The sequence below is a fragment of the Cupressus sempervirens genome, chromosome 6 (genome assembly GCF_028749045.1).
Source record: "Cupressus sempervirens isolate cs-2001-9-10 chromosome 6, ASM2874904v1, whole genome shotgun sequence".
NCBI lineage: Eukaryota > Viridiplantae > Streptophyta > Pinopsida > Cupressales > Cupressaceae > Cupressus > Cupressus sempervirens.
In genome coordinates this window covers 293,717,184-293,789,272 of record NC_143123.1, presented here as the reverse complement: position 1 = coordinate 293,789,272, position 72,089 = coordinate 293,717,184, and the positions used below count along the sequence as shown (strand labels likewise).

At 35.2% G+C, this 72,089-nt stretch overlaps 1 protein-coding gene across 5 annotated transcripts; it reads right to left on the bottom strand.

Moving 5' to 3' along the window:
- Positions 1-21,613: 21,613 nt before the first annotated feature.
- LOC149552370 (Glutathione S-transferase family protein) lies at positions 21,614-60,158 on the bottom strand. Of its 5 annotated transcripts, none has more exons than XR_016352910.1 (4): positions 59,089-60,090; positions 32,761-33,010; positions 22,441-23,300; positions 22,130-22,281 (listed from the first exon to the last, which is right to left on the bottom strand). XR_016352910.1 is itself a non-coding variant. In XM_089787907.1 (3 exons), the coding sequence occupies exons 1-3, from the start codon at positions 59,838-59,840 to the stop codon at positions 21,803-21,805; spliced, it is 1,170 nt and encodes a 389-aa protein (XP_089644033.1). In that variant the 5' UTR covers positions 59,841-60,158; the 3' UTR covers positions 21,614-21,802. The 5 variants fall into 5 exon arrangements, 3 of the variants coding, with proteins under 3 accessions (XP_089644033.1, XP_089644035.1, XP_089644034.1); XR_016352911.1 differs by having other exon boundaries at positions 22,130-23,114; positions 23,232-23,300; XM_089787907.1 differs by lacking the exons at positions 22,130-22,281; positions 22,441-23,300 and adding an exon at positions 21,614-21,970 and having other exon boundaries at positions 59,089-60,158.
- Positions 60,159-72,089: the final 11,931 nt, after the last annotated feature.

Sequence of the window (72,089 nt, the reverse complement as noted above, 5' to 3'; positions counted from 1 at the left end):
CATTACCAAGGACGGATGATATTATGGATTGTTTGAGTGGAGCTAAGTATTTCACAAAGATATATTTGAAGAGTGGGTACTGTCAAATTTGTATTAGAGAAGATGATGAGTGAAAGACTACTTTCCAGAAAAAAGAAGGATTGTATGAGTGGTTAGTCATGCCTTTTGGGCTAACTAATGCACCAAGCACTTTCATGTGGCTCATGAATGAGGTACTGAAGGAGTCTCTGGGTAAGTTTGTTATTATTTACCTAGATGATATTTTTATCTTTAGTAAGACATTAGAGGAGCATTTAATCCATATTCACTAGGTGTTTGATAAGTTGAGGGAAGAAAAGTTGTTGATAAACCTGAAGAAGTACAATTTTGTAAAGAAGGAATTGGTGTATCTGAGATTTGTAATTTCAGCAGAAGGTCTAAAAATGGACCCAAAGAAAGTGAAGGCTATCCCTGAATGGCCTTCTCTAAGGAGTACAAAAGAGGTAAGATATTTTCATGGACTGGCTAATTTATACAGAAAGTTCATAAGAGGTTTTAGCAGTATTTATGGATCCTTGACTGAAACAATGAGAGGGGATAGGAAAGAATTTGGACTATAGGAGAAAATAAAAGTTTTAATTTGTTGAAATAGAAGGTTACTGAGCATCTTGTTTTAGCACTTCCTAATTTTAACAAGGTGTTTCAAGTAGATTATGATGCTAGTGGTACTGCAATAGGAGTTGTTATGAGCCAAGAAGGTAGACCTGTTGCTAATTTTAGTGAGAAATTGAATGATGCCAAAAGAAAATATTTTGTTTATGATCAGGAATTTTATGCTATAGTTCAAGCATTGAAGAAGTGGAGACACTATCTTCTTCCTAAAGAGTTTGTTTTGTAAATTGATCATCAAGCTTTACAATATTTAAATAGTCAAGAAAAATTGAACCAAAGGCATTTGAAGTGGGTTGAGTTTTTATAGAGTTATACATTTGTTTTGAAGAATAGGAGTGGGAAGTCTAACAAAGTTGCAAATGCTCTTAGTAGAAGACAACTTTTTCTAATAGAAATGCAGATAGAGGTGGTTGGGTTCAAGGAACTTAGTACTGTATATCCAAATGATCCTGATTTTGGTGAAGCATGGAAGGATTATATAGAACCTATTACACTTGACTAGACAAAGTGGTTACATTTCATGATCCAGGATAGTATGTTGTTCAAAAGAAGCCAGTTGTGCATTTCTAAAAGTTCAATGAGAGGGAATCTCATTAAGGAGAAGCATAGTGGAGGATTGGCTAGGCATTTTGGCAGAGATAAAACCATTGCTTTAGTTGTTGAAAATTGTTACTGATCACAGTTGTAGCAAGATGTGACGAAGTTTGTACAGAGTTATAGAGGATGTCAAATGGAGAAAGGAGTGAAGCAGAATACAGGGTTGTATCAGCCATTACTTGTACCAGAGAAGTTGTGGGAGGATGTCAACATGGATTTTGTTCTTGGATTACTAAGGACGCAGCATGGGCATGATTATATTTTTGTGGCAGTTCATAGGTTTTCAAAGATGGATATTCTATTCCTTGCAAGAAGACTAGTGATGGTGTTCATGTGGCAGAGTTATTTTTCAAAGAAGTGGTGAGACTACATGGTCTTCCAAAGAGTATAATTTCAAATCAAGATACCAAATTTGTTGGGTATTTTTGGCATACATTTTGGAAGAAATTGAAGATGGCATTGAAGTTTAGTTCAACACATCATCCATAGACTAATGGAGAGACAGAAGTTGTGAATCATAGTTTCAAAAACTTGCTAAAAGCCAAAAGGATGGGATTTGATTTTACCACAAGCAGAATTTGCATATAATAATTTTGCAAATAGGAACACTGGTGAATCACCATTCTAGATTGTATATGGAAGTAGTCCCTAAAATGCTTCTAAATTGAGGCAGTTGGATAAAGGAGAGATAAGTAGTGTTGAAGTAGAAGAATTTGCTAAACATTTGAAGAACATCCATGAGGAGGTGAGAAAACACATTATAAAAATGAATACATAGTATAAAACTAAGGCAAATGTGAAAAGGAGGTATAAGGAATTTCAGATTGGAGATGAAGTCATGGTTCATTTGAGAAGAGAGCATTTTCCAGTGGGTACATACAATAAGTTGAAGATGAAGAAGTTTGGACCATGCAAGATAGTAAAAAGGCATGATTTTGTAAATGCTTATAAAGTGGAGTTGTCTACTGAATTGAATATTTCATTAGTATTTAGTATTTCAAATTTGACAAAGTATTATGAAGGAGGTGATGGAGATGAAGTTGCAAAAGTGCAGTGGAGTATTCTAGTAGTTAGTTCGGCTACAAAAGAGATTGAGGAGATATTGAATAGTCATGTTGGTAAAAAAAAAGTACAAAGAACAATACTTATGAGAAATACCTAGTCAAATGGAAAGGGAGGCTAGTAGAGGATTTATCATAGCTAGCAAGGGAGGAGGTTCACCATCTTAGTTTTCCTCTAAACACCTAAGATGTGACAGAGTCACTTCTCAAATTACCCTAAGTGTCTGATGTAGGAGTATCGTAGGTGTAAGAGCAATCTTGCATCACCAAAAAAAAAAAATTATTTTCAGTCTTTTCTATTTTAATAAGGACTAGTAGACAGGGTGGTTACTATTTATGGGAACCTATATTTTTCGTAAGTTTGTCATACGAGCTCAGAATGTTCTTATTTTCTAAATGAAGGTCCATTTATAAGCCTACCATAAAAATCTCATTGCTCTAGCTTAAGTATCGAAGAAGTTATTGTAGATTTTCAGTGGAAATATTTGTAGAAAAATCTGCAGGGTCATTGTTGGAGGCTTTAGAGTGCCCGAATGCAATCCAAAAACTTGATGGAAAGGCGCTTGCAAAATTTTGAGCCTGTAGATCACGAGCTGGCATGTTCGAAAAGTGGTTATAATAGCCAATCGAAGCAATGGTTCATGAGTTACCGCCTTTCAAAGTTGGGCTACTCAAAATACCTAAAATAATTGTCAAAGATGTATTTGGCCAACTCTATATGTATTGTTAGGGTCTGTCGGCCCTAAGTATTAAGTTTCAGCATCTAGAACCTTCTCGGGCGGCATAAAATTGCTATTTAAGAAAGGCTCAAAAATTGTCTAGCACAACTCTCAGTGGTAGATCGTAGCTTAGTCTTGCAAATTACTATAATGAAGGCACCCGTGTGGGTAAGCATATTGTATTTGTGAATTCTATAATTCCGCATTTGTAGCACAAATAAGAAGTCCATATTTTTTCTTGCATTTGTTGTTTCTTTGTTTCTATTATGAGTTTATTTTTTTAAGGGGAGAACCCTTCATCAAATATTTTGAACAGAGTCCAAATTCTTAAAAAATCTTGCAAACATCTAAAGATTATGAGAGACCAACACAGAAGGCTCTAAAGCTCAACCCAAAGTGTGAGTGTCCTCCTATGGTTCCAGAGCTTGAGTGGAATGAAATCATTAAAGATGCAAAAGAGATAAGACTAAGAGATAGAGGAATTAACCCACCACCTAGCAAAAATAGGTATGTGGTAGTTATCTCTGGTTATTCATTAAAATGCTTGACTTGATTACAATAACTGCTTGAGTTTCTTAAAATAACTCAATATATAGACATTTTAAACAAATGTAATAGACTGTCTTGGAGTGTCTATAAAGCCTTGACTCTTCTAAATCTTTCCTTCGGAATAGTAAATGTCACTCGGTGAAAAGATTACTTATTTTACAAGTGCTCCATACCAATTTCACTTTGTTCTAAATTTTAAAAATGATAGGAAGAATGAGAATCCCCTTGATTTATCACATAAATTTGAATGTAGTCCACCTTGTATATACTAGACAAAGCCATGCCATCAAGTATTCAGTTAGAGATACCAAACAAGCTAAGAATCTTGCAAACTGAACTTATCCAAAAAAGAAATCTATACCTCTGATTGTCATACTTTTCTTTTTTCTTTTGTAATAATGATTGATGGGGTTACAACTAGTAAGGGCAATGACTTGGTGTATACAGTAAGCTCAATTCTACAAGAGGGGATTGTTAATGGCAGCCACAGTGATGACATGCCATAATCTTAATTCTCCACAATATGTATAAGTAGAAATAGTTTTCCTCTACTCCTCAACATTGTATAAATGCCTTGGTGTGCCCTTTCAGGCTTTAGAGGTGTTGATTTATGTTAATCTAAATATTAGTTAGGAGGTAAAATGTGAATTTGACTTTGAAACCACTATTTTGTATTGGCGATAAAATTGGAGCTCTTGTCCCCTCTAAATAATGGATTTGGTTATATAGATTTGTGTTTGATGCACTTATAGGAGAGTTTCCCTTGAGTTTTTGTTGAGTCATGAGTAAATCTTGACTATTTGGCATGTCATGTTTTCATAACGACGGAGTCAAGCTAGGGTGCTCTCTATGCACAATAACTATAGGGATATTAGTGCATCAGTATCAAAATTTTGTTCATTCCAACAATAAATTAGGCATACTATTTTGAAATTGATATTAAAGTTTTGATTAGATCTATTTGAGGTGAATAAAAATGTTAGTATTATCTCGAGGTAGCAACAATCTAGACATGTATTTACCAAATTACAAGCTTGGAAAGATGCTCATAATTGGCTTTAGAAAGCCTTCCAATTTGTTTATGTTTGTCGAGCATGTTGGTCTGACAAATATGATAACAACTACTATAGTGACTCTAGAAGCACTTTGGGGCATGGAAACTACATCAAAAACAAAAACAATGTACTCATCAACAAACTCACCAAGCATTAGTCCCATAACCTCCATTAAAACTCCATCTCTACTTGATTTTGTAAAAGAAAGTTCATAACAGCCCAACCCCCAATCATGAGCCAATCAAACCTTCTAACATAACTTTAAGTAGAAAAATGTATGTTTGTGTTTTAATTAAGTTAGAATAGGTTTTGAAAGGATCTAAAACCTTATACAAAGGGACAAGAAATATATAACAATGAGAATCTTAAAACAATTGTGGAGAACCACCGAACAAAATAGAGGGACACATTGATGTTCCCACCATGAGGGAAAACAACCCAAGTAAAATATAGACCATCAAGATTTACATTTTGGTCCCTTCTTTTGAGAACATAAAGCCATATCAAATGAAGGTTTGGAGGACTTTACTTTTTTTCCTTTAACTGAAGTCCAACCATCCTCCACCTTCCCCACAGCTTTCTGCCAATCCCCACTAACCCCCAAAACCCTCGCAGCCGAAGAGCCAGGAACAGTGTTCTGGAAAGAGTCAGTGGAAGAAGGGACAACAACAAAATTTTGACTCAAAGTAGGAAAAGGATCTGAAACTATAAAGTCAGTAAGAGACAGATCATCAACCACACTTTGAGTCAAAACTGTTATAGGGACAACATGCACAACATCAGTGACATCAAGAGAATCCTCACCCAAAGTGAGATCAATATGCGAAGAACTATCCAACCCATCCACAACCGATGTAGCTTTCTAAACCATATAATGATCATCTAAAACTTGCACCCACTAAGAAGGTGATTTCTTTGATCTAACTTATCAAAGGAGCATCCAATAGCAAGATGGCTAGTATTATGACACTTCCTACATCTGAAGGGAATACCTTCATAATTGAGAAGCTGAATCCAAGAACCACTTGAAGAAGCCAGCTTTATCATAGCAGGGAGCCCTTTACAGATATTCATCTCCACAAGGATGCGAGCATGCATTGTCCTAAAGACATTGGAGGAAACCAAATCAACCATTAAGAAATCCCCAAGGGCTTCCCCCACAACCTCCAAGACTAAGTCTTGCCATAGGTGAAGAGGAAGATTTGGCAATCTAACCCAAAGGGGAATCTTATCAAAGGACTCAATAGCCGGTTTAAATGATGAATACCAAGGTTTGGCCATTAGGGGGAGCCATTCCTCCCAAGAGAGACCACAACACAAGACAAAATCCCTATCATTAGCATTAGCAAATTTCACAATAAAAAACCCCTTGCCACAAGGTAGATTTGAACTAAATCTGAAATGATTAGTTCCCAAAATTTGGAGATCCAAGCATGCAGATCTGAGAGAGAGGGCCAAAAACTCCTAAAACGAAAGATAGCAGAAGTAGCAGAGAAATCATCCGCATATGTATTGATCTCATCAACAATGTCTGAATCAAGCTTAAGCAAAAGCAACTTACATAAAGGAACAGGCACAACCTCACAACTAGCCATAGTTTGACGGGACCCCTTCCTAAGAACTGGAGCATTAATACCTGCTTCAAAAGCTACCACATCTACATAAGAGATAGCAGATCAGCCCCCAAACACTCAAGAAATAGTAGGAAAGGCGTCCATAGCAGGAACAACATTATCAGCTCTAGCGGCAACCACAATAGGAGGGGGCCCACGAACCTTGACAGAGGAAGTCATAATAACATTTGTTGTTGGGAGTCAGGCCTCAGTAGAGGCAGCCACCACACCATGAGCCTCCCTCACACCATCGCAGGAACAATGAGCTGGAACTAAAGTAAGGAACTCATGGGCGGGAGGTGAAATTTCAAAATCACAAGTGAAAACCATCTTTCCAGAAAAAAAATCAAGGACAGATTATTAAGAGTCAAATTTTATTTTTTGTTTCTTCAGATCATTTTATTAATTATCATGTTTCACAACCTCACCATACTAGCTAATAATTACGTATTTGTATAACATTTGAATTCCAAGAACAGAATATACATATTAGGGTCTAACTGAAGTGGATCCCCATACAACCACCCTATTTCCTCATGTTTGTCATGTCCCTATACAAGATTCAAATGCATAGCATGTCAATTATCTTCTTTAGGAATTTGAATCAGATTAAGAGATTACTTACAAGAGTTTTTCTCATGCATTTCATACTGTCTCACATATCAAAGTGTCCATCATCAACACTAGTGTTCTATTTGATCATAAGAGAAGGGGAACCCCACACTTTTCCTGTGTCTATGTCATGATTTTGTGTCCAAGTAATGGCTGGAGTGCCTAGATTCAGTGCTAGAGAACTAATTTGGTGACCACAAATTACAAGAATGCGCTCTACTAGTATTGAGACAAATGAATGCTCACGTGATTGTAATATTTTATAAAAAAATATTATCCATTTGGGATACAACAAATATGTCATAAATTGAATTGATTAAAATATGATGGCAACCACGAGATGTTAACAAAATTGTTTGGAAGTACATCATTTGTTCAAACACTAAAACTTATGGTAGATTTCATGCCTGGAGAGTTCTATAATTCTATCAATCATCAAATATCCTTATGACACTAACAACATGCTTGAAGCATTAAGCACAAACTGCAACATGCAATTTGTGTTAGGATTAAACCACGGACAAAAAATAATAATTACATGCAAATATAACCAATAACAAAAAAGAACACAAGGCACCAAGATTTAACGTGGTTCACCCAATCCCTGGGCTACGTCCACCAAACAGAAAGTCCGATATTATTACAATCCAATGATTACAACTTGATTACAATCTATAATCCCTTACAGCTCAACACCACTGCAAGAACCTATTTTACATCACCACTATATAACAACCCTAGCCCTAAGCCCTTTTATACAAGTATTAAACTGCTTTAGGGTTACTACATGTCGGCCATAAATTGGCGAATATTAGCCATTACTTTAGTGGCAAATCCACAAATGGTAAATCTACGAATAGTACCAAAAAAAATTGGGATGATGCCCCAAACCCCAAAGAATTTATGAAGTATGTACAATACTTTCTTGATCAGTCACCACAAGCTAACAATTTGCACCATATTTGTACCACCCTAATATCAACATAGTATGGAAATAATGGCATGTTTATTTGGATTGTGGATTTAGGTAGATATTTTTAGAAGTGTGATTGTGGATTTATATAATCTAGCATATTTCTAACATATTCCAAAGTTTACATGTACAAGTTGCAGGATACGTCAAAGGCTACACAAGCTAGGAAAGAGAATGTTGGTCAACACCATCTTGGCTCTAGTGGATATATGAAAATTCACTCATGCCTTGTAAGTAGCAGTAAATGAAATTTCATATCAATTTTTTATATAAAATTACAAATAAGCAATACATTCAATTTTGATGATATTATGCAAAAAATGCAAGGCATTGAATTTAATCTAGCGCTCATAGAAGAGGACAAACAAATTGGCTTCAAGCTAGGCCATAAAGCAATGGTTGCCTGCCACCGCACAGATTCTAGTGGCCAAAGAGATGTAGAAGATTCTGGTGCACCGATTCACACACAGGTAAATATGCCTAATGAATAATAATAGAAATTGAGAACTTCATGAGAAATAATCTATTTGATGTTAATTTTGAACAATGATAACAATGCGTGCATGACATTTCGTTGTAGCCTACTACTCCCAGCACAAATCTTACTCATGATGACGAAGGCATGGATCCTACACATGACGAAGGCTTTGATGTGCATCACAATGATATAGGTACATATTCAATTTCTATTAAAAATTAATTATGTAATTATTAATAAAATTTAACATCTTAAATTACAATTGGTGTAACCTTTATGTGATAATTTTTTAGTATGCAAAGTGTGATGTTAGTGTTGAGCATGTTGAGGTTGCGGCTGAACAAAATGTGAGAGTAGATGATGTGGCACTAGGTAAAGAAAAATTCATGTTATGTTCTTTAGATTAATGAAATACTTATAACATTAAAAAAATGTTTAGAATTAAACTCACTTATTTCTTATTACAAGGGTGCAACAACCTTGTCCTCGAAAAGAGAAGAGGAAGCCTCATGTCGTAAGATCATAACCACAAGAGCCACTAGAGAATGTCAAAGATTTTCACAATGTGCCTATTAGTCTTTCTCTTCAACAAAAGAAAAAAAAAGAAGAAATTAATGTTAAAAACCTTGTTTGATGATGAATGTGTTGATGAATTTTTATGAATGTTGCTTATTAAAGAATTTGATGTCATGTTATTGAATATTGTTATGTGATTATAATGATTGACATGTTCATGAATTATTGATGAATGTTTATAAGTATTAATGAATTATATGTCATGGTAATGAATGTTATGTGAATATAATGATTGATGTGTTCACAAGTTATTGATGAATGTTTATATGTATTAATTAATTGTATGTCATATTAATTAATGTTATGTGATTGTAATGATTCAATAATATACTTCTAAAATGAATGAATAAAATATTTACTTAATTGTTAATGGGGAATTTAGAGTGATTATAGGGGGGAGAGGCCAAATGAGCTTCCACCTTCATGTGGTTGGCCTTGATAAGTAGAGAATATGAAAGGATTCTCAACACCAAGTGAAGCTCAAACTAAACCTATCAAAACTAAACATCAATATATGGTCCCATCAATTCTTCCCAAATGCCTTACCAACTTGACATTCGAAAAACCTTCACTAAATCTCATCATAACACCTTCTAAATAGGATCAAATAGATCAAACTCATTTGTTGATTATGAAGGCTTTATGAACAAACTCCCAATGGAAGCTTCACCATTTCAATCACAATCTAATTTGAATGTCGTACTCTAATTGTGGCATAACAGTGACACATGAAAGGATCCAAACCATCCCAGCGCACACTTCAAACCAAATAAATAATCTCAATGCACTTGAACCTTACACATCTTGAACCAGCTCATTTTCAAGTTGTTTGTCCTTTTGTTGCTTCAACCACATCTTCCTCTCCATGGCATTAAGCCTTGTTATCTATTTCATTGTATTTGGTTGCAAGGCACTAAGCAGAAATACTAAAAAACTTAAGCTAGAGTGCCCGAGTTTGGCAATGATACTTAAGGTTTGTCACTGCGCTAACAATCCCTTTTATTAATTTATGATATGGTTAAAACATTAATGGTTTTAATTTCCTCATTAAAAGCATTTGAGTTATAACTTATTTATGTACCATGTCATTATTGTCTCTCACATGCATTATTGTCATTATTGTAGATGGGGATGCTCAAACTTTGAAGTCTCTAGCATGGTACTTACTTTTAGTGGGTGAACATAGTAGGTTCCAGGTGAACACCTTCAAATGGCCTTAACATAAATACTATGAATTATTTATTAAGTTATTGATAACTTAGAAGTTTGAATTTGAAATGTTTGTTACATTAAAAATATAGATTAAAAAAATGTATTTGTGAATAGTAAACTAACATAGTTGCATATGTGCCCTTTATGCCTTTTGGACTATTATTTTATACGAACAACATTCTTGTTTTGTTGACTACTAATACAAAAATCATAATTACACACATATTAGCCTCTCGTCTAATCTTGACCCCCCTCGCTCACTCTTTCTCTTCCTTTATTTCTTTCTATATACAAAAATAGGCATAATATGGAGACCTAGACTTTATATTAAAGACTTCAAGCTGCAAACAAGAGGCCTCAAAGACTTTTGTTGTCAAGATAAGAGATTTAACACCCACTTCAAGATATAAATGAATTATAACCAAGTTTAGAGACTTTCTATCCTCGATGGTGGAAAAATGATGGATAGACAAAAATATTATTGAAAGAATACATTAACTCATTCAATGTTCTTCATTGTGTGACCTCTTCTTGCATAATAGTTAATTTGTATTCTATTAGAGATAGGGCATCCTAAGATGACTGTATAGACTGCTTCTAATGAGACCTTAAAATATAGATCGTCCGAAGTGTGTCAAAAGCTAAGGAGAATGAGGAGCATAGTTTCACTGATACCCAAGGTCATAGGACTAACTTGTGTATGAAGTTTATAAAAGTGACATCAAGATAATAAACTATTAATGCACATGTTTAGCAAAGCTATTGATTTTGTTTGGAAAATGGTATCTAAAAAATAGATGATAAGCTATTGAATGTAGACCATAATAAGGAGAACCTTAAAGCCTTATCAAAATCATCATTACTTCCTGGACTGTTGCCAAGGTGACACCCAAATCATTGCAATTTGGCCCTTAGATTACATGGTATCTTTGTCAATAGATCTATTTTTTATGCATGCACCACATACTTGCAATTATTGATTGCATTCCTTTCATCATAGAGAAACTAGAATCCATTGAATCATGGAAAATCAAAGAAGCTAGAGATTTGTACCCTGATAGAATAGATGATTAATGTCTTCATTATTCTGTGCAAAAAGATTTAATCATTTTTCCACCATTGAGGATAGACAGTCTCCTAAAATAATAGGGTCATTAAACTTATGGAAAAATATTCATTTATGATCAATAGATAGTCTCCTAAAATGATAGGTTCATTAAGAAACACAAACAATATCACCAACCATAGATAAAATTCTATCCTCGCCTTGGTGTCTTCTAATCATCCCCTGATCGAATTTAATTTTACTAGCCATTCCTCAAATTAGTCTTGAATGAATGAATGAATGATATACTTCTAATATCTACAGTCACTATATTCATCCTAATGTTTCTTGAATTTAAATTTTATTTTTTCTCTGAAACCAAATGGAGCCCTTCCACAAAGCAATAATTAGACTTAATATTATTGGTGAGAGATAAGAGAACTTTAGAGAATTTACTCTTTTTGCAGAGGCTGAATAAAAAAGGTTATAAAAATTTGTTCAAGGTGGATGTCATTGATGAGTATGAGCTTGGAAATGCAAAACAATATGATTAAAAGGGCTCAAGCTCAACGAAACCAAGAAACAAAAGAAGAAAAAGGATGGAGAAAGAGTTATCTTTGAGAATCGAAGGTATAAGGGACATATTGGAAAAATAGGGTAAATAATCATAAAACAATGGAAATCAAGAAATCCATGGACAGAGAGCAAGAAGCCGAAAAGAAAGGAGAGAGTTCATCAAGCCATCCTCTCTACATAAACTAATTCTAAAATTGATGAACTTTCCCTTTTTCCTTCACAACCTTGACCTCATATATGTCATATATATGCTTTCTTAATCAAATAGTCTAGAATTACCTTCCATGTAGCTCTTTCTTTACCCTTGTCATTTGCACCTCTTTCTTGAACCTAAGCCATCATGTCAACATGACCCAATACCAAATACAAGCCACTTCAAGGTTGCTTACTAGTATGCCCTTCTTTCTCTTCACTGAGAATGTTGTTCCAGCTGATTCTCATCCTCTTCATACCATGCATGAACCTTGAAATGTCAAGTTCTCTTATGAAAACCTTGATACAGTGAGACTATTTGATTTTTTTTTTTAACTCTGGTTGTTGTTGATATTTCAACAATAGACAGTCGATATTTCAATGATAGTTGTCGTCAATGGTATGACAAACTAGTCTAAAAAAATCTCATTTTCGTCGATATTTCGACACGGCCTGTCGTTGAGGGCATGGCAAACTTATCGATAACAATTTTGTAAACGTCGATCTTTCAACGAGAACGGTCATCAATATCCATTGCATAATTGTCGAACTTTTGATGTTTCATACTAGTTGTCTTACGCCGCCCTATGACATAGATTGGGATGATTTTCAACTGAGTGGTCCATCGATAAATTGACAAGATTTTGATGAAATTATAGCGACAATATTATTTGACCTTTGGGCTTTGAATTTTCGACCTACTCTCATCGAAAAATAGGTCCAAATTTACTAGTGTCAGACATTTACTTCAAAACAATGTTAAAGATCCAACATACAATTATAAGCATAAAGGATTTTAATAAGATCTAGATCGTTTCACATATGACTTCATATTGTGTTTGTAATAATAATTAATGTTCAATTAGGATCAAACAGAGAATGTAATTCAGTAGTAATCAAATAAGAAACTTTAAATCTACTGGATATTATCAAAGATTCAGTAGTAATATTATTTGACCTTTGGGCTTTGAATTTTTGACCTACTCTCATCGAAAAATAGGTCCAAATTTACTAGTGTCAGACATTTACTTCAAAACAATGTTAAAGATCCAACATACAATTATAAGCATAAAGGATTTTAATAAGATCTAGATCGTTTCACATATGACTTCATATTGTGTTTGTAATAATAATTAATGTTCAATTAGGATCAAACAGAGAATGTAATTCAGTAGTAATCAAATAAGAAACTTTAAATCTACTGGATATTATCAAAGATTACTCTTAAAAGGAAACCAAAAAGAATAGTTACGACCATTATGAACAAAACTCTAACATAGATAGGGATTAACAAATAACCAACAAATGCAATCGTATAATTAAAAAAAGGATAAGAAGAGGATTTAATAACGATCAGAGCAGTCGATGGAGTATCCATCAAATAGATTGCTTTAATTGATCTACAATTTCAAGAAGTAAGATAGATCTCCTTTTATTGGACTTAATTTGTAAATGAACCCTCTATTAACTCCCAATTCCAAAATTCAAAGAAAAATGATAAGTACAATATATATTAATGCAAATTGGCACAAAGGCATACTCGAACTCCCTATAATTTGTCTTCAATAGTCCATGATTAAGTATAAAACTAAGACTAAATAGGTAGTATGGAGACATATCTCTTAAATATGATCAATCCTTCAAAAAAAAACTCAAAGCCATAGTAAAATTGAGCTTATATCTAAAATGAAAAATCAATCTGAAATGCAAATAAAGAAATCAAATAGATAAATCAAATATTTAAAGAATTAGCAAAGAATATTTAGGATCCTCAAAATTAGAGATATTATTCTTCTCTTTCACTAACGGCTAATGGTTTCATGTAAGTTCGATGTTCCTTGTAGAATTCAAATCCTACAGAACTCCCACTTTGCATCTTTAAAAGCACTTACGTGTGTCAAGGAATTGGAGTGGGGATAAAAAAACAAATAGACAATTACTATGTAAATATAAGGGATCCACAAGTTTCAAAGGAAAGAACGATCCTTCTAAAATATCAATAAGGACAGGGACATCGCGATATGAAATCAAGACAACAAAATTGATAATTGATGAAAATAAGCAAGCAATGAAATTATTTGTAAAACTAGGGTATGCCCCCTTTTAAATATGTACTTTGTATAGGAACTTGGTTCTAGGAAAGACTTGAGGTTTTCTTTCTTCGTTCTTTCCTACTAGTGCTCGTTTCAACAGAGATTATGTAAAATTATTTTAATAATATAATCCTTCAGCCTTTTATCGAGAAAAGAAATAATGGTATATCCTCTAAAAGAAATGATATGACGAGGAATCAAGACTTATTAGTAGTGATAGGGCATGAAGTAATCATATCATATTCAGTGATTAACACAATAACATTTGGAAGAGTTAACATAGGTCTAGAGTAATTAGCCATTAGAGAGAAAGAATTCAACAACTAAGAATATGAGAGGTCGGTTGTCTAAAATATTGACGTCAGTCAAGAAGGATTTCACGAAGAATAATCTATCTTTGAAGAGAAAGATTAGACTAATGTTGAATACAATAATTGAGGCACGGTGTCTATCGACTTAAGGGGAAATTGTTGGAATAATTATTGGTTTAGTGACATGTCAACAAGAAAGGGATGTCGATTATAAATACAAATGATAATCAATGGCTTATATAATATTGATCAAGCCAAAATCAAGAGTAATATGAATAAACTCATTAGCAACAAACAAACAACATATAGGGGAAAGATGATGCTAGATTTTCCAATAAAAGTTGTAGACTTCAAAGATAAATAGGAAGAAACAATTACACAAGCATCCATTATTGTGGACTTCAACCAAGATAATTTCATCTTTGGAAGAGTTAACATAGGTCTAGAGTAATTAGCCATTAGAGAGAAAGAATTCAACAACTAAGAATATGAGAGATCGGTTGTATAAAATATTGACATCAGTCAAGAAGCATTTCACAAAGAATAATCTATCTTTGAAGAGAAAGGTAAGACTAATGTTGAATACAATAATTGAGGCACGTTGACTATCGACTTAAGGGGAAATTGTTGGAATAATTATTGGTTTTGTGAGATGTCAACAAGAAAGGGATGTCAATTATAAATACAAATGATAATCAATGACTTATATAATATTGATCAAGCCAAAATCAAGAGTCATGTGAATAAACTCGTTAGTAACAACCAAACAACATATAGGGGAAAGATGATGCTAGATTTTCCAATAAAAGTTGTAGACTTCAAAGATAAATAGGAAGAAACAATTACACAAGCATCCATTATTGTGGACTTCAACCAAGATAATTTCATCTTTTGATTTATATTTACAATTTTTAATTTTATGAAATTCTTTTATTTTATTTTATTTTAATCAAATTATTGATATTCTCATCTTGAGATAGAATTGTTGTTTTTTAGATCAAATAAAAGTAAGGTCCCAAGTGGATCAAATACAAAGGAAAGGGGAAGTTTGATATATGTAGAAAATGTTATATGTACTAGATCATTTCTTTACAAGATAGGGATCGAATGTGGTGGAACGGACTATGTTACATCATAAGGAACCATGAATAGCTTGTGATGAAATTGGGATGGGCTACATCATACAAAGGCATTGGGGATGGCCTATGTGGAATAGACGCGTTACATCATACATAGGAACTATCTTGGAAGTCATGATTGGAGCTAGATACAAATAGCCTTTGATGGAATGGACTTTGTTACATCATATAAAGGCACAAGAAATGACATGTAATGTAATGGGCATTGGGCTATATTATACAAAGGCACTGTGGATGATCTCCTGTAGTTGAATGGGTGTTGTTTACATCATACAAAGACACTATCTTGGGAGTAATGATCAAGATGAGGTAATGACAATAAGGGGGAATGGTGAGGCCTACTAGGTATGCCACTCCATATAATATGGGCCAAAGGGGATAGAGTATCTGCCCTTGGGCCTGGGTTCAGGTAACATGACACCCTATTGTAGTCCTTCCACAAATCTTAAAAGGAATCTTAGTAGACCACCTTGGTGGGCACCTAATATCTTCCACCAAGGCCAAGAGAGCCAAAGTTCCTCTCTTGGGCTTAGATTGGACAATTAAGAAGAGTAAGATTACCATTTAAGTAGACCACCTTGGTGGATGCCTAATACCTTCCACCAAGGTCAAGTGGGGAAAAGTTTTGCTCTTGGGCCTAGATTGGGATGAGGCATAAACCAAGCATCCTACAAAGTGGGCCACCTTATGTAGATGCCTAACACCTGCCACCATGGCCAAGGGGGGCAGTGTTTCACTCTTGGGCTTAGTATGGGATCAACTTGAGATATTTATGATGAATCAATATTTTTGAAACTAATTTATGATGAATCAATATTTTTGAAACTTGTATATATATGATCACTTTGTGGTTGCAAGGTACATAATCAAAAGTATAAGGAAGAAGTAAATTTTTTAAATCATTTTCCTAACCCTAACTCATTGCAAATTGTATAATATAGGGTTTAACCAAGAATAACATGTGACTACATCGTGTATGCTTCATGTTGACATTGCCTACATCATGTATGCTTTGTGTCTTTTTGCACTCGTATGTCTACTTTATGTGTGCTTTGTGTCTTCATGTGTATACTTTATGTTTTCTGGTGTATGCTTTGTGCCTTTCTCAATAGCTTTGGTTGATCTAAGAAGGATAGAATAACTAAAACAGAAATCAATAAACATGAATTCATTTAATTTTGTACGTTATTTACACAACAGTCTTCAAGAAGGCATTATAAATCACTCTTTGAATAAATATATATGAAGTTGAGTTTGCATTTTATGGAACAAAAGATAAATTGTGGATGAGACTCAATCTTTACTTGAAGACAAATAATATTTGAGAGGGGAGGACTCTGATGTCCTCACTTTGGAATAAAATCTCTGTGAATAATAACAATAATAATAATAATAATAATAGAAAATGAGTTAATCTATTCTTAATATAATAATATATTTGAAATGACTAGTTAAAGAAGGAATAGTGGAAGAGTAAAGGAATGGAAAGATAATAATGAAACGACTCTTTTAAAATGTAGCAATGATTAAAGGATGCAACTCTTTGAAATGGTCGTGATTATGAATGGTTGCAAGTCTTCAAAAAGGTTGTAATTATAAAGTGTTGTGACTTTTTTAAAGGATTAGGATTATGAAGGTTTGTGACTTTTTGAAAGAGGTGTAAATATGAAGGGTTGTGACTTTTTGAAGTGATTGCAATTATGTAAGGTTGTGAATTTTTTGAAAGGATTGTGATTATAAAGTGTTGTGACTTTTATTTGATAGAGGGTTGTTTACAAAGGGTTGAAAATTCTCCTAAACACAATGAAGAGGTGTAACCATTCACTTATATAGGTAGGCTAGCACAATCTATGAAGACCATATGCAATATATCTATTTTTAAATTGGCAAATACAAGGTTATATTGGGAAATCATGACTAGTAATAGGATGGGTACATTACACATAGATTGAGTGCCCATTTGCCTAACGTATGTGACACGTTGATGCTAGTATTTAGATCAGTGATCACAACACTAACAATCTATACCCAGTACAAAGACAACTTAAAGTGGATAACCTTAGTGAGTTATTTGAGGAAGGAGAGATCAACAAAACAACAACTTGCTTCTTAATCAAGATCCATTTTAGGAAATCCAACATTGAAAGGAGTTTGAACATAGTTTAATGGTTGTTATTGGCCACTTAGATTGCTTTAACCCGTGAAAATAATTATAAACACATTCATCTAAAACTTTATCTTGTGTCTTATATCCTTGATAAGAAAGGGGACTCGTCATCTCTAATGCATTATCTTTTGAAGAAAAACTTGTCAAATTAACAATAATTTTAAGAAGTGCCAAGAAGATGTGGTGCATGAAAGCTAACTTTTTTGTTTTTTTATTTTCCTACACTCGGACAAGTTGCCAACAAAACATAGGACCATCAATTGCAAACCTCACATTCCACAAGTCAAGTGAATTGTCTAGAAGAGTCATTGGCATGTCAAGAAGACCCTAATTCATGAGTTGTTGAGTCAGAGAGTCAAGTGGTTGACATGTTGAGTCTGAGCCTCCTGACTCCACCGACGTCAATGTAAAATAAACATTTTTTTTTTTTTTTAAATTAGTTATTTTCCCTTGAAACATTCAATTTTAGATGTGAAAGGCACATCTAGAAATTGTATTTTTGGGCTTTATCAATATTGCTTTTGGCATCTTACAAATTCAAGAAAATTATACATGCTATGGAGTTTTATGTGGTTCTAAAAGTACTAATTTGGTCTTGGCAACAAAAGTACTACCCCAGACCCTATTGAAGACATTACCCTTGGACCCTTGCAAGGGGCTCTACCCCTTGATCATGTTGCAGACCCCCGCTAGGGGTGCTATCCCCAAGCCCCTGCAAAGGGTGCTACCCCTTGACCTCATTGGGGGTGTTGCCCCCAAATTCACATTTTCTGTTCGAAGTACACTACATCTTTGGGTTTCTAAAGTATGAGTCATTATCCACACTCTTGTCATTAGTCTTCTTGAATATTACTTGATGTATACTAGTTGCCTAGAAGACATCTTATTCTTTTTTGTGGGAATGATGTAGTTCGCATAAAATGTTTGTGTTGTGTTTGATACTATTGGTTGTTTGTTAGTGTATTAATTGTTATCAAATGTATTAATTTATTTTTGTATTTATGTGATCAAATTAGCTTTTATTTGATGATGTTATCGTGTCTTTAAGCTTTATTCAATAATGGGTGCATCAAAAAAGTTTTAAATCCTTAAAAGTCTCTAAATTTCTCGTGTTTATTCACTTTGTCCAGTCATTAACAAGTCATGAGCCAAGTCCGAGCCTAGGAACTATGATTACAACAACTCAATGAGTTCCAACTAAAGATGCAACAAAAAAAGGTTAGTCTAACAACCTTTAAATGATATGTTACTAGTTGATTTTTACATGAGTCTGATAATGTGGATTTATTATGGACCCCATAAACAAAATGGACTAGTGAAACCAACAAAAATAATATTCAAAATTATAGATTTTGTATTATAAAAGAGGTTCCTAAGACTATATCACAACCCATACTTTAAAATGTAGAAAAAGGCCATATGACATGAAGATGAAGCTTGCAAACAAGTGTATATAAAAGAGAAATATTGTAAAAGACAATCGGAGAACAAAGCTCTACAAGTTGAACATTGAAAGCAAGTAATAGCCTAATCAATTATTTGTGTATCTATTTAATGTGGTTATATGATATTGTATCTCCTGAAAAAAGAAAGTAGCTTTTGAAGATAAAGCCTTAATAAAGCAACTTGAAGAATATTGAAGAAAAGGTACATAGAGTGTTGGCAATTCTAATAACCAAATGGTTGAACCTTGCAACTTACGTTTGATTTCTTTCTTGGCATTTGAAAGTTTTGCAAACAAAATATGAGTGTCTTGTAATTTGTAATTTGAAATATGTGAGAAACAATTTATATATTTACTCCCAACTCATCACTAAATTCGAAAATTTCAATATAAAAAATTAGTCATTGTACCTTATAACATTTCCAAAAGGAAGTGAACTACAACATCTTCATGTGCTACATCTAGAATTGAACATGTCCTAAATTTAGGATTGTGTACGTATTGATGAAGGCTAAAATATCTTTGTCAAGATCTTGTTTTCCATCACCATAAAATTCAGAAAAATAAAATCTTTAACCCACAAGGAAGCTCGAGATGTTTTGTCAATGTCAACGAGTTAATTTGATTTCCCTTCAATAATAATAGAGGTGAGTGATTGTTTTGATTAAGTAAATACAGGTTTTGATAGGACCCAAAACCTTTTACAAAGAGCAAAGCATATAAGCATTAAAAGTGCAAATGAAACTATGCATCAACACCTAGAGTAGTAGCATCCAAAACCAAAGAACCCTCAAAAAAAGGGCAAACACTAGAAACAACAACAAAAAACCAAAGGAAGATAGCAAAAGAAGAACTAGAAAGTCTTCAACAAGTCCACAACTTGATCAGCCATAATATTCATTTTAACTATAGAAGCCCTTAGCTCGTCAAGCTCTTTATCTTCCATAGCCTCAAGTGTCTTTGATCTTGCCCTAGTACATTTACTAGGTCCTTGATCATCCCTTAGCTCCTTATTGCCATTGTCCTTTCTCCCCTATTCCAACTTCTTCAAAAGAATCTTAATATTTTCAACAGTGGCCTTTAAAAACGAGCAACTTTGTTCAGCAATCTTTTTCATTGTGTTCTCAATACCCATGACTCTGCTACCTAACTTATTAACCCTATTCTACGTATCTTTTACCATTTTCTCTATATTTCTTATTGTCTCCTCCAAGGGTGGAACTATTTTAATCATATTTGTTACATCTTCAGCAATACCAATAAGATCAATAAGTCTATCCAAATTTTGGCCCACAGTTCTCTCCCCCCTATTTGTTTTACTAAGATGCTCAAAATCCCTCTAGATATCTTGCATCTGATCCTTAATCAAATAAATATCCCTTCTCATCAGACCTGGGTTGTCGAACACACTAGACACATTCCCATGATCTTTAGTATCAAAGCTCTATCTTAGATTTTCCTCCCCCAAGTTCACATTAACATTCTCATTGTTACCTTCCAAGTTCAAATTGACATCCCCTTTGGCCATCTTATTCTTACCCTTCATGTCCATAGCCCCCATATAGGAGAGAGGTTCTGCATCCAATTTTCCCCCCTTCCCCTTCTTACTTTTTTTCTCCACAATCACCTCATCAGTACCCAAATCAATATCATAATCCACCTCATAATTGTTCATTTTCCTTCTCTTATAAGACGACCCACAGTGGGCAAAAATCTTCCTCTTATTCTCCACCGGCTGAAACTCCTCATCTATCTCATCCTCATAGACATCTTCAAACTTACTCCCTTTTGTATCATAATCCTCGAGTCTTCCTGCTCATATGAGGCTTTTCCACTTTCTTCATTTTCAACAAATTCATTAGAGGTGAGTGATTGTTGATGATGTGTATATCTTCTTGATCAACCATAGCTTTTGAAGTTGAAAATGTTATTTTGAAATCTAGACCCTTGGTGTCAAAGTGAATAACTTGACGGCTAAGATGGTAGTCTTATGTTGTTGCTCATTTAAGTTGCCAAAAACCATGTATGTTTTAACTTGCAATTTTGAATGTGCCGTAAAATGTGAAATCACTATTCAGTTAAAAGGGGAAGTTCATTGTCAATACAAAACTAATCTAACTATTAACAATTTTGGATTTTCAATTTACAATTCGTATAAATGTTTACTGAAATGTACCGTTACGTGCCCAAAGAGTTAATAAATTTGACAGAATTTGCAAGCTTTTAATGTAGAGTAGGTGAGCTCAATGGTGTAGCACACAACTTTGTACTGAGCTCTACATTTAATTTAATCATAGCATTCCAGATAGTAGCCTAATCAACTGTATACTTAGTCTCTCTTTTTAACTAAACAATGTAAGTATGTTGTCATAGGTTTTCTTTTTCATTTGAAAAACATAATATCCCTTGCAGAGTGTTAAAGGAGCATAATAGCCTTTTACCCTTGTCAAAGACCAAAAGATATCTATATTTACCCTTCCAAAAGCTGCTAATTTAAAATTTTAGATATACCTCATGCATTTTTTATAGGAAAGAATTTCATAACAGAACTTGACAATAAACCCTTGGAACACTATATCTTGCCCAGACTGTTTTAACAGTATAATTCTCTTCTTTGAAAAATCATTAGTTCCAGTTAACTGAGGCCAAAAGCTTCACAGTTGCACCAGGCATGTCAATAATTCTAAATATACATGCACATATACCTAATTCAACTATGCAAGAAAGATGTGAAAGTTTTTACAGAGATAATGAAATGAGTTCCCTATTATGAGCTTTATTAAGAGCCTCAAATTCATAGCTAAGTGGTATTGCAGGTTGAATACCCCCAGGATTCAATGGAAAGAGAGTTCGATAATATCCATCCATAATTGCATGAAGGTCACATGTTGAAGCAACCCCAGGCATCTGTTCATGTAAATCACATTATTCAGAAATAAAATATTCAAGGTAAGAAGAAACCAACTGAATAACTTACCTATCTCACATAGTTTAGCAGATTCCATGCATAGATGAAATCATACACATCCTTATGACCTTATAAAAAGCATTGCAAAAAAACATTCATTAGAAGAAAAATTGCACTTTAAGAGTACACAATCCAAGGAATTCAGTACAAATATAACAACCTGTTTGAATCTGCAAATGATTAAACCTTTGCAAGAGGTGGAACTAAAAAGAAATTCATCCATAACAGTGATGCCCAGAAGTGATCACCACTGAACCAACATAAGAAAAATGATACACATGCATCAACGTATAGGATGACGTGACTATACCATTTCATCACTTTACAGATTATGATCCAAAGAAATCAATAGTACTACAATCTTCAGTTAAAGTTGTGAACAATCTTCAGTTAAAGTTGTGATGCTAACCTGTAGTCACTAACTGAGAGAAAGAAAGCATAGCCAATGTCAAGTAAAATTAGTTCTTCAAGACTCGTACGTTGCCAACACCCTTGCTGATGAAGATTCCCATCTCTGTCCATATTAATGATCATGGGTGTGCAATTTCTTTGCAAGCCAAAAAGTGACATGAAGAGTGTAACCATTGTTTCACTTTCCATAGGTTTCCAGTATGCCCGGATGCAAAAGTCAGGACAATGAATTTTAATGATATTCAGAGAAATACCATGTCTCAAAGGCATCGTATGGGACCAATTTCTCTTAAAATGTAGCTGAACTAGAAAACAATAACGACTTGCAAATACAAGTTTGTCAAGCTCATCCTGGTGGATTACCACCACCAAATCAGTTTCTCTTGATGGTAGAGTCCCATCCTTGCTTCTGGTCTATTGAAGAAGCCCTTGAGTACTGTAAATCAACAAACATTTGGTATAATGCATTCTTTCTACAGGATATATGTCTCAAACAATCACCATTAACTCTGAATTTGCCTCGCAATCTTCTATTCACAAGACTAGTTCGGACCTCTTCATGTACCATTTTGAATCAGTTACATCAGCAGGCTATGTGCAATGCTTTAGACAAATCCACTTATGCTGAACAATGGGTTACAGTTTCACTTTGTGAAACCCTAGTTGGGGTCCCTATCAAGAATAGAAGCACTCACATTGAACATCATGGTACAAAAGGTATCTTAAATTTCCCAAGATTAGGAGAATCTGAATGAAGTATCTTATCCCAAGATCCTGCAATCCACCCACCTGTCATCATTCAACAGCAATTGCTTTGCTATCCTTGTCCACGTTTTGACTCTCCACAAGGACAATTCACTACAAATAAAAGTAACCTGCATTATTGCATCTGAAACATTCTGTCCAATGAAAGTTAGTAACTAGCATATCTAGTAATGAGGAATTCCATCTCACGTAGACCCCTAAACAGCTGGAGTGATGTGATAAGGTGATAAACATATGTCCAAGCTTTCCCCAACACTAGCTATTCAATCAACCTTCAGAATATCCTTCAATGTGTTGCTTAATGTATGCAGAATGGAGCCATACTTACAAAAGTCTCACAAATTATTTAGGCAGGAGCTCTTGTGCATGTTAGATTTTTTTCATTTACAATTAGCATTAGGGAAACAAGCTGAACTGGTCCAACTCATAGAATTGGGAGATATTCGACAAGTTCCAACCCTCTAACCCGAAGGAAGCAACACACAGGATACAAAGACCAACCTATACCATTTCTAGAGAGAGAAAGAATCATCCAAAAGAAGATGGGGAGACGAAGCTGTTTTAGAAGAAGCATCTTGTCCACCTTTCCTAAACAACATCATCATACATAGTCAAGCAACTACAAGAGAAGAATTACAAGGTGACTCAAAATCCATTCTATGAGTTCAAAAATCACACCGTACATGATAATCCCTTCTTCTGTATCGAGGAAGAAGCTGAAAACCGAACTACCCTCCAATAAATAGATAAAGGGGACTCAAATAAAGTAGGTACCCTAGCCAACCTTGAAGGAAACAACACCAACACTTTTTTAATTCAAGTGTGGAAGGAAGAGGAATGCAAACACTCCTAGACAGCCATTCTTCACATAACTTCATCAACAACTCTTGGATCCAAAAACATAACTTACCTGTAATCCCTCATGATTCTACCAGGATAAAAGTGGCAAATGGAAAGTGTGTTCTGCAATACTTACACTCCCCTTCAAGTTACAACTTGGAGAACACTCATATACGGCTCAATTCATATTGGAAGTTCAAATAATAGACCTCATATTAGGACTCCCTTGGATTAAGCACATCAGACCCTTCAAGCAAGATATGAACCATCAAATCATCAATACACCTTTTATGAACTTCAAGCAACCATAACCCCTATGAAGACTCACCTGCAGAAGATTAAAACTAGACCAAGGATAGAAGTGATTTTCAAAAATAATGGAACATCCAGACTCTATATTGATTTAAGGAAGAAACCCATTAGATCAGAAACATCAAATGCTTGTGGGCAAGCATTTTTGAAGGAGGGGAGACTATGATATCCCTTAAATTGTGAATTCATAAAACATGAATGTGAATAAGGCAAGGAAATAATAATATACCTTGTCATGTATATGTAGTACTTGCATTGTAGTTGGGCCATCATTTGCAATTGCATTCTGAGGCATTATCCATTGCATACTCACCCATGATGCATCCCCACATACATAAGCATCCATACGTGTACTCATACCCATGCATCTACATACATATATGCATGTGTACTCACATACATGCACATGCCTACATATATATCTCTGCATATTCATGGACACATGCATGCATACTCATCTACATACATATACACTTGCACATACATACATGCATCCATTCTTTCACATCTACACAATTGCATCATACATCAGCATATAATGGTTGAGATATGTGCGTGTGTGTGTGTGTGTGTAATGGCATCCATATGGCACCCTTGGTATATGTATATATCGATACACGTTACAATGACCGATGCTCTGATCATTCTAACCTATATGGATATATCCATACAACAATGATGCAAGATGCTCAAATATCATATTCAAAGATGACTTAATAAATAATCGGGTGTCACTGCCAAATTATGGAAGAAAGAGTAAATCATGATCAGTATGAATAATCGTAATAATCAGAATGATTATTATGAGAAATGAATATTACACAGCATTGATGATAATGGGCACCTAATCATTTGTCATCTTAAGCAATTGACAATAATTGCATCATACTCATAATAACCATTGGTGATGTTAACTAATCACATAGTAGTTAACCAATTGATGCAACTCTACAAACACATCCCTTCTGACATATAATAACATTCCACGCCATTCTATTGGAAAAACATCACCAATTGAGAATATATCTTACTTACTCCCTTGTGGATTTATCGCTCTATTGAGCAGGCAGCGGTTGCTGATGTTCATATTGTTAAAGTGCAAGTATCGCAACAGTATACATCAGACACAGCACATATCGAGCAACTCACAACTCTATATCAGAGACGGCTCTATTGATAGCAGGTTGCATATATAATTAAGAACGGAGATGGCATACTGCCTGTGACTATCCCATTATCAGCAGCATATTTTAGAAAGGAATATCAGAGATGGCTAGCAAGGAATATGTGTCAATCATAACAACATATCAGAGACAACCATAGTGTCACCTGAAGGTCTAGATATTATTTGCAGCCTTAGTTTGTTATAGTATTCCATTGGCATTGGTATAAGCATCGCAAACTCATACATTTCCATTATCTGCACCATTGTATACATATTAAATATTATGATTGCATCCAATAACATTGCATATTGTATCTATTTCATAAACATTTGGAATTACTAGTCATTGTATTATTGTTCAATAAATTCATATTATAGCACTTCAAACTATCAATAAAAGTATTTCTGCAATATTATTGAGTAATTCCACGTTGCATCCAAATATAGCAAAAAGGGACATTACATCTTCCCTCACCCTAACCAACTCATAATCCAAACTTTCAATGCTTGGGATATTATGTGCAATCTTAAGGGTAACTCCCCAAATTATAACATGATGTTTGGTAGCTTCAATCAGATAAAACTATGGCTATATATAGTTAAATATGAGATATAAGTTTATTATGTGAGAGAAATTAATATAATAATGATATATATATATATATATATATATATATATATATATATATATATAACTATGTTTATATTTGTTATTATATTAATTATCAAAAGGGACATGTCTCTTGTTATCTTTTTCTCATTATAAATAAGAGGTCATGGCTATTTGGAATACATACCAAATATCATGGCAGTGCTTAGTACATTTGTAGCGATCCTCAGAAAATCAACATGGTATCAGAGCTCAAGCTGCAAATGAAGAAAGGAAGGTGAATCATCACAGACTATAGGAAGAATATAAGAGATTAATCCAACATCTGCTATACCATATCCTAAGTGCTGATGAAATCATGTGTTCTGAGTTTCCAAAATGTTCATACCTGTGCTATGATGAAGAAGGACAACAAAATCTAGCAGTGACATTATAACCAGCAAGCAGTGATTTATATTATGCTGCAATATGTAAATGTAAATATTAATCTGTGATGACAATCAGATAAGTGCTCAACAATCATAGATAGCTATTAAAGAAATTGAATATAAATCCTTTCAGTGGTAGAATGATGGCAGGGAAGCATTATATATATATATATATATATATATATATATATATATATATATATATTATACTGCTCGAAATTGTGCGCAAGCAAGAGGGGATTCACAATAACAACTTTTTGTTGGTTGTACTCCTTACAGTTGAGACATTGTCAGTGTGTATCAAAAGAGCAGCAGACTTTGAAAGAGGATTGCAGTGAATGGAGTGGATAATGTGATTGATTATAACAATACCTTGAGACGTGAGTGATCATTGAAATCTAGCTTGAAATCTGACAGACTAAAGGAAGAGAGGTGACAAAGCCCATGTCAGTACCTAATACTCAAAATCCCAAATATCACAAGTTAACTATTTGCAAGGACTTGACTTGGACATATGGATGGATGTCGGACCTGAAATAGTAACTTCGAACATATTAAGAAACTCGCACATAATTGGGTACCTAATTAAGTTTCAGGAATCGATATTGTTGCCTATATCTTTTATTATCCCGACGGGCAGTTTGGAGACAAGAATAAACATAGGTTGGTCACCGCACAAGTATGGAACCAATCTACTGATGTAGATGCCACAGGGGGGATATAAGGGATAATAGAATTGACTAAAGTTATGGGAAGAAACATAGGCCACGGGAGATAGGGACCCATGTGATATTGGAAGCACGGGCTCTGACACAGTCAAAACCCCTTGACAGATATAACAAGGACCGTAATGTCAAAGAAATACTATGGGTGAATCCTGGTTGGTTCAACCCCTTTATGCATAAACAAAGTGTTAATCAACTACACCACGTGGGTACCACCTTCATCATTTGGCATGGTAAACAGGGCATTTGCAATTATACTAGGTAATGTGTCATTATAATTACGTGACCAAAACATAAGCAAAGCAAGATATCGAGGGTTCAACCCATATTTTGAAAGAACTGACTCTCCTAATGAGGATCAAAGTAGGAGATTCCATCAAATGTATATATATAATGACATCATCCATTAAGTAAAAAAGAGAAAGAAAACAAAATGGTGCTAGACCTAGAAAGTTCTACGTACTAAAGGTAATATTAAAGGGACACAAATCTGTACCGACAACAATGACATATGGTAAGGAGTCGACATTGGTACAAGTTGTAAGGTGTTAGAGGCATCAAACACCAACCCATTAAAGATGGGTATTAAGGTATGTTTTAGTGTTAATATCATTTTATGAGATATTATAATTCAATACATATATAAGATGGAATCTATATATATATATATATATATATCTACATTGAAAATAATGGGATCATTCTCAAAGTAAGATAAGTAGGGATGACATTAGCTTACAGTTGTCTGCATATTATTGGAAAGATCTTATATTGAGTATTATTGTATTATCTCTCTTATTCTTACGTTCTATAAGAGCTATATGCCTTGATCTTTTCCTCCAAGGATGTTATTGCGGAAAAAAAAAGGAGATTGAGAGGGAGTCTAACAATTATGGATGAAGAGCTTAGATGATTTGTATTTAGGGGGAGTGACACTTCTTCAAAGGTAAAGGATCTTAGAAGATAGATGTTCAGAGGGAGTCTGACACATTCGTCTGAAGGAGCAAATAGAGGATATGATTTAGCCAACCTTTGGAGATCTTGGTCATATTGATTCAAAGGGAGTAAACCATGTTGAGAGGGATTTTCTAGTGATCAATAAATTGTAGCAGTCAAGAGGACTATGATCCATGAATATACCTTGTGACTATGTGATTTTAATGGGCCTACCCTCTATGTGCATCATGAGGAAGTGACAACTTGCAAATGATGTCACTTGTATTTGCAGAAGTTATTGAAAGGTGATGATCTTACAATAACTTAATTTTCTATTATGATGGATATCTTACGATGTCTATGCAGATCATGATAAATTATACCATGCATGGATGATGTTTATATGGTAAGCATTAGAGGATATAATTTAGTCAACCTTTGGAGATCTTGGTCATATTGATTCAAAGGGAGTAAACCATGTTGATAGGGATTCTCTAGTGATCAATAAATTGTAGCAGTCAAGAGGACTGTGATCCATGCATATACCTTGTGACTATGTGATTTTAATGGACCTACCCTCTATGTGCATCATGAGGAAGTGACAACTTCCAAATGATGTCACTTGTATTTGCAGAAGTTATTGAAAGGTGATGATCTTACAATAACTTGATTTTCTATTATGATGGAAATCTTACGATGTCTATGCAGATCATAATAGATTATACCATGCATGGTGGATGTTTATATGGTAAGCATTATGAGAATGCGTGTGCACATACCTTATAAACAATTTTTGAGTATATGGTGAATGTTATGCAAATTGATGTTCTAGAGGCCATTACATAGAGTATGTGGTGAATATCATACGACTTGATGTTTTGAAGGTCAATACTTGGTGAATATCTTGCATCTCATTCTAGAGGCCATTACTCAAAGAGTATCTGGTGCATATCGTATGTTGATATTCTGGAGACCAATACTCAATTGTGATATCAAAATGGTGAATATCATATGTTGATATTCTAAAGGCCAATACTCATGACATCAAATGTGATATCAAAATTCCTTAATATGCGATTCCTAAAGATTGCCAGTAGTGTAATATTTGTCTTGTGTTTATCCTCTCTAGCTAAGAGGGAGTGTTGATGTTTGGTAGCTTCAGTCAGATAAAAACTATGAGTATATATAGGTATATATGAGATATAAGTTCATTATGTGAGAAAAATTAATATAATACTAATATATATACAACTATGATTATATTTGTTATTATATTAAACAATCAAATTAATGAATAAACATGTCCCATGAAGGGACATGTCTCTTCTTATCCTTTTCTCATTATAAATAAGAGGTTGTGGCTATTTGGAACACACATACCAAATAGCATGGCAGGGCTTAGTACATTTGCAGCAATCCTTGGAAAATCAACATAACACATATTCCTATTTTAAATCTATCTTACCCACCTACAAACCATTATCAAGATACCCCCTATACTACTCATTTGAGGTGATACCCCTTCTCCACAATTAAATTTTTCTCAAACATAAAATTCCTTAATATGTGATTCCTAAAGATTGCCAGTAATGTAATATATGTCTTGTGTTTATCCTCTCTAGCTAAGAGGGAATCTTGATGTTTGGTAGCCTATGACTATATATAGTTATATATGAGATACAAGTTCATTATGTGAGAAAAATAATATAATAATGATATCTATACAACTATGATTATATTTGTTATTATATTAAATAATCAAATTAATGAATAGACATGTCCCATGAAGAGACATGTCCCATGAAGGGACATGTCTCTTCTTATCCTTTTCTCATTATAAATAAGAGGTTATGGCTATTTGGAACACACATATCAAATAGCATGGCAGGGCTTAGTATGGTAAGCATTATGAGAATGTGTGTGCACATACCTTATAAACATTTTTTGAGTATATGGTGAATGTTATGCAAATTGATGTTCTAGAGGCCATTATACAAAGTACGTGGTGAATATCATACGACTTGATGTTTTGAAAGCCATTACTCACAATATTTGGTGAATATCTTGCATCTCATTCTAGAGGCCATTACTTAAAGAGTATCCGGTGCATATCATATGTAGATATTCTGAAGACTAATACTCAATTGTGATATTAAAATGGTCAATATCATATGTTGATATTCTGAAGGCCAATACTCATGACATCAAATGTGATATCAAATTCCTCAATATGTTATTCCTAAAGATTGCCACTAGTGTAATATTTGTTTTGTGTTTATCCTCTCTAGCTAAGAGGGGGTGTTGATGTTTCGTAGCTTCAGTTAGATAAAAACTATGACTATATATAGTTATATATGAGATATAAGTTCATTATGTGAGAAAAATTAATATAATAATGATATATATACAACTATGATTATATTTGTTATTATATTAAATAATCAAATTAATTAATAGACATGTTCCATGAAGCGACATGTCTCTTCTTGTCCTTTTCTCATTATAAATAAGAGGTTGTGGCTATTTGAAACACACATACCAAATAGCATGGCAGGGCTTAGTACATTTGCAGCGATACTCGGAAAATCAACATAACACATATTCCTATTTTAAATCTATCTTACCCACCTACAAACCATTATCAAAATACCCCCTATACTACCCATTTCAGGTGATACTCCTTCTCCGCAATAAAAAAAAATTCAAACATTAATCCTTAAGCCCTCTTTCTCCATTGTTGATATATATTACTGCTTGCCTTATCTTAGCCAATTTCTTCTTCTCTATTATTATTCACTCAAACTCCACTCCTTGCTCATTTTCTGCTTCCCACTCTAAATTTTTCATTTCCTGCACCTCCTCTTCTACTAAAATCGCCATAACCAGCACCTACTCTGCTCCCTATTTTATGTACTTCTATACTTCTTTCTTTGCCTTCTCCATTTTCCACTGTTACATAGCTACCAAAATAATTCACCTAACAAGACAACCAATATTTGAAAACCTGAACCTTGATTAAAATTTATTTTATTTTATTTTTAATCATCTTTAATAAAATCGAAGTATGCTCTTAATTCAATCCAAAATACAAATTGAGAGGTTCAAAACAAAGTTTGATTGAGAAAACAAAACAGGCTACCCAAAATCATACTCATTATATGATTTTTGCATTAACCCTACATGGAATTTCTGTAGAATATGCAATTTTACTTTTTTTGCATGCAAAAATGAGACATGGAATATAGAACAGCAAATTCCAATTCCAATAAATGTTGATTAGCAATCATTTAAAACAGAAACAAGTAAGGGGAACCCCTCAAACATCAAAACATTATGGATATTGTATAAAAAATGTTGATATAAATACGGAAACCATCATAAACCAAAAATAATTAATTAGGGAAGTAGTTCTAACTTCTAACTAATAAATGCTAATAAAAGTAGGACCGTTAATGTGAGCATCAGATATACTTGTGTAACAACAAATATTGTTCAGCATCACCAATAACTTGATATGTTTTATTTCTGCCAACTGGTCACTCATAACTGTGTCGTTCAATAGTAAAAACAAAAAATCAGACCTAAAGGTGGCAAACTAGCTAGTAGAAATGACAAATATGACAACCTCTAAAACTAATAGATGGAAGTTAATGATTTGAAGTGGCTGCAATATGATGTATGATTGTTGAATGTACCTTGCAACGGCTGGCATTTGTACAACAGTTCAACAAACGCAATCATAGCCAAGTAAAGGGCTATGCAGCAGAAAAAAGGTCCTTAAATGCTTTCACAATTGACAATAATAGAATATCACTTGATTTGCTTACAAATATTGATCAATCCAGTCATTTACAAACTGAAATCTCAAATAAATCTTAATAATCAGCACGAATGCAACCCCCAGATAAAATCTCCTCACATTGTCAAGCAGATTTTGTCCTCCACTTCAATAATAGAAACCAAGAGCATTTTTGTCCTTCATATCTTTTGCACCAAGATGTTTCATCCTCAAGTGCTCAATCTTGGAAAAAAGAATCAATGACAATGACAATGGATGATACATTTGACCAATTTATCATCCTTTTGTAAACTCTTTTGGGCTCTCAATTTGAATTTGAATTTTCCCTCCAAAAACTTTTAAAATGTTTTTAAAATTAAAATAATAATATTTAAGCTCCCTTTTTTGAATAAAGAGAATTAACCCACCCAACCTAAAATATTATCATTTCCCTTATTTTATCCCTTAGCCTACAGGAAATGAAGAAAGAGACTGCATTTTTGCAATGGAATTTATTTCGAAGTAGGAATTTGACAATTTCACTAAAAGTAGTATTTTCAATAAATACCTATTTGCTGATCATTATTCTGCAAAGGATAAGGTGCAAGGAGAGATTTTCTTTTGTTGAACCTTAAAAATCATATTTAATTTCTAAACCATTTTTACAGTTCCCAATTACAGAATTAATACAGGATTGCTATATGTGCCCAATCATCCTTGCAAAAAAAAGTATAAACCAGGGATAAACCAAAGATTTACCTGATAGATATCCAACATGTATGCATAGAGATTGGGATACTCAGACAACTTTTTCTTGCTGCACTTAAAGAGAATGTGATAAACAGGATCAAAGCGAAACATGGTAGTAAATAACCGAACATCTGCAAGTGTTATGAGTTCCCCACACAAGTATCTTGAGGAAGCCAAGTGCATTTCTAAAGTATCTAGTGTATCAAATAGACACTCTGCTGCAGTTTTGTATGCCTCTTGGCTTTGTGCAAATCCACATCTGCAATAAAGAAGATATATAATATCAACCAATTAATCTGAAGCATCAGGTTGAAGCTAATCGGTAAGATTAGATACATGTTTTATGACAGCACAGACAACCTCACAAAAGGATACTTTGATAGAAAACAAACTGTTTAGGAAACAAAATGAACATACACCATAGATACTGTAGAAAAACATTCAATAATTTATAACATTAACACAGAATGCTTTCATATTTCCTGATTACTCTTAGATGTTAAGAATAATTTCTTTTAACAGTAATATAGTAAGGAACCATGTGAAGAATTAGGCCTGTGAACCATGTGAAGAATTAGGCCTGTGACTGCTTGAAAAGTGTACCGATTCTGGACTTGAATCAATTGTCCCACCTATAATAAAGATACATATGCACTTATTGATAGTCAATCCAGACAAATCGAATAATAGATTTCAGTCACAATCTGACATATTTGTAATACATGAGAAGCTTTGAATGAGTGGTACTAAGGCTTCCTATTTTTGAGTCTTGAGACTACTCCATAAATTGGAGCATACAACTTTTGAGAATGCCACATTATCACACCATATCCACTTAAGACTCCCTTATATTCTGTGTCTGCATCTACACCATGTTAATAATGGAGTCTTGTCTGGCAACTTATCAAATATATTGATGCTTATATATATGACAGCACTGTACCGATTTGATTCATATAACCTTACAAGACTGGTAACTCGTCTTTAATCTGTCCCTTATTTTAATAATTTTTAATTCATGAATTACAAGTTTCAAGCAACAACTTAGATAAAAAATTGACCAATATGTCTACATTTCATTGATATCCGTAACATTTAGCAACCTTGGTCACCCTTGGCATTTGGCATGTGGTTACTGCAGTATCTACAGTTCTCTAAATTCACTTGTCCGCTCAGTTGCCTTTTTGGAGCTCGGATCTATCTTTTTTGCTACCTTTTCAACATTGGTGGTACACAAAATCATAAGATCCAAATAGAATGTTCCACATGACTAATCCTCAACCAACTTGTCTATCTCTATGTGCACTTCTGCCATTGCTTCTCTTCAAGTTCTATGGTTTCCCCTTAGCTTCAATCTCAGAGAGTTTTCTTTCGCTTACAGCAAACTGCTATCACTATTTCCTATTAAAAACTTAGTTTTCTATGAGCCAAATTTCATCTTGGAAGTACTTCATTTGAGCTCACCCTAAACCAATAACACTAGTATGCATGTGCACACCATGTGCTCCAAGACACAACATATCCATTGGAGTGCATTATGGTCTATTTTGTCTTAGGGCAATGGTGTTGGGATTTTTCCTTGATGGACTGTTTGGTTGAATTTGTCATGTTGCCAAGTGCTGAATATGTGATTCAATCAGATAAGGCACATGTGTATTACTGTCCTAGTTATTTGTGCACCATTTGGTTGTAGAAACTGTGTTGCTGTATCTGTTCACGTCTGGGGCATACGATGAGCTTGCTTGCAGATTGTCCATTCAAGTTGCCAAGTGTTGAATGTTTTTGGTAGTATTTCTTCATTGCCTCAATGTGTTTCTTTTGCAACTGTCGATCTCCTTGTGGGGGAGCCCTGACATGACTCCCAGTTTGTTATGAGGGTCTTGCAGCTACTGTTTCAAATGAGGAAAGACCAATAAACCTTCACCGGTGGATACAGTTTAGATGCTCACTGCAATATGCATTACTGCCATATGGGAGCTGTTTAAATAATGATAAGAAACAGCCAATGAAAGACTATACTTTGCCAGGTATTCTTGCCTATATAAGAATGCAAAACGCATGTACAGGTGAAAACGGCAAGTTACTTCATCCATTGGTCTGAGCGTTTGGCATTTTTTGGCTGAGAGTGGGTGTGCATTATTGAATTGGATGTTGTAGTTGTACAGTGATATAATGGAGAAAACAGAAGCATTATTCTTTAAGCAACATTTTGAGCATAGTATGTGGCGGTAAAAAATGTTTTTTTTTGCAAATCTGTTTGCCATGTTTTCTAAGCAAGGGGATGATGTGTATTCTCTCCAGGTCTGCAGTTTTGAGATGTGCATTCCTTGTTTGGTAGTCGGTCGTATATACTAGCTGGCATCTTTTTTGTAGAGGTCGCATGAGTCTTGAATCAAGTATAATGCTGACAACCATCTAGACAGATAAGTCTAATGAATGAGTGTGTAGGAGGAATGATGATGAAACAGCTTCGTTACAGTCAGTTTGGGGTGTCAAGGTTATGACAGGTCAGCGACTGTGCACTGAACAAAAGATAATATTCTAAGTTGCCGGCTCGGATTTGGTTCCAAGTTTGAAGTTCGAGAACCGGTTCGCAAGTTCTTCAAAATTTTGGATAGGGGTTTGGGTTTGTTAGTACAAAAACGTATAAAAATTATTATATATATATATATAGACACATATTTATGAAGCATGAGTTAAAATTAGAATGTAGCATAGTAGCATAAACACATTTAAACAACAAAAACACCATAAACAGTTAAACTTGTAATCATAGTGATCATACCATCATATAGTTCAATCAACTTCAACATCAAAGATCCAAAACATTATAAATATCAAGTTCAAGTATCATTGTTTCACGTCATTGTTCAACTAATCGAAAGAAAAACTCCATGCACAACTGGATGCTTGCTCAAAAACTTATGTGCTCTTCCTTAAGACAAAATAACCTGTTTGGAAACATAAAATGACAATGAGAGGCCACCAAAAGCAATTCATAACAACTTTTACGGTTATGGACACCAAAAAAACATTTCATTTTTGCCCAAAAAAGTACTTTCCAGCTGTCCGCAGACCCAGTTCACTGCAAGTTCAAAATGGGTTTGAACGTTTTGGTCTTGGTTTGCTCAGGTTCAAACCTAGTTTGAATCCAATCGTACCTGCAAGGCAAAAAAAAAACCCTGCCAACCAATTCAAACTTTTTCTAGTTGGGGGGGGAGGTACCATGGTAACTTAGATAATATTCTATAGCAATTAAAAGCATTGTATGATATGTTTTTTCGACGAGTAGAAAATGTTTTTTTACCTTTTTCTTTTAATCATACAGAGCGCAGGCTGTAGGTGTGCATTTTGATTTTGAGAAGCAGGTGACATTAAAAGATGCAGTGTGCGCGAACTTTTCATTGTGTGTTTTACCAACTCATGGTAAAACAAAAGTTTGAACTTATTGTAAACCGGTTGCCTTTTGCTGACTGTTGTGGGTAGGAGCCCCTTTAAGGTTGATGCATCTGTTCTTTAAGGTTGTTGCGTATGTTCATTAAGGTTGGAGCCTTAATTGGTTCTAATTGAGCCAAAGAGTTGTAGCTCTAATTGTACTGGGTAGAAGCCCATTTTGTTGAAGATTAGTGATACCATGGTTTTACTCAAAAGGGTTTCCATGAGATAAATTGTGTGTTCTTGTTTTCCTTGCTTAGCTTTAAGTTGTTTACTATATTAAAGTTTCAAAATATTGGTTCAACCCCTCACCCTCTCATTTTTTTGCGGTTTTCAATTGGTATTAGAGCATAGGTCTCTTCCAAAAGATTAAAAGCCTAAGAGTAAGTTTGTCCTGATGAGTGCCTTAGAGGGTCTTGCCATAAATCGTGCTCCTCTTTTTAATGGGACTAACCAAAGTAACGAGAATCGCGCTGAAATCGCGTGAATCACCGATTCAGCGATCAGATTCATGCACCCCAATTTTTTTGGAGTCCAAAATCGTGGTCGGCGATTTCATCAGGTGAATCGCATGTATCGGCGATTCACTCAAAAAATCGCCTGAATCGCCATTAGAAATCGCCAAAAATCGGCTGGCAACAGCATGCATGTTTAGTTGGAAATAATAATAAAATCACTTATGTTTTTTGCTTTCTTTTTTACCTTTCCTCTTTGTTATAACCCTAAAGGGCTTCTAATTGTTAAGCATGACTAGAAGAGAGGAGAAGAGAAAAGAAGAACCATAGGTTATAAAAAAAAAAAAAAAAAACGACGACAAATAAAAAATGTTTAGAATGCATAACGGATGATGCCCAAGGGAAGGGAAAGACATAATTAGGTAGTAAAACATCAACGGTTCCCAGAAAGAGTGTGGGATCAGAAGAAAATCACAAAAACACTGTGTTCCATATAGTTTTGTGTGGGTTTCAAAGTGCAAATTTGGTTTTGGCGACAGGGGCGCTGCCCCAGGACCCCGCGAGGGCGCTACCCCTCAACCTCGCTGGGGGCGTTGCCTCCTAGACCCCCAGTCGCTGCGGTTATCAGTCGTGGGAAGTCTCACCAATTGATGAGACCTGAAGCTGTTGCAGGCATGCAGTGTCTGTGGTGGTGAGAACAATAGAGCAAGCCTTTCAAGAAGGGTGATATGCTTTGAAGCACTTGGAGTAGGTGTTGGATGTGAAGCTGTCTTATAAAAACTCTTTACCCCATGTGGTAAACACAAACTTCCATGTTTATATATGTTAAGTTTCAACTTCTATTTGATGATGTTATAGTGTGTTTAAGTTATATTCAATAAAGGGTGCATGAAATAAGTCTTAAATTGTTAAAATCTCTACATTTAAAGGGTTTTTTCAAATTTACCGATTCATCGCCGATTCACCGGCAATTCACCCCCGATTCACGATTCGATTCGGCCGTGCCGATTCCGATACGATTCCGATTCTCGTTACTTTGGGACTAACTATACCTTTTGGATTCTTCATATGAAAACCTACATTATTTCATAAGGATTTGATGTGTACATGAGTGTTGTAAATGGCTACATTGTCCCAGCTCAACCCCCTACTAGTGCGGATGCAAAAAGGGACTTCGAAAATAATGCCAAAGCAATGAATGCATTGTTGTGTGATCTCTCAAAATCTGAATTTGTCAAAGTTATTGACTGTGACTCAGCCAAAGAAGTGTGGGATAAGTTGTTCAATGCTTATCATGGTGATGATAAAGTTGGAAAGGAAAAAGTTCAAATCCATAGAATCATTTTTGAAGGCAGTCGCATGAAGGAGGATGTGAATGCTGCAGCTTACTTTGTAAATGTTTAAAAGGGTCTTGGTGAAGCTATTGATGAAAAGACCATTATTCAAAAGATTCTACGCACTCTTCCCATGAAGTTCAATGCCAAGGTTTCTATTATTGAAGAAATGTCAGATTTGGACACTCTTACAGTGGAAAAAAAAATGGTATCCTAACTGCTCATGAGATGAGAACTAATGTTTAAGGGACTTCCAAAGTGAGATGGCATTCAAGGCTTGTAGCGTTAGCAAGGACAAAGAGAAAAGGCAAAGTGAAAGCTCGGATGAAGGTTCAAATGAGGAAACTGCAGACCTTGTTAGGAAACTGAAAAAGGGCCTTCGCAAGAGCAAAGGCAAGATCACTTTGAAGTGCTTCAATTGTGGAAAACTAGGCCAATTTGCATCAAAGTGTCCCTATGATAGAGAAGATGACAGCCAAGTGAAAGGAACACAAAAGCTAGGACAATAAGATTTTAGAAATGACATTGGAAAGATGACAAGTCAAAAAGGATGTTATATTCTAAAGATGGCAGCGATGATACTTCCAATAACGAGGATGATCCTCAAAATGATGAGATCTTATTCATGGTTATCAATGATTTCAACTTGGAAGAGCATGAAAAATGTGGGGTTCCCAAGTTTGAAGGCTCAAATTTCACTGGAGATTTAGAATGATGATTTATGTTAAGGCTCTTGAACTTGATGTATGGGAATATGTTTCAGTTGATTACGTTCCTCCCATTAATCTCTCAAATTCTGAAAAAAGAGTGGCAGAAAATGCAATGGCAATGAGCACAATTTTTAGTTGTCTTGATGATTCTAAGTGTGACAAGTATTTACATCTCAATACAAGTAAAGAAATTTGGAAGCAACTACATGCTACATATGGAAAAGATTTCCAAAAGGATATGGCTTGTATAGCCATGGAGAACACTCAGTTTGAGGACCAACACTGTCATGAGGATGTGGACATGGATGATGGTGAATTTGACTAAGAGCTTGAATTAGTTGTGGCCTCAGGTGAAATTAAACTCGAGAAGAAAAATCAGAATCTTATAGATCTGCTGCAAATGGAAAGTGAAGAAAAATTGAAGATTGCAATGGCCCTTTGTGAGGTTGAAAAACAATTGACTGATTCCAATATTTGAATGAGGAGGCCAAGATAATTCGTGAGAACCTTAAAAATCAGATTCAGCTAGAGGAAGAAAACATCACCAAGTTAGAGGCTGAAATTGTTTCATTGAGAAACATTGGTAAATCTGTTATCTTATCAAGTGAGGAGTTTTCTAACAACAACTGCAACATATCCTTGGATGATATTCTTGCTTCTCAAGAATCAACTCTTGACAAGAGAGGAATTGATTTGGAAGATGATCAAAGTTCTTTGTCCAAAGGAAAAGGGACAACTAGGGTCAAGTGGTGAGCAGCCCACTATCTCTCAACCAAATCAATCAAACAAGGTGAACAAGCCCTTTTTCTATGGTTATTGTTTTACATGCAATTATTTTGGACACAAGGCTATAGATAGATTGTAAAGCTCCTCGTAGAAGAAAGACTTATCAATTTGAAAGAAATGTTTTTGGCTCTTTTAGAATATACAATTTAATTTGTTTCAGTTGTACCAAGTTTGGTCATACTTCAAGGTTTTGCAAGAATTATGGTGCAGGATCACTCATCAGAGCTGAAACTAAAGGGAAGCCACAGTTTATCGAGGTAAGGAAAAAGAGCCAAGAGGCACCCCTCAAGTCTCCAATTGTTATAACTGCCCTTCTAAAAAAATACAAGAAGGATATATGGTACATTATAGTGGCTGCTCTAGACACAACAGGTGACTTAAGTAAGTTTCATACCATTAAGAAAATTATAAGAGGTAAAGTAAAATTTGTTGGTAGTTCTTCAAAAAAGTTGCTGGTATAGGAACTCTCTTATTGAATAATGGTCAAAGTATTGCTGAGAATGCACTCTATGTTTAAAGGACTGAAACATAATTTGTTAAGTGTGAGTGAGCTATGTGATCAAGGGTATTGATCTTGGCTTTAATTCAAATTTTTGCATCATTAAGAAAGGGAAAGATGTCAAAGCTAATGCAACTAGAGCAGAGATTAATCTTTATATTCTTGATGACTCTAATGCTGAAACTTGTTGTTTAGGCAAAGTGAATGATGCTTGGCTTTGGCACAAGCATCTTGGACACATTAATTTTGATAACTCAATCAAGATCAGCAAGAAGGAAGCAGTTAGAGACATGTCAAAGATTGAGAAACCAAAAGGATATTGTTTGCAAGAATAGTCAAGAAGGGAAGCAAACAAGAGCTTCCTTCAAACCAAAAGAATATGCCAGCAGCAAGCCACTTCAATTAGTTCACACAGATCTTTATGGACCAACTAGGACAAGAAGCCGTCATGGTGAGAAATATTTTATGCTGTTGATTGATGCTTATACTCGCATGACATGGGTTTCTTTTCTAAAAGAGAAGTCAGAGGCTTTAAACAAATTCAAAGTGTTCAAAGCCTTAGTTGAAAGTAAAATGGATTTGAAGATTAAATGTTGGCATTCTGATAATGGTGGAGAGTTCACTTCTAATGAATTCATGAGCTTTTGTGAACAACATAGCATTAGAAGATAGGTTTCAGCTCCTAGAACACCACAACAAAATGGTGTGGTGGAAAGAAAGAATAGAACAGTCCAAGAAATGGCACATTGCTTGATGAGTGAAAGGAAGGTAAGTGATACATTTTGGAAAGAGGTTGTCCATAGAGCTGTGTACATTCAAAATAGGACATTGTTGAGGTCCAAGTTTAACAAGACTCCATATGAACTTTGGAAAGGTAAACCAATTACAGTCAAATATTTTAAAAAATTTGGTAGCACATGTTACATTAGAAGAGATGAAGATGGCTTAAGTAAATTTGATTCTAGGGCTGATGAAGGATTTTTTCTTGGTTGCTCCTCTAAGAGTAAAGCTTTCAAATGTTATAACAAGAAGTTACATAAATTGGTTGAAAGTGCAAATGTTAAAATTCATGAGTTTACTAACAAGTCTAGTGAAAATGTGGGCAGCATAAATGAAGAAAAAGTTCAGACCAGCACTACTATACCCACATCTTCTCCACCCACACAAACTGGAGCAGCCAGCAAAGGTGAAAAAAATGTAAAGATTCTGCAAATTCTGTATTCTTTGAATCAGACTTTTACTTCAGTCCTTGATAGCTGAGAATGGTCTTCTAATATTCTGAATATTGAATAAGTTGACACCTATATTTCTGATCTGAAATTATATATTTCTGCAATAGATCAGTATGATGATATTGCTTGAGGAAATAGCCTTAATTGTATAACATGTGAAGAACACTGAACTTCTCTAATGCTGATACAATAAGGAATAATCAACCTTTGATTGAATGAGAGTATCTCTGATATTAATTGCAGGATATTGATGCTTAGAAGAGCAGACTTAATTGTTACTGTGTGTCCTCTAACTGCACCGATAACCTCCCTATATATCCTTACTAAAGGGTATGTCCCTCAAAGGGACATATCCCTTACCTAAACTAGCATTAACTAATTTTCCTATAAGTCAATGATCTTGGAAGATAAACACAATAACATCTAACTAACAATGTGTTAGCTTAGTTACGGGTTATAAGATTACTTCTTGAGAACTCACCGGCTCCTTAGGAAAATATATATAATCTAATGCCAGCCTAATGATATATTAGGGTAAAAATAGGTAGTACGGTTTGTACTTTCAGACCTATAGGTTATCTTGGTTAAATATACTTAACACTCCCTCTTAACCTGATAATCCTACAAAGAGATATTATATCTAGCAACACCAATACAAATGAATAAGCAGGAATTAATACTCTATATCTGTCTGACTCTTCTTAGTATGTGGTATCATAGAACACATGATACAAAGTCATTTTAATAAACCTGTGATATGACAAATCACTGCTACTAGTGATATATACAGGATAAATCTGAAGAGTAATTTAATCTCTTCATTTATCCAAGTTGTGATTCATAGAAATTGGTATTTCTATATCACAACAAGATCCTAAGTTTAAGATCTACCAGAATATAGGATAAATCTGGAGAATACTAAAATTCTTCCTTTATCCAAATTGTGACTCGTAGACATAGCAATGTCCATATCACAATACGATCTAAAAATCAACTAGATCTTACAGTAGAACTCTATTGTTTAGCACATTATCTAAAAGATTGTCATCTCTCATAATGCCTTTTATATAATTGTTCATTATCTTAGAGATCGTCACCTCTTAAATAATAAATGCAAATGGTGGAGCCCATAATAGTCAATAGCCTGACAAAATAAAAATATTTTATTAATAATTAAAAGAGTACATATGGATTACAACTCAACCATACCAAGTCTTCTCCTGAAGTGTTCTATCTTCACTCTAGATAGAGGTTTGGTGAGTATGTTTGTTGTTTGATCTGCAGTGCAAATGTATTCCAATTTTATAGAAATCTTGTCTACCATATCTCTTACATAATGGTAAGGAATTTCAATATGTTTGGATCTATCATGAAAAACTGGATTCACTGAGAGTTTGATGGAACTTTGATTATCACAATGAATAATTGTAGAATTCATGGCTTGCCTAAAAAATCCAACAAGTAACTTTCTTAGCCAAACTACTTCTCGAGAGGTCATTGCTACTGCAATGTATTCGGCTTATGTGAAGCTCTGAGCTACTGAAGACTATTTTCTGTATATCTAAGATATCATTGTTGATCCTAAATTGAAGCAGCATCCTGAAGTACTTTTCCTAACTTTAACACTTCCACCCCAATCTGAATCAGTGAATCCATACAAGTCTAAGGCAACTTTCTCACATTTGAGTCCAAAATTAAGAGTGCCTTGTAAGTATCTCATAATGTGTTTAACCGCAACTAGGTGATTTTCCTTTGGTTCACACATAAAATGACTTAAAGCATTAACTGCATAGCAAATATTCGGTCTTGTATTTACTAAGAACATAAGGGACCCAATCATCTATTTGTAGAGAGTAGAATCTATGGAAGGTGATTTTGCTGCTGCTTCCTTGAGTTTATGTAGATTAGTCTCCATTGGAGAAGACAAAGATTTGCAATTCCAAATTCCAAATCTCTTCAAAATGTCTGATGTATACTTTCCTTGATTAAGTATGATACTATCAGAATTTTGCCGTACTTCCAATCCTAGGAAGTAATGAAGGAGTCCCAAATCTTTCATCTCGAATTCTCTAGTTAGCTCTTTCTTGCACTGATCTATGAGATGATCATCACCTGTTATTAGTAAATCATCAACATACAATATCAGAATTACCATATCATTTTTATCTCTTTTATAGTATAAATTGGGATCAGCTTCATTCTTGGAGAATCCTAAGCCAATGAGATACTTATCAATTCTTTCATACCAGGCCTTGGGAGCTTGTTTAAGCCCATAGAGAGCTTTCTTGAGCCTACAAACAAAAGCGTTAGGATCATGAGTTTCAAATCCTTCAGGTTCCTCCAGATATACTTTTTTTGAAATCTTTCCATTTAGGAATGTTGTTTTCACATTCATCTGATGTACCTTCCATCCCTTTGATGCGACAATTGCTAAGACTACTCTTATGGAGGTATATCTGGCAACAAGAGCAAAGGTTTCTTCATAATCAATCCCTTCTTTCTGAGAAAATCCTCTGGCTACAAATCTGGCTTTATACTTCTCAATACTACAGTCAGCAACATGCTTTATTTTAAATATCCACTTGGAGGAAACAATAGAATTTCCTTTAGGTCTTGGAACAATTTCCCAAACATCATTTTTCATAATAAGTCGGTATTCTTCAGTCATAGCTTCTTTCCAAGCTGTATGTTTAATAGCATCAAAAGGATTGTTTGATTTTGTTTTGGATAAATCACTCATGTTTGTTGTATAACTAGAGAATCATTTAGGTCTTTTTCTTTCTCTGACTATTCCGGAAGGTGCAGCAAAGTCTTGAGCTACTTCAACTGTTTTAATGGCCCAAAGTGGTCTTTTCTTTGAATTTTCTTCAAGGTTCATATTTTGAATTTCATTTTCAATTTCTTCTAAGTTCTCCCTCTAGGACCCAGATTCACTATTTCTTTCAAAACTAGATAAAAGAGAAGGTTCATCAAAACTTATGACTCTTTTGAATGCAAGATTTTCTTCAAAGATTACATCCTTACTAAGTTCAATACTTTTCTGTCCAGGTATTAAAATCCTATATGCCTTAGATGTTTCACTATACCCTACAAAAATACCTTTCCTCCCAAAGGGTTCTAACTTGGTTCTCTTTTCTCTTGGAACATGGATATATACAGGACACCCAAAAATTCTAAAATGACTTATATTGTGTTTTACTTTAGTAAATACTTCTTCAGGAGTTTTATCTTCAAGATAAGAGTGAGGGCTTTTGTTTTGAATATATATAGCAGTACAAAAGGCTTCTGCCCAAAGATAATATTCTAGATTTTGATCAAAAATCATAGCTCTAGCAACTTCTATAATTGTCCTATTCTTTCTTTCTGCTACCCCATTTTGTTTTGGATTATAAAGAGCAGTGTACTCTCTCTTCATCCCTAATTCTTTACAAAACCTTTTAAACAAGTATGAGGTATATTTCCTTCGTTATTAGTTCTAAGGGTTTTAATTTTATGCCCTAAAAAGTTTCCAGTTATGTTTTGAATTCCTTAAATCTTTGTAGGATTTCTTCTAATTCTTTGCATTTTAAAAAGTAAATCCATGTTTTCCTAGAGAAGTCATCTATGAACAAGATATAATACCAGAATCCTCCAAGAGAAGGAACAGACATAAGTCCACATTAATCTAAATGAATTAATTCTAGTACATTATTTGTTTTTCTAGTACTATCATGAAAAGGACTTATGGTGTTCTTACCCAGAGCACACCCCTTGCAAATACTTGGGTGGTCTTTATTTAGTTTAGGTAATCCAATAACCATCTTCTCCATAGTTGATAAAGTTTTGAAATTTAGATGCCCTAATCTTCTGTGCCATATTTCATTTATATCTGCAGCTTCATGAACTAAGGTTTGAGTAGAACGACTAGATTCTGTATTCAATTCATACAAATATCATTTTCTCTGACCAATTAACTTTGCTTTCTTGATGGAGGAGTTCTTTGCCCAAGTTAATACTTTGCCATCCACAAATGCAACATTATGCCCATCATCTTCAAGTGTTGTAATTGAGATTAGGTTTCTTTTAATTCCTGGTACATAGAGTACACCTTTAAGAAGAAGAGTATTCCCTGATTTTAGTTTCAAAGTACAATTTCCAATTCCTTCAACGAAGTGTGCTGAATTATCGCCAATGGTAACTTCATCGTTAACCCTCTTTGATAAAGAGTCTAGTGTTTATTTGTATCCCGTTATATGTCTAGAAGACCCACTATCAATTACCCATGCTTTATTTGAAATTTCATTTGATAGTGAGGAATACAAAACACGGTTCTTAGGATCATAAGTATCTTCTTCCCTAATAACATTTGTACAGTTTGCTTGTTGTTTGGAATTTTCAAGATAATTAAATTTGTAGTGTCCAAATTTTTCACATTTGAAACACTTTATTTTAGATAGATCTTTCTTGGGTTTTCCATTCTTTTGATTTCCCTTTTTCTTCTTGAAATGTTTATTCTTGCCCTTATAGGAGTTTGTATTAAGAACATATAGTTCTTCATCTTTTGTTTTCGGTTTCCCTCCTTTCTTTAGTTTTTTGGATTCCTCTTGAAGGCAATCGTTCGTAAGTCTGTTAAAGTCCGGAAGATTATCTCTGGCATTTATTCCTTGTGCAAATGTCTCCCATGAATCTAGCAATCCATCTATAGCCATTAGTGTTAATTCTGTGTCATTAATAGTGGTTCCAAAACTTGATAGTTCATCTCTAATGCTGGCAACTCTTAGGAAGTAAGAATTTATCGATTCTCATTTCTTTATCTGAATGTGATTCAGTTGCCTTTTCAGTGCAAGAACCCTAGTTGAATTGTTTACTTCATATGCATTTCGTAATGCATTCATCATATCAAAGGCAATTTGATGTTTTGTAAGCATAGGTACGATATCATTTTTTACTCCATCTAAAATGATTTGAATGGCTTTTCTATTTTTTTTGCGCCAGATAGATTTGTGAGGTTCAACTGGAGGTTGTTTGGATGCTCCATCAACAAATTGTTTTACATCATTCTCTTCAAGAATCATCATGATTCTGAACTTTCAGGCTTCAAAATGTTCTTTCCCATGAAACCTGTCCTCGGGTCTGATTGTGTATGCCATTGAAAATAGAAGATAGTTTGCTAGATATATATGAAGTCTGATAACTGAATTTTGCAGAGCCAAGGTTCGACTACCAGAGCTCTGATACCATGTAAAGATTCTACAAATTTTGTATTCTTTGAATCAAACTTTTACTTCAGTCCTTGATAGCTGAGAATGGTCTTCTAATATTCTGAATATTGAATAAGTTGACACCTATATTTCTGATCCGAAATTATATATTTCTGCAATAGATCAATATAATGATATTGCTTGAGGAAATAGCCTTAATTGTATAATATGTGAAGAACATTGAACTTCTCTAATGCTGATACAATAAGGAATAATCAACCTTTGATTGAATGAGAGTATCTCTGATATTAATTGCAGGATGTTGATGCTTAGAAGAGCAGAATTAATTGTTACTGTGTGTGTCCTCTAACTGCACCAATAACCTCCTTATATATCCTTACTAAAGGGTATGTCCCTCAAAGGCATATATCCCTTCCTAAACTAGCATTAACTAATTTTCCTAGAAGTCGATGATCTTGGAAGATAAACACAATGACATCTAACTAACAATGTGTTAGCTTAGTTAAGGGTTATAAGATTACTTCTTGAGAAGTCACCGGCTCCTTAGGAAAATATATATAATCTAATGCCAGCCTAATGAAATATTAGGGTAAGAAGAGGTAGTACGATATGTACTTTCAGACCTGTTGGTTATCTTGGTTAAATATAATTAACAAAAAATGCCAAAGAAAAGTCACAATCATAAAGCGGAAGTGAAATCTCTTCCCTTGATGAAGCTGAAACCTCACATGTGCATTCCGAGCATGACACATGAGGTGAAATTGATGATTCTTTTTTTTAAACTCCTAAGTTTGTTCAAAAGAATCATCCCTCAAACCAAGTAATTGTTTAAAGGAGAACCAAGGCTATTAGAAAGAATGTTAATTACTTTGAGGGTGATGATTTTTCACGAATTTCTTTGTATGAGCCAAGATGTTAAGAAGAGGCAGTCAAGAATGAGAATTGGATTGCAGCTATGAAGGAAGAGTTGGAGCAAATCCACAAAAGAAATACTTGGGAGTTTATGCCTAGACCCAAGGACAAGAATGTAATTGGGGCAAAATGGGTGTTTCACAATAAGGTAATTGATGAAGGTAAAGTCATAAGAAATAAGGCACGTTTGGTTTACAAAGGGTACTCACAAGTTAAAGGTGTTGATTTTGATGAGACATTTCCACCCATAGCTAGCCATTAGAATGCTTCTAGCTTATGCTCCATTCAAATTTTCTAAAGTATTTCAAATGGATGTTAAATCAGTATTTCTAAATGATGGTTTGAATGAGAAAGTATATGTTGAGAGCTGGAAGGTTTTGTGTTAACTAATAACTTGGATTATGTGTGCAAGCTGAAGAAAGTGCTCTGTGGACTTAAACAAGCTCCTCGAGCATGGTACAACAGCCTAGATAACTATCTACAGCTGCAAGGTTTCAAGAGAGGATATGTGGACAGCAACTTGTATGTCAAGGATGAAAGTAACAACATTCTCATAGTTGTGGTATATGTTGACGATCTGAGTTTTAGAAGTGACAGCTCTAAAATGACCAAGAAGTTTGTTCTCATGAGAGATGGATTCATGTTGAATCACTACTCATGAAACATGGGTCAATGAGTTTGACTCAAAAATCATCGTTAAATCCTAATAGCAATATCACAATTTGACTTGTTGTGGAAATTAGCTCCTACTTATCAATTAATGAGCTTAAGGGGCTTTCTGATGAATGGTTCATAAGGCACAACACTTGGTGAAGGTTTTGCAAATGGGGTTGCAAGCTTTGAGTTTAACCATGGAGGAAACTCCGTAGTTAAGCACGCTCAGGCTAGAGTAGTACTGGGATGGGTGACCTCTCGGGAAGTCTCAGTGCTTCACCACTGTGAGCATCACCTAGATCCAATGAGTGCCGGGAAGTCCCAGTGCTTCACCACTGTGAGCATCACCTAGATCCAATGAGTGCTAAGTGTTCCATTTATTCTCATGAGAGATGGATTCATGTTGAATCACTACTCATAAAACATGGGTCAATGAGTTTGACTCAAAAATCACACAGTTAAATCCTAATAGCAATATCACAAGAAGTTTGTTGATTGCATGAAAAATGAATTTGAAATGTCTATGATGGGTGAGTTGTCTTACTTTCTTGGACTGCAAATTAGTCAATCAGAAATTTTGACCACAAATACCAACCCTAAATCAAGAAATCTTAAAAGGTCATCTAAAAATAAACAATTTAAAAAATAGACTTGTTTAAATGTACGTATCTCGTCAAAGATAGTGATGGATATAAATAACAAATCCAACACTTGGCTCTAGCAATGATTCTAACAAAACTATTTTGTTTTGAATGTGGCAGTCCCAATGAATATATTCTATAACCTTGAAGAGCAGTCTTCAGCTCATTACGGTTACATTTCTAGAATAGTATTGTTTTCACAAGATTTTTTTGATAAAATTCAGACCATTGAACTTGAAGCACTTTGAATAAAGAGTTAATGAAATAATAGGATTCTCAATCTTTGCTCTTGCAATGACTCCGAAGATTTTGAGAGCAGTTGACTTGCCTTCTTTCACTAATGCTAATGATTTTTTGAACCCTCAATAGCTTTTTCCAAATCTGCAAACTTCATGTTATAAAACCCAAGGTCAGAAAAGGTCATGTTCACTGCTGAAAGCCTATGTAAACCATTCATATATCATTCTTTGATATCTGTAACTCTGCCATAAACTGCGCAAATCTTTTCTGGGACTTATTTTGATAGCTGACTAATTTTGGCATATATCTAAAACTTGCTGAAATTACCATATAAAGTATATGATTTTGTAATGTCCCATTTTTGAGACATTAGAAAAGTTAAAGGCATATTCATATAATACTAAAATTGACTTTGAGAGCGTGAACTCAAATTATAAAAAGTCAATTTAATATTATAAAGTGGGCTAAAAATGACAAGGAGAGATAAGACGAAAAGCCAGGAAGGGAGTCAAAGAGTCACTACTGTGAGAATAAAGGAGAAGAGACTCATTCATTTGGTATGCTTGATTTATCATTCATGTTTCAGTTTCTCTCGTGAGAGTTATTCAGAAAGCTTCAACTTTCAGCCTTGTGAGAATGTAGCCCCTCGTGCCGGCAGACAGTGAATGCAAACCCATTGTCCATGAAGACATCACTTCAGGTGTCTCATATGCGCTTACAAGTTCTTCTCTTAGTGTTCCAATTTGACTACAAAACTGTGTTTAAGATTGGATTTTGAATATTAGTTATTGTATTGCTGTTGTATAATACAATAACATGTTTTGAGGAATTTTATGAGTTTACTGGTTTTATACTGTTGGTTTATAATGCATTTTCATATTCTTGAATCCTGAATATTATTTTGAGAAGGAACTGGTTAATATCAATTGGAGAATCTACTGGTTTCTATTTTTGTTTCGTAATACATCTGCCTATGTTTAAGTTATGAATATATATTGAAGAAAGAAATAGAGTCAATATCTGTTTGGGATATTTTAGTGGTATCAGAGCTTTGTATTCTGCCAGCTTGTGTGGTTTTTGGAAATTGTTTATCAGAATTTCTAATCAGAGATTTCATCAGAAACATTTTACAAAAGGTTTAATCTAAATGGTTTAAATTTTCTGATAAATGTTTTGAAGTTGTATTCTTTTGGAGGTGGAAGAGTATTTCTTTGTGAGAAACAAAGTGAAGCGCTTTGCTCAAAGCCATAACTGCCATGTCTAGTTTGTTGCTCACCCAAGACAATTACAAAACTGGAATGGTTATCTTCCTAATGTCTATGAAATTAGCGGTAGTTCTAATTTCATCAACAAGTGTGACAATGCAATTGTAATTCATCAAAATCGAGATCCAATTGCTGGTCCACTTGATGAAGTCAAGGTTCTTGTTAGAAAAGTGAGGAACAAACTAGCTGGGAGGATTGGTGAAGCCTACTTATCATACAACAAATTTGGGATCATTAAAACAAGCTCTTTGAATCTTAAGTAGAAAATGCCAACGCCATTGAAGCAGAGACTCAATGGACTGAAGATGGATATAAGTGCAAAAAGGGAAGTCAGTCGTCCAACACATGCAGGCATACACTCCACAGGCCAGTGAACAATGAGCATCATTGACGGCAAGTACTCAAGACAGCACAAGCCTCTCTAAGCACGGAATCCACTTCAAAGCAAACCACGTGAGTGTCACCTCCTCACGACACATAATCAGACGAAGTACAAGCATCAGGAAGGAGTCAAGCGGGCAGCAAGCCCTCCTCATGGACAGAATCCAAATACGATTATCCTTGGTTACATGCACACATTTGATTTAATGCAAGAATAAGCATTTCCGTGGGCAAAACTATTATGAAGAGTCATTTTTTTTAAGACACGATGTTGTTCAGGAAGGATTAAAAAAAGAGAGAGAATTGTTTAGATTAATGCAACAACAGGTTTTGAAGGGACCCGAAACCCATTACAAAAGCTAAAGATAAACAGGACACATCACCAAGTTTTACAAGGACTTGGAACTTGAAGATCACCACAAAACATTAAAAACCAAGTTTTACAACAACCTGAAACCACTAGAGTAAACCAAACAGAAATAAACCTAGGTTTTACAAGGACTTGGAACCTAGATTTTAAAACAAAAGGCTGGAAACAACAAAAAATAGAACCAGCAAATTAGCACGGACCAGAAACTAGCACACCAACGAACCTGACCAGCTCCTAAAGGAGCTCTTTAATGATCTTCGCTATCTCCTTGCCTGCCTCTGCACTACTCTAGATGTATCAACCGTAGCAAACCCAGGAACCTCAAGAGCCTAAGTAACCTTTTTCTTCATGCTCTACCTTGTCCTCTTACATGGACCACCTGGACTCTTAGCTCCAACACTATTCGGAGACATAATCTCCTCGTTGCTTTTCTTTCCTAAACTGGTCGTAACAACATATAAACAAGAAGTAACAAGCTCCATCTTCTGGCCACTATCCTTGATAAAATGTCGGAGTTCCAATTCATACTCCTTAAGTTTATCAGGAATATTTCCAAATGGGATCTCAGCATTTTTTTCATAATCCAAATCGTTTTGCATAACCCCAACTTTTTTCTTTAGCACCATAATCTCATTATAGAGCCACGAATCACCTTGAAGAGAAGCATCAGCTTTAAGCTTGGCTCTATGGAGGAAAGACAAGTTCACCCGATGAGAATCATCCCTAAGCCCATCAGCCAACCTATTCCCAGAGTCAATGGTAGTATCCTTGTTATCCTTGATATTGACCTGATTCTCGGTGTTTAAGTGCTGATTCTCCTTAAGCTCCTCTTTATTCTCCTTACTCAGGTTGTGCTCTTTCATGATAAGGGCTTTACCATCATTGTTCTTTTCAGTTTCCATGTCCATTTTATCCTCAGTGGAATCCCTTTTGGTAGATGTAGCGTGAGCACTTGGGTTCCCCTCTTCGTGCCTCGAAGCTTCCGACCCAGCATCAAACTTTGTTTTCCTTTCTTTACTACTATCCACATTATCCTTGTTGGTCATACCTCTACTTTCAGAATAACCTTCCAAATTAGAACTAGGGGTCCCCCATTTCCGTTTTATCATCATCTTTAGCAATTTTATAGGACTGTGTAACTTCCTCCACATTTTTCTTTTTTATCTCCCTTTTGTCACCCTTCTTAGCATCCTTACTGTCGCTAACTCCCTCCTCATTTTTAACCTTAATTTTCTTAGCATAAGGGTCATTACCAGGCAATTTACACTTCTTTTCCACAACAGGAGAGGGTTTAACAGCTTTTTTTTTTATAGTAATTTTCAATAAGTAAAATTAACCTCTCATGTAGTACAAGTCTAGACTCCTTTTTTCTATGAGCTTGGAGGCTTTGAATCAAAGAGAACTTCAAATAAAACAGGAAAGATAATTTATTTTTATACTGAAAGTGATTTAAAAACACAAAATGAAACTTGTGTACCCTCTTGGATCTTCCATCAAGGATGAAATACTCGCGAATGCAGGATAAAACATCCCTCCATATAACCTTAATCTGGCTCGGGTCATAGAAATCGTCACTCTTCTCCAGCTTTTTCTCCTCTTCATCACTTTTAGGGAATTTCTTGAAGGCAGCATTTGAAATGATGGTCTCCTTGCTAAATTTTAAATCCTCCATAGGAAGAGTCGTAATCTCAGCAAGAAATTCCTCAAACAATTTCACAATAACCCCATGCATCATAACCCTATCTTCAATCCAATTCTTGTAAAAATACTCCATAATGTAGGGCTTGTAACCATGAAGCTTCTCAATATACGTCGTTACTTTCCCTTTTTGTAGAATATCCCACACAGCTGAATTTGCCTTCCATTCCTTGCATGTCTTCGGCTCTTGTTTCCAACTCACCTCCCATCTCATATTCGGCTCTGCACCTACAACTAATCTAAGAAACGATAACCAAAAAGGAAAATAAAGTGTAATTAATTTCCAAAAAACTTTTAACCTTGAAAACGTGTCCAATACTTTCCATGTAGGCATAATTGTACCACCTTAGGATACGCATATAATCCACCATAAAACCATCACTTCTCATCATAAATTTCTCAATCTTGAGTGATCTTTCCTTCATTAGCATGTGTCATATCATAATTAACAATTGTCGTCAGCTCACATTCCTTGCTGGGGTAATCCTGCCAACTCATTTTTGCTTCCCTGTAGACCGCTTGATTCGCTATCCGTTCAGCCACTTTGTTAGCTTCACGAAAAATATGAGTAAATATTAACATTATCAAAAAATTTAATAAGGTCTTTTATTTCCATGATGCTTCCCTCAATGTTCCAAGTTATCGGACTCTTATTATTCAGCATATTCACAATATTAAGGGAATCCCCGTCCAGCCATAAATTCCAGCATCTTGATTCCACAGCCATCCTCACCGTGAATAGAGCAGCCGTAGCCTCAGCTTTATGACTAGTAGAATGACCTATAGCTATAGCAATAGCATCCACTACCCTACTGTAATGGTCTCTCAGAACTCCACCGCATCCTGCTTTTCCAAGATTCCCTTTAGCTGATCCATCAAAATTACCTTTAACCCATCCCAAAGGAGGAGATCTCCATTTTACATACTGTCTCTAGTCATCCTATTTAGTTTTAATACTTTTACCATTCATAGGATTACTTAATTGGGTTTTGCCAAAAAAATTCTCTGAGACTTGAAATTCTCTTCAGTAGCTCTAATAATATTTTGACCCAAAACCCAATCAGGAGTTTCCTTATTTCTAAAGATTCTATTGTTCCTCTCTTTCCAGATGCCCCACCAAAGATGGGGAAAAGATATCTTCCGGAGCAAACCAATTTCAGCATCCTTTATAGGACATATCCAACTCTGATAACACTGATCAATGTTATTGTGTTGAACCCAATCTATGTTCCAGTAATGAAGAAGATAACTCCAAACATTCTGGCTAAATCTGCAATTCAAAAAAAGGTGATTCCTATCTTCTGAATCCAACTTGCAGAGACAGCATCTGTTGACCAAATAAACCCCTCTTTTCTGCAAGTTATCCATAGTTAAAATTTTATTTTGAAGTATTGTCCAAAAAAAGATATTGATTTTAGGAATAAGTCCTTTGGTCCACGCTTTAGCCCAAATTGGAGAATTACCCTTATCCTTAGATCTAAACACCAAAGAGACCTTGAAGCATCCTCCAGGCTCAATCCCCCAAACCATAAGATCCTCCCGCTGTGGATAAAGGCTGCAAGCATTTAAGGCAGTCTGGATACTAGAAAATTCTTGATTAATCACAGCAATATTAACCCACTCATTTTTAGTCCAATAATTCTCAAGAAATTCACCATAAATCTGTTTGCAAATTTCTATAGAATTCAAATCCTCAAAATCCTCAATTATAGGGTGATCCAAAAGCCACTCTTCATCCCAAAATCTGACTTTACTACCATTACCAATTTTCTATTTATAGCCTTTATTCAAAATATGTTTAGCACCTTGCACAACACTCCAAATAGCAAAGAGAGAGAATTGTTAACAGCACTATCTTTAGCCGATATTTCTTGTGGCAGATGAGATGGCAAAATAATGGCGAGAATCCCAAACGGCACTATTGGAACACGTTTTCCATTACAGAATTCGAATAGGGCAGGTAAATGATATAAGTATTGCTTTGGTATATTCAGCATCATCTGGGGAAAACTGTCATTTCTTGACAGACGCTCAGACAAGTGGAGTAAGCATGACATATATTTGAGGCAGTAAGGTGATTCGAAGGGACTTATGTATGGTTTGTAATGATCCTTCCTGACGTTACAAGCACGTGTGTATTAGTTGTAATGCCACCAAGTCCGTCAGTTCCTAATATTGCAGGGGAAAATCATTATATTATTCAGAGCCAAGAATTGGATATTAATGCACCATTGTGTCTTTTATATCATGATGGAAGTATTTGGTGTCATCAGAAAAGCCATTACTTTCTACTGGCTATTAGAATGAATAGCAGAAGAGCCTATCAGCAGGCAATTGGTAGGTTGGCCAAACCAGGAGTCGGGTAAAGAAAACAACAGTGTCAATACATACATTGAGCTTATGAGATTTATTGGCTTGTTGATTCACAATATCTCCTTTTTGGTTGCCGCTGAAGCGATCTTCGCATCTTTTCATATCGCCACCACATTCTTATCACCATTATTTTATCCGTGTATCTCACTCTTGACTTATCTTTCCTTCCTCCCTTGTAATGACGAAGTCTGTAGAGACTTGGATGCTTGGACCTCTCCGTGAATCATTGGGCTTAAAGTCCTTCTGCTGTCTGTTGTGGATATCGTGATTCCATCTGTAACATCGGTATTGAAATGAAATAGCGATTCTTGTGATGTTGATGCGTCCAGCCTGTTGTGCAATCTCAACAATTTGCAAAGGCTTGGACCTCACGCTTCTGGACAATACCACCATATCCTGTATCTTGGCAAAACTTCTGTTACAAAGGAACTGCAGTCTTCAAAGATCACGCTGACCACATAGCTACTAAAGATTGTGGCAATTCAAATTGACAAAGTGAGTAATTGCTGGTGGTTCCTCTTTATAATAAAACCTCTGTCTTTTGGTCCATCCCTTCGATAGAGACATTTCCTTGGCGGGTTAAGCATGTGCGGTGTGTTGTGTCTGTGAGAAAGGATCGTATCTGTAAACAGATTTTATTGTGTTTGCTACAGACTTATTTATTTCTTCGGGCACGGTTCAGACTCAAATTCACCGGTGCCTGCTTATATTCCTTGTTGTGAGTTGGTACGGCAGAAAATTCATCTCAATATTATTCCTTGGAACTGTCTGTCATGGCGACAAGTTGAAGTAAAGGAAAATGGAGTGCAGAGAGCATTGACAGGAGTTGTCGGTTTGCAAGAGGTCAGAGATTGTTAGCATTTACAGGTTTGTCGCTACCGCAATCTGGAGGATGAATTCAAAGCTCCTGTTTCAACTGAGCTACAAAATTATTTAGGTGATGAAGATTACAGTGGAGCTGCTGGATTTTACAGTCTTCTTCAGGCAGTGGATCACTTTGCAGCAAGTTATCTTTCTTCTCATGTGATCTGTATTCAAGATATAGAAGTGCCTAAGATGCTGTTATAAAAAGGTTTCTCAGGTTAGTATCAGAGTTGGCTGTTGCTACATGAAAAGATATACCAGCAACTAAAAAAGACTAGGAGGGAGGGGCAAAAAGCCGTGGGATGAACAGCCAAAAGTGGTTGGTTGGTTTGGGATGCTTCCACCATCCAAAAATCTTTTCTTTTTGAGGATAGCCAACACACTTTTAGTGTCAGCATGAATGGCATTATTGGGACTCTTCTATTCTTCGGTCTACATACATTATTTAATGGCAACAATGGTGATAATGATGATTTTCATATAGACCCATATGACATTGATTGCTTGAATATTTCAATATTAAACAATGATTATCTGTCATGACATTGAAGTTTGACAAATTTACATTATTAGAAAGGAATTAATTTGAAATACATTGTAAGAAAAAATAAATGATGATGCAACTTGACATCCTACTGTAATTGTTGGGAAAGAAGCCCAAAAGAAGAAATACAAGACCTACGTACCCCAAGGACGCATCCCCACCCAAAAAGGCGACGTTTTGGAAACAGGGACATCCTCCCGTCCCCCTTTTCTGAAAATTCCCATGAAATGTCCCAGAAACTTGGGGACTTCTTTAAATTTTTTGGGGACGTCCGTACATCCCAAAGACGGTTGGGGATTCCTTGGAAGTCCCCAAGACAGCTGGGCGTCCCCAATTTTATAGACAACGTAAGCACTTCAGAAAAAAAAATTAATTTTAAAGTGGGTCACTCGTTCCAAGTTCACCCTTACATGCTTATTATTGTTTGGTAGTTAATTTCTGCTATTTGGAGCCCTCTGATTGTATTTGACAACATTACATTAAGAATTATAGAATTAATATTGCTGTTATAGTCACGCTACACACTCAGAATCATATAGCTGATTGTTTGCAAGGTGTTGGGAAAGTCTGAAAAGTGCATTATAGACTTAGAACATTCATCCTTATGTCATTTTCTGACATTACATCAGTGGTAGGTTGGTCTTGGGTTGATCTGGGTCCTTTGTGAAAGACATGGTGAATATTGAAGTTGCATCAAGATACATACTGTAACAAACCTATATCATGATTAGAACTGTATAGAGAACCTTTGTATTAGTAATAATATCAGTCCACTTACAATGAATTGAAAGTGTAGTTTCAGAATTAAATGATAGTAGTGTGTTTATATTTGGAAGGTGGGTTATTGTTCATGTTGCTATTGAAAATGAATTCAAAATTATGTTCTTGGGTATATTTCAATTTTTTATGTTATTATTTTAATATTACATCTACATTTGCAATAATTCCAAATTATGCATGCATTATAGCATATTGAGCATTGAGTTTGATTATTGAAATGTTGTAGGTTAAGGTAAGGTTCGATAATGTTTATATAGCATGGTTTATCCATGTCTTCGTATGAATGTAATGTATATATACAAATTTCCTATATATTTTATATTTTCGGATTTTCCCTATATATATATAGCCATCCCTGTTTGCTGTCCCCCTCCCGTCCCCAAAATTGGCAAGATTTTTTGCCGTCCCAGAAACCCGTCCCACCGTCCTCTGGCATCCTTGTCCCGGAAACTCTGGGGAACATAGAAAAAGACTATTAGTACCTTCCAAATACATGCGACCTACATCCTTATTATATTGTCTTTAAAATTTGTGTTAAGCTCATGAATTGAAGCTACATGGGTGGAAAACATTTTCCATATATCTAATGGGCAAACCTATACCCAAAGTTGATTTCAGGCTGATTCGCCAAATGATAAGAAGCAAAAAACTTCTTTAAAGAAAAGTGATTGGTAATAAGCAAAGACACTAGGAGTAATTATGTGCTAAAATGAAAGAAGTTGATTAAGCTTAAGAATCACAGCTACATGGGTGGGATACATTTTTCCAGATTTACAGCATTTGTAGTGGGTGGGTCCATACCCAAGGTTGAGAAGCAAGTAGAATTTTTGAAGCCTGTTTTCTACAAAGCAAAGACACTGGGAGAAATTATGTGCTCAAATGAAAGATGTCGAATCAGCTTAACAATCACAACTATATGGGTGGGATACATTTTTCTAGATTTACAGCAGTTCTAGTGGGTGAACACATGCTCAAGGTTGAGAAGCAAGTAGACTTGTCGGAGACTGTTCGCAGTTAAGAAAAGACATTGGGAGCAATTATGTGCTAATTTGAAGCAAATCAGAGCTCTCCCTGGTCCTCCATGGATATGATCATTTAAAAGTACCTCGTAAATTTCAATTTGAGCCTAGAGACCTGAAAAAGGGGAATCTGTAAAGAGAATGTTCTCAACTTCTACCTTAACATTTGTGGAGTGGGGTGAAGAATTGCTATGGCCTCAAATAAAATTTACTCGAGTGTTGGGGTTTTGTATTGAAATTGAATGTATTTATTTGATTGTTCGAACACAGGAACATTTCCTTAACGACATGTATAAAGTGAAAAAATAACTTTACAGGAGAAGTGAAAAATAATCGATCTATTTATTTCCCCCAGGAGGTTCTGTATGTAGACTTAACATCAGACTTAAGAACATTAAATAATGGTATCCCAAAACATCATATTAAGTCTGATTCAAAAGAGTTAAATTCTTTGAAGTGAAAAATGGTAAGATTATGTAAACTGTGAAAATCTAAAATATTTTAAGTGAAAAATTGTAAGTGGGAAATCGCGACACAGAGTTCCACGCTGTATGGTAGGGGATGCTAGGTTCCCTGTTGTTTGAAAAATATATTCCGCGCTTCAGGCTGAGTTGTAGCATGTTCTGCTCTGCGTAGTTTCCGGTATGAACAAGTTAAGAGGAAATTATGAATCAAACGAGGGAGGATGTTCACGCCTTTAGGGCCTCAAATGACTTCATTACCCATTTCAAATCGATTTTGTGAACTCCATTGCAGTGAAATTCAGATTTGTCACCAATATGAGAATTTTTTATATATTTCAAGCTCCATCATTAATGAACTATGCGTTGCATATAAACTCTTTAGACCTTCAGTGTCATGAGCAATAAATCTATTATCTTCCGAATTGAAGTACAAATCGGAGATGTTAACCCGCATTTTGCGAGAGGAAAAGAGAAAGCGACCTGTAAACTCCATTATTGATGTTGGTGTAGATGATGTCATTCCATTTGCGTATTTGGTCGGCGAGCGAAGCTGGCGATAGGTCCAATTGAGGATTGGTGGCAACTGCGTTAAAATTGGTATTCAATATTTGGATGATGTCTGCGCTTTCGTTATTAACAACGTCATTGGTGAGAGTATCCCAGAGCATAGGAACGGTGGCGCGGCCCTTATACCCGCCCTTTCGCCGTCGGTACACATCTCGCAGCGTGTTGTGGCCGTGAAGCTTGTCAGCCGTAGGGCGCAACTTCCCCTGCCCTACGACATCACTGCCATTGTCATTTCTGCCTCGAAATTCCCAGAGACCATTGATGCCGGGCGAGACGACGGAGAGAGGGAGGGCAAAGTGAAGGCCTTTGAGCGCCCTGACAATGAGGGCACGGTGAGCCCAGGGACATTCAAGGGCAGCATACAAGTGGTATCTCGGCGCTGCTGAATGTTTGACTACGTCCCCTTCTGCCGGGCACCCACGGAAGGCGCTGCCGGGACGGGTGTATTCGCCCTTGCCATCAGAGGGAGCAAGCTCTTTCATCATCAACTTCCATCCGGTGCTCCATGCGCTTCGAACCGCACCCACTAGTAATCCTGGCGGCAGCCCCTGCTTCTCTGCTTTTATACACTTGTGATTTCTGCTCACCACACTCTGCCTCTGGCATTTGCCTTTTGCAAATCCCATTGGAGATGGAGTTGAAGTTGGAGTTAGAGTTGCGGCCATTTCTGTCTGCCCACCCTGAAAGTTCAAAAACCGAAAGCAGCGAAGTTGTTGGAGTCATTCGCCATCCAGATGAAATAGCCTTTAGTTGATCATCAGATATAGCTGTAATTCCAAGTTTATCTTGAAGAGCTTGGACATAGTTACGCTGCCATTCATCGCATAGTTTCAGCGTTCCAATGAATGCATGGTTATAATGACCTCTATGAGACTGGATAGTACTAGGGACTCGAGAATTGCCACTTTCTCTGATTTTCAGATTCTTTTTTCGTATTTATCTGGAATTTTTATGAGGATTCAATAATAGCAGTGTAACGAGATCAGACTCGGCTCAGACTCGGCAAGGGTAACTTGACTCATAACTCGACTCTTGACCCGGCTCGGCGGTGACTCGGCGGTGACTTGGTGATGACTCGACAAAGTGAAAAAACTTCGAAATTTTGAAATTTTTTAAGATTTAAAAAACATTTCATGCACCCATTATTGAATAAAGCATAAAGACACAATAACATCATTAAATAGAAGATAATTTGATCATAATGCACATACCACATACTTAAAGTTAAAATCTTAAAACTTAAAAGTCAAACATCGATTACATATGTACAATACTACAAAGTTACAAACTTACAAAGGTAAATTGTTAAAAGTAAATACTATATTACTAGTAATTAAAGTCAAACTAAGATAAATCCATGCAAACCATCAAAATGTACATGTATTATCATTTATGCATTATGAAATCCAACACATCAAGATTCAATAGTCATCATCAAATTCAAATGTTCCAAATGCTTATCATATATTAAGTTACTGTTAAACTATTAAACAAAAAGTTAAAACAAGACTATAAGTCTATAGCTATGGCTCCTAGTCGGAGTCATCATCATCCTCATCCTCATTGTCATCCTCATCATCATTCTCATCCTCATCCTCATCCTCAACCTCGGCCTCAACCTCAGACTCATGGTCAGTATAATCTACAAAATGTCTCTTAGTAAGGCGTCTAAGGTAGGTCCTGGATGTCTCAGTAGCCATAGCATCAGCTCGTGAGGTGTCTCTAGGATCAACTGTACTCTCTGTCTCTAGCTCTGCCAATGTCTGTGAGGTGCCACTAAGAACAACTGGAGCTCTCTAGTCTTTTGTTGCCATAGCCACGACCTCAGCCTAGCCCTCTCTATCTGCCTGGTCAAGCCACTATAGGTCCTCATCATCAAAGACAGGATCAGTAGCCTCAGTGATCCAATTAGACTCTGGATCAACCTCCTCTAGAGTAATCGGAGAGGTGTCACTATCCAAAATCTCCCTGATCCTAATGCGCAGGTTGTAGTGCACAAAGACTAGACTATTCATTTTCTGCACAGACAACCTATTACGCCTCTTCGAGTGGATGTGCTCGAACATGCTCCAGTTGCGCTCACATCTAAAAGCGCTACTTGGCTGGCTCAAAATGCGGATGGCTATTTGTTGAAGGTTTTTAGTTGAAGGCCCAAACATTTGCCACAATCTATCTGAATTCTAAAAAAGGAAAACAAAATAATATTAGTCTCATTTCAAAATTTGAACTTTAAGTTTAAAGCTAGAAATTTAGAAACTAGATTGTACAAGGCTTAAGCTGCAATCTTTACCTGGCTGCAATTTTGTACGACCTTCTTTGCAAATTTGACTTGAAAAAATGGGCCCTGATGCATTATTATAGGCATCCATCTCAAGCAATATATCTGTGGGATTAGGGGACATCTTCGATACCACTGTGTATAGCCCACTAAGAACCTCCTCATCTGCCTTTAAATCATCAAGGAAACGGTATGTCAAATTGAGGTAATAAGCTACTGCGTGGATGGGCTTATGAAATTGATTTTGCCATCTCCTATCAATTATGTCCCAAATAGGGCCATAGTTTTCCTCAACTCCTACATATTTGGCCTTAATAGTCTCCTTGACCCTATTCATGCCCTCATAAATGTAGCCCATAGAGGGCTTCTCGCCATCAGCAACTCGTAAGAGGGCTACAAGGGGCTCGGTGATCTACAAAACAATTAAACAAAAAAACAAGTTAGTGAATGATGAAACTTTGCAAAGTTGCACAATGAAAATAAAACAAAAATATGTATGAGACAAATTAATTTATAAAATTTTAAGACTTAAGCTTTTAAAATTTAAAATTTAAATTTTAAATTACCTCCACAATCTTCGAACATGGCTCCCAAAAATCATCATCATCATAGATGCATTTTGTTGCATCTATCCCTGTAGGGTTGCTCGCAAAGGAGGAGGAACTCCATTCTAGACCAACAAACATGCACCTCAACTCTAACTTTGAACTCAGCAAGGATTCTAGTGTGATAAAGTTAGAGGCAAATCTTGTGATACCAAGACGAGCCAACTCCTTTCCCTTCGTGTATTTCCTTATAGTGTTGAGGACCAAGGCATGATTATAGATGAACTTACAAAGATTTTTGGCCTTGGTAACACATGATTTCACCCATACAAGCTTGCCAATATCCTCTAACATGAGGTCGATGCAATGGGCCGCACATGGAGTCCAAAAGATTTTTGGGTGTCTCTCCATCAATAGTTTTCCTGCAGCAATTTTAAATTAGTTAGTAAACAATGAAAATTTTTGATGTATTAAAAAGTTTTTAATTTTCAAAATTTAATGAAAAACTAAAACAATTTTTTTAGAAGTAGAACTTAGAAAGTTAGAAGTTAAAATTTTACCTGCAGCAACATAATTAGCTGCATTATCTGTCACCACTAGGACAAAATTGTCTTCCCTCACCTCCCTTATGACCTCCTCAATAGTCTCACATAAGAATTTTGCATTTTTCACACATGAGGAAACATCTATGGACCTCAAAAACATGGTGGATCCTGAAAGTGAAAATTAAACAAAATAATTATCATTCAAGAATCAATACTCAATAAAACAAATTTTTTGTTATTCAATAATAGTATACATTAAATTTTAGACTTCAAGAAGTAGAGCACGATGAATTACCTCCGTTAGAAACAAGAAAATTTAGGAGGGTTCTGGACCTCCTATCTGTCCATCCATCTGTCATGATGGTAGACTCCTTTTGGCTCCAAATCTTTTCGTAGTCCTCCAACTCAAGTTTCATCTCCTCAACCATATCTAGCAAGAGGGGGCCACTCAACTCATCTTCAATGGGGGCTTTGAACCCTGCACCACAGATGGAAACTGTATCAATCATCCCCTGCCAATAAGGAGTCCTATTACATTTATAAAAACATTTTAATTAGCATATTTCAAATTTTCAAACATCAAGTTAAAAGTATAAAATTGAATATAAATTTTAAAACTTAAAACGTAAAACAATCAAATATAAATGAAGTCGAAAACTTGAAGTACCGGCTCCTATAAATGGAATGTCATAAAAAAATCAAAACTTGCAAATTGCTCTTACTCCAACTTCATGTATCTCCCTATTCTAGCCCATGCTCTCAAGTGAGGGTTGTGCACCAGGAGTGATACGCGGTACAAAAAAGTTGTCCAACTTACTAGATTTTTTGACTCTAGGACGAAGAAGAGCAGCACTACTAGAAGGGGCAGCAGTAGTAGCATCACTAGAAGTGCAAAGAATAGATTTAGAAGAAGCACGAGCAATAGAAGCACTAGGACAATAGGGGGGACGAGAAGAACCTTCTCCAACATAGCCTACTGACTCAGAAACATTTGCAGATGAGCGTGGAAGGGAACTAGAACCAATCAAAGCTAACTCTTCTAATTGTTTTTTTTTTATTCTTTTTCTTGTTCATATTTTTCCAAGGCTACATAACAAAAACATTGAGCCTCAATAGTTGCAGCTCCACAAGGCTCAATATCATGACCACGTAAGCCAGCAATATGGTATTTTAATCTATTTATCCCCCCACTATTAATGGTTTTGCAAAATAGGCATTTTGTTTGAGTTCTCTTTCTATCCAAAAATTCTATGGTGAACTTCCAACACTCATCTTTTTTGTTGCCTTTAGAGAGCTTGGGTTTTTTACCTCCTAAAGCCATTATGATTTAATTAAGGAAAAAGGTAAAGGCTGATGCAATAAGACATTTTAGACCAAATATTAGCATTTCAACATTGCATTTTATGAAGATCTAAAGTTATAAAAAAACTCATAAACAAACAAAAAAAATTCATGCAAAAAACCAATAAGCATAGATAAAAAAAAATCAAAATCTAAACAATCAAGTCTTACCTCTTTCAAATGCTTTGGGAAGTGTTGAGAAGAGCTCCTATAAACTTCTTGATGATCTAAATGCAAGCTCCAATGTCACAAATGCAAGTTTTTCTCCTCCTCCTTTCAACTGGTTGCAAAACAAGAAAACTCTATTTCTCTTCTACCTCTCTCTCTCTTTCTTCTTTTCACTATAGACTGTTATGGGAGCCCTTTTAGGGTTATATGAGTGAAAAATGTTTTAAAAAAATATTTTTAAAAGTTGAAAAAAATTATATTTTTAATGGTCGAATTTTTGCCTACCGCGGCCGGGTCAAGCTCAGCCAGGTTAGGCGAATCACTCTGTGACTCATGAGTCACGCGAGTCACTCCCCGTGACTCGCCGCTCGCAGGTCACAAGTCATTGTGACTCGGTGAGGTCAGCACGGCTCGCCGACTCGCCACAAGTCACGTTACCCTGAATAATAGTACTTTGATGTCTATTATGAATCTTATTAAAAAATAGTAGTTATGTTCATTTGATTTTTTTCGAACAAACTATACATGGTGTTAATCTTTTAAGTTTTCCTCATACTAAGTACAAATATCTTTATATAAAATGTTATTGAGTCTTCTTTATATATTTATTGTAAAATATGCAAGTTCTCTCTTCTTAAGCTTCTTTGGGTCACATTTGAGATGATTGGACATTCTCTTCAATTGTTCAATTAGCAACTTCGCTTTCCCCTGGATAAAGGCCTCTAAAGAGTGTTTCTTCCTCATCTTTACAAAATGGATTAAACTCTTTGATGAAATATGTTTTAATTCATCCAATGAGATTAGACTAAATGCAATCCCAATGTTTTCTTTTTAATAAAAAAATTTATTTCTTCATTAGTATTAGGACATTCATGCAATTTGATATTCTATTTGCTCAAACATTTCATATTTTGAATCATGCATGATTTATTCCTATGGTTAAGGCCCTCCTCCATGGTAATTTTGCGCCAGCATTGGTTATTTGTATTCTATAATGTCCACCAAGGAACCCTCAAAATATAAGGTAAAACATGCACTGATATTTTATTTTATTTTTACAATAATAATATTGACAAGTGCATAAGATAATTGAAATGCACAAACAATAATATAATAAACACAATACTACATAAGTGGAAGTCTTCACACATCTCCCAAAGTTCTAAGACAGTGCAAACAAGCACTCATAGCGAAGTACACAAGTTCTCGAGATTTCCTAACAAGAGCTCAAACAAAAACTAATGAGTTAGTAGAGGCCAACTCAAATAACAACTCATGACTACTAATAAAGGGGAGTAAATCATCCACAAAATCCATCTAAACAGATATTCAATTTGAGGATCAATAGGAACATATTGCTACAATGGTTAAGAATGCAATGTTCATATACCATGTTATAAAATCATCTAACAATTATCAAGTAATCAAGCAATGGCCACTCATCATTCAAAGCTAAGCTAAACAATCAATTATAGCATAAATGTCAAGGCAAGTAAAGACACTGAATTGTATAGGCATTGATCGACAAACACAAACATTGATCCACAAAGATTACCTCCTAACTGTAGTGTCTCAATCCATAGAGGCGAAGACACCAAAGATTATAGATGTTAGTTCACTGAACACAAACTCAAATCCAATTTTGAGAGATTTTATTTAAATAGGATAGTCTCAAACTAGTGGCCCAATGATGTCAATCTTCAAGTAGAGGCATCAATCAGCATAGAATGTCAAAATGTAGGCATAAACATCAATCTAGAAGTTACTCGCAATTTATAATAAAAAAACCAAAATCCTAGGTTGGCTCCAACATACAAAAAAGTGCAACTGACTCCACATCAGAGAGTACCAAATTTACATAGTTAAGGCTAAAATCACTCCAACCAGGAAAATTATTATCAACAATAACATGATGCCTAAATAATACAAGCATTGGAATAAAAGAGAAAAGTAATAGAAATGAGCACAAGATGCTCAATACTAAAGTCACTACATCCACCCCACCACTTGTACATTGGTCCCCAACAGTGACATGTCACACCACTTAACCATATGGACCCTCAAGCCCACCCCCTTACACTCAAAGAGAATTTCACATAGTCCAAACAAGCACAATGCACTCAAGGAAATAAGGCTAACACTATTGAGAATAGATTGAAGAAGATAAATGAAGAAGGAGATTGTTGAGAATAAATTGATACAAGTATGATCAATATGCTTTAATCATTGTTTTGTCACTAATGTCAAACCTGCTATTTGCTGGTAAGATAACTACTTATTTGATTTAAGTACTATCACTTATTTGATTGGTGAAGAGGATTTGATCAAAAGGTGTAACAATAGCACCTAGAGGAAAGGTTGAGTTATGATTATGTAAAGAAGTACAAGAATCAGTTAAGACAGTGATAACATAATGTATTGATAATCTACTTAAGGTTACAAAGGTTGGTTACACTAAGAAAGTTTAGAAGAATAAGTTAAATAAAGTTTGTCTGCCAAGCTTGACCAAGTGGATAGTTGGTGCCAAGCAAAGTCAATGCAAGCTGAGCAGAAAATTAGTTGGAGCCGAGTAAAAGTTTATTCTAGTGCATGCGGAGAAAAATAGTGGATGTCAAGTAAAGTAAAGTTGATGTCAAGTACCAGTAAACTTTAGTTCGTGATGAGTAATTTCACAGAGGATGTCGAGCAACACAGTATATGTCGAGCATCAGAACACAAATAATGCTGAGTGGATGCATTATTTAAAAGATTGTGAATTCGAGGGATCTGAGTCGACAAGTTTATTTTTTTGGATTGTGTGAACTAGGTGGAAGATAAGATTGATGAGCTAGTGGTACAAAATCTAAGGTAAACCATTTCTTAGGCAAATTCAAAGAGGATTCAAGGAGAACTTTCTAGAAGAGATATGAGATATGGGGTAGATTCATTGTATCCTACCTAATCTGTCCTAACCTTAAATTGGACGGTGGAGAATGAGTAGCAAAAGATCTTAATTTCCTATTTATAGGAATGGTTGGTCAGAAGCAAGGGTTGTCATGTGCGAGAACCTAAGGAAGACAAGGAGTCAAGGGTTTTGCTTCATCAAATGACCTAAGAGAAGAGTCTGCATTGGCATGTTAAAAAGGAAGGCTTAAGGGTATAAATGCTTGAAGGGTGAACAAGCTATTAGAGTTTAAATTTGTGAAGGCTAAGTAGAATGGAGGACTGAAACAAAGATCTATAATTTGCAAATGGAGTTGTAAGTTATTATCAGATCAAGCCTTACTATTACTCTTTAATAATTGTATTAGTCTAGGGTAAATCCTTTGGATTAAGGTTGACCTAATAGTCATTTGTAAATCTTTTAACTAGGTGACATTCCAAGTGAATGGTCTAAAGTCCTCTAACAAGGTGTACTCCTAATAGGGTGATTGAAATCCTTTAATAGGGTCACATTTAAAAGTGTGTATTGTGACTTTTAATAAGGTTGACCTTTCATAGGGCATCACTTTAGAAGAGTGAAAAAGAGTAGCATGTTACTGGTGGTTTTTTCCAAGTTGGGTTTTCGCATAAATCATTGTGTCAAGTGTGTTGATGAATCTGTTATGTTTCAAGTTTACATTTTTGCAAGTTGATTTGGTAGTAACCTACAAGATTTAAGTGATTGCATAATCTTATGGATGCATGTATGATGATAAATATTTTATGGGTTCACTAAGTTGTGAAAAGTTTTATTTATACATATGGACCTTGGATAAATGATTCACCCCCCCTCCCTCTCAGAAAGTATTCCAACAATTGGTATCAGAGCCATCTACTTAAGAGGACTAGTTTAAAGGTACTAGAAGCACAAAGATCAAGATGTTAAAAAGAGATGTACCCAAGCTCAATAGAGATCATTTTCCTGCATGGAAAAGTTTGATGAAGCTACACCTTTGAGGACTTGGAGATCATGCACAATCTACCGTTACCACTAAGCATGTTGATCCTACTGAAGCCCCAACAACCAAGGATATGAAAAAGAAGAAAGAACATAACTAGGCAATGCTTGAGATTGCCTCTGCCCTAAGCTGTGCCAAATTTGATGATATCAAAGGTCTTGACAGTGCAAAGAAAATGTGGGATGCCTTAACCACCATCTATGGAGGAGACACCAATGTTCTAAGAGCCAAAGTTAAAGTCTCAAAGATAAATTTGATGATATGAGAATGGAAGAATGTGAAAACATTGCTTAATATGTTGCAAGGATAAAATAATTTGTTAATGCAATAAGAGCAACTAATGGTAAAATAAATGATGATATTGTGCTAAGAAAAGTTTTAAGAAAACTATTGCCCATATATGATATTAGAGTTTATGCAATTCAAGAACTGAGATGTATACCAGGGAATAATCTACCACTTGAAGGTTTGGTAGGTAGACTCATTGTGTTTGAGCTATCTAACTTTGATAATTACAAACCTAAAAATATTGAATCTTCTTTCAAAGCTAAGGTGACATTGAAGGAACCTGATGAGAAGAAAAAGAAGAAAAAGATAAAGTATGTGTCCAGTAATAGCAATACAGATGAGGAGGATGTAGAACAGCTTGAAGCACTACAAGTAAGAAGATTCCACAAAGGTAAAGGCAAGTTTAAAGGTCAATTACCTATTATTTGTTTCAATTGCAATGAGGTTGGTCATATTATTGTTAGATGTCTAGAGAAGAAGAACTACAGAGGTGGTGACAAGTACAAAAGTAGAAGAGCTGAAGACAACAAGGACTACAAAGACAAAGGCAAAAAGTCTTTCTATATTGTTGAAGAGGAAACAAAAGATGAATCTGATGAACATGATGATGAAGTGGTGTATGCAACAAAACACAAATCTAATGAAGATGAGGCAACTGTACTTGTGACTTGTGTGAACAAGAATGATCGATAGGTCATTGACAGTGTGTGTTCACATCACATGACTAGAGACAAAAGTGAGTTCATTACCCTAAATTGTTATAATGGAAATAGTGTAAGATTTGGTAATGATGCACCATGTTTGATAAAAGGAAAAGGTTCAATCAAACTCACATATAAGATTTGATGTGACAATGGTTACTATGTTGAAGGACTTAACTATAATCTCTTGAGTGTATCACAACTAAATAATTGGGGAGGTAAGGTTGAGTTTGAAAACAAGATTGCTAAGATATATGACACAAATTGGAAACTAATTGAAAAGGGTGATCAAACTAAGAGTAATCTATTCTATCTTGATATAGAGGATGTTACTTGTCTAGTTGTAAAATTTGATGATGTGTGGTTGTGGCACAAAAGGTTATGTTATGTTAATTTTGATAACCTAGTTAGTATTAGTAATATAAGAAAAGTTAGAGGTTTTCCTAAGTCAAAGAAGCCTAATAATATAATGTGCAAACAATGTCAGTCAGGCAAAATGACAAAGTCAAATTTTAAGAGTAAAACTCATACCTCTTAAAGTATACTAGAGATTGTTCATACTGACTTGTGTGGACCAATTGAAGTGTAAAGCTACAAAGGAGATAAGTACATTATGTTGCTTGTTGATGACTATTCTAGAATGATGACAATTGTGTTTCTAAAATAGAAATATGATGCTTTCCAAATGTTTAAGTGGTACTTAGCAAGAGCTGAGAAGGAAACATGTAAAATTTTGAAGTGTTTGAGATCTAATAGAGGAGGAGAATTTATATCAAATGAGTTTGAGATGTTTTGTAATGATAGAGGAATCAAAAGATAGACATCTACCCCTAGAAGCCCTCTACAAAATGGAATAGTTGAAAGAAGGAACATGTCTATAATGTACTATGCTAGAACACTCATGATGGAGAAAAATATTGCTTTGAAATACTGGAGAGAAACTATGAGTACAATTGTCTATACCTTGAACCGTGTACAAGTCAAGAAAGATACTCATTCAACACCTTTTGAACTATGGTATGGATACTCACCCAATGTAAAATACTTTAAGGTATTTGGAAGTAAGTGTTACATTCTTAAAGACTTCAGGAATGGTAAACTAGATGCAAAAAGTGAAGAAGGTTTATTCCTAGGATATTTCACAAGAAGTAAAGCTTATGAGTGTTTAAATACTAACACTAACAAAGTTGTGAAAGTGTAAATGTAAATTTTGATGAATATACAGAAGTACATGAGCCTAAACCTATGAAAGAACCAGAAGAATAGAAATCATTTGTATACTCTTATGAAGGAATACTTGCTGAAGAAGATGTTGCAAATCAAGCTACAAACCAACAACAAGTTTCAGTAACTGTTGAATCACATCTTATGAATGTCGAGTTGCATTCAGAAAGCGACCTACATTTAGATGTCGAGTTACAGAATGAAGTCGATGCACATTTTGATTTTGAGATTAGTGTACATGAAAGAGATGTTTATCTACCTAACAAAGATGTACACAATGACTTTGAAGTTGAAAGACAAAAAGAAGAAATTAGAGTTGAACCAAGATTGTTCAAATATGTCAAGAGACATCATCCTACTGCACAAATTATTGGACATAAAGATGCTAGACCAATGACAAGAAACATATTGAGAAATGATACATGTTTACTGAGCATGAAAGAGCATAAATCGGTGAGAGCTACATTAGAAGATGTGGACTAGAGCAAAGCCATGGAAGAAGAGATTGAACAAATTGAGAAAAACAAAACATGGACTCTAGCTCCTAGACCAGAACACAAAAGTGTGATTAACATCAAGTGGGTATTCAAAAACAAGCTAGATGTAAATGGTGAAGTCACAATGAACAAGGCAAGATTAGTTTGCAAAGGATATGCACAAGAAGAAAGAATTGACTATGGAGAGACATTTGCCCCTGTTGCTAGATTGGAAGGAGTAAGAACTTTACTTGCTTATTCTGCATACAAAGGTTTCAAAGTTTATCAAATGGACGTTAAATCTACATTTCTAAATGGCATATTAGAGGAAGAAGTTTACATAGAATAGCTAGAAAGATTTGTTGATGTTAATTGTTGATCAAATAAATAAGATTGACAAATGAGTGTCAACACACTTAACCATACATGCCAAATACACAATGAGAGTCGAGCTAGAATTTCTTTATGTGTCAAGTCAGTGAAAGTACCAAGCAAACTATAGCTATTGTCGAGCAGAACACATTTCAGTATATGCCGAGCTATACATAATTCAACATGTGTCGAGTAGATCAAAAGATAGTGTGTGCCGAGCATTGCAAAGTTAATAAGGAGCTGACTAACACAGGAAACACAGTGGATGCTGAGCAATCTAGAATAGATGGTGTCGAGCATCAAAATTACCTCATGTGCTGAGCAACGTAGGATTAGCATAAGAGTTTGTGCCAATACAAACCAAGATGTAAAACGGTTATGCATGACTCATGACAGGATAAGGAGATAAGATCAAATCCTTCCATTTACCTATGCGATCCTCATGCAGCCAATCAGAAAATTGGAATTGCATGTAGCCAATGGGTGAATTTCAAGGGTTTGAGTGGGAACACTTTATCCAAGGATGCATAACGATCCACTAATCCTTATAAGGGAGACTTGACGCTAGTGAAAGAAAGTAGGTGACAAGAAGGAATTGTAGAGTCTTTTTGAGGTCATTACAAAGCTTTGGTATTAAAAAAGGATTAAGTGAAAAGACAACACAACAGTTAAACATACAGTTGATCAGAACAAAGCAAGGGACACAAACGAATATCAGATCTCAGGAGATCAAGATCAGGGAAAGTAGATTAAGTGCCTGTATTCAGAACTCAAGGATTGTAAGCTATCAAGTTTATTATACCTAATACTTTTTAGCCATTGTATTAGAAAGGAAACCCTATGTTGATAGGTTAGCTTAATAGCTATCTTGTAGATCCTTTAAAAATTTGATTAAATCCTTTAACAGGGTAACACTTCATGTAAAGTGTTTGTAAATCCTTTAACCAGGTCACTATTGACACAATGTAAAGCCTTTAATAGGTCAGGCCTTTAACAGGGCAAACCATTAGAAATGGTTGAAATCAATTGCTGCAGTAATTTCGTGGGTATCATCCC

Bases quoted from the DNA above. Each gene is read 5' to 3' on its own strand.
- LOC149552370 (XM_089787907.1), bottom strand. From the start codon at position 59,840: ATGGCCGCAACTCTAACTCCAACTTCAACTCCATCTCCAATGGGATTT. The intron at 33,011-59,088 runs GTCGCTTTCTCT...TCTTTATTGCAG, and splicing joins ATCAATAATGGAGTTTACAG to ATGTGGATTTGCACAAAGCC. The intron at 21,971-32,760 runs GTAAATCTTTGG...TTACATGAACAG, and splicing joins ACATGTTGGATATCTATCAG to ATGCCTGGGGTTGCTTCAAC.